Consider the following 70,015-nt stretch of genomic DNA (forward strand, 5'->3'; position numbering starts at 1 on the left):
TCCCTTTCCCATTCCCTTCCCTATTTCTACCTGAACCCCACCCTATCCTAACACAGTCTCAATCCCAATCCTATTCCCATTCCCATTCCCATTCCCATTCCCATTCCCATTCCCATACCACCCAATCCCCCTCCCAACCCCGATCCCATTCCCATTCCTATCCCACCCCATCCCCAACCTGACACAATCCCAGTTGCATTCCTACTCCCATTCCCACCCCGTCCCACCCCACTCCATCCCAACCCCAACACAAACTCCATTCCCATTCATATTCCCATTTCTACCTTAACCCCTCCCCATCCTAATCCAAGCCCATTCCCATTCCTATCCTCATCCTAATCCAGCCCCATACTCATTTCCATCCCAACCCCAAACTCAACCCCATTCCCATTCCTATCCCACCCCATTCCCATCCTAACACAATCCAATCCCATTCCTATTCCTACTCCCATCCCCATCCCAACCCCAACACGAACTCCATTCCCATTCCTATTCCCATTTCTACCCCGACCCCTCCCCATCCTAATCCAAGCCCATTCCCATTCCTATCCTCACCCTAATCCAGCCCCATTCACATTCCCATCCCCATCCCCATCCCAACTCCAACTCCATTCCCATTCCTATTCCCATTTCTACCCCGACCCCTCCCCATCCTAATCCAAGCCCATTCCCATTCCTATCCTCACCCTAATCCAGCCCCATTCACATTCCCATCCCCATCCCCATCCCAACTCCAACTCCATTCCCATTCCTATTCCCATTTCTACCCCGACCCCTCCCCATCCTAATCCAAGCCCATTCCCATTCCTATCCCCATCCTAATCCAGCCCCATTCCCATTCCTACCCCAATCCCATCCCCTGCCACACCCCTCACCTTGTCACGCAGCTGCTGGATGGTGTCCCAGTAGTTCCCCCAGTCGCGGGTGCTGGGTCCCCTCTTGGCCAGGCTCTCCCGGATCTGTGCCTCCAGGCGCCGGTTGTTGTTCTCCAAGCTGCGCACCTTCTCCAGATACGTGGCCAAGCGCTCGTTCAGATCCTGCATCGTCTCCTTCTCGTTCTGCGCCACCCCAGACCCGGACAGCAGCAAACCGCCCCCATAACCTGCCCCATAGCCAGCCCCATAGCTTGCCCCATAGCCGCCTCCATAGCCACCCCCATAGGTGCTGGCGGTGCGGGTGATGGAGATGCGTGACCCCGACCCCCCGGCCCCGGCGTAGACGCTGGCAGCGCTGCTATGGGGCGCGAGGCGACGGATGCTCCCGGTGCGGGATGAGGTGGAGAAAGTGGTGCTGCGGGACAAGCTCATGGTGACGGATGAACGGACAGATGGACGGACGGACAGATGAGTGGACGGTTGGATGATTGGCGGCGGGGATTTATAGGAAGCGCCAAGCAGGGGGCGGCCCCAAAGAGCCGCTGGCCCTTCGCCGATCCCTGGAAGGTGCGGCCGGATCCCGTGCCTTTGGGAATGGCAACGGGAGGGGGGAACGTAGGGGGGGCACAGGGAGAGCTCGGCCCCAGGGCCTCACTGCCCCAGGGGGACGCAGCTCCACAGGAACAAGGCTCAGCACTCTGCGTTGCGGGGAACCAGGACTCGGCCCCACATATTTAGGGGGACCCCAGGGGTGTCCTTGGGGACGCTCTGGGGGCACTTTTATGGACATCTCAGAAACACTTTGGAGACACTTTGGGGTCTCTTTGGAGATACTTAGGGGACACCGAGGACTCCATGCAGACACTTTGGGGATACTTTGGGGACACTCCAAGAAAACGCTAGGGACACCTTGGGGGCACCTTGGGGTCTCCTTGGGCACTTTGTGGACACTCCAAGGAACACCTTGGGGACACTTTGGGGACACTTTGGGGGCACTCTGGGGTGTCCTTGGGACCCCACCCTCTACCCCCATGATCCCGCTGGATCCCCTCACCCCCCCTCCCCTCCCCTTCCTTATCTCCTGGCTCAGAGATGCATCAGCACCGCATTCCGCCCTTATCGTCCCATCGCTGAAAGCACAAGGACGTGGGGGGGGAGGGGGTGGGGGAGCTGTGGACTTTTGCACGACTGCATGCCTTTGCACAAGCGTTCACTTCTGCGTGTGTGCAGCACACAGACCCATCTCCATGCAAGCTTATGGTGCTCACAAGCTTCTCTCTGCTGCAAAAATGGGCATTTCAGCACCGGAATGTGTCTTCAGCCTTGCACGAGGGCACGCTTTGCACGAGCGCACACTTCTCCATGAGCACATGCTGCTTCAAAAGCACTCCCTGCTATAAAAATGGCTGTGTGCTCCTTGCACTTTTTGCGTGAGTGCACACTTTGCATGAGCATGCGCCTTTGCAAAAACACTTTCCCTTACACAAACAGGGCCTCTGCGTGTGATCTGCTGTGTTGCACGAGCACGCACCTTTGCACAAGCATGTCTTACGAGCACCGTCTTTTGCACAAGCACAGGCCTTTGCATGAGCCCCAAACTGCACAAGCACATGACTTTGCAAAAGTGTGCTCCCTTGCACAAGCACAGATCTTTGCACAAGCACAGACCTTTGCATGAGCTGAAGCCCCCAACCTGTCACCTCGTAACCCCATAGTGCCCCATCATGACCCCATGGTGTCACTGTGAGCCCATGATGTCACCTGAAGACCCCGTGGTGTCAGCTTGAGCCCCCAGAGTGACACCTGATGATCCCCTGGTGCCACCTGAAGCCCTCAAGGTGTCACCTCAGAACTTCATAGTGCCACCACAAGTCCCCGTGGTGTCACCCTGACCCCCCAAAGAGCCACCTGAAATCCTCCAGGGTGTCACCTCATGATCCCAAAGTGCCACCTTAAGACCCCATAGTGTCACCTGGATCCCGATGGTGTTACCCTGATCCCCCAGAGTGCCACCTGGAGATCCCAAAATGCCGCCTGCAGTCCCTAGGGTGTCACCTCAGTGCCACAGTGCCACCTGATGACCCCATGATACCACCTGAAGACCCCAAGATATCAGCTCACGAGCCCATAGTGCCACCTCAAGTTCCCATAGTGTCACCCTGAGTCCCCAGAGTGCCACCTGAAGCCCCCAGGGTCTCACCTTGAGCCCCCAAAAGCCACCTGAAACCCCCAGAGTGTCACCTCATGACCCCAAAGTGCCACCTGAAGCCCACGAGGTGTCACCTTGAGCCCCCAAAGTGCCACCTGGAGACCCCATAGACCCAGCCCGAGACCCCCCCCCCCCGGGCACACCCCAACCTCCATCTGTGTTTGGGTGTTTCGGTGGAGGAGGGGTGGCAGGTGATGGTGACGATGACGTGGTGACGTGGGGCCACCAGCCCATCAGCGCTGTCCCCGTCACCAAAGCCTGGCCCAGCCCAGTGCAAACAAAGGCAGGCGCAGAGCTTTGGCCCCCACCCAAAATTCCGCCCCAACCCCCACCCTGGGAGGACAACGAAGGGTCAACAACCTCGGGGGGGGATGGGGGTGAGAATATTGAGGTGGGGACCTCAGGGTGGCACACAGGGCCTGGGGGGGAGCTGGTTGTTGTCGGTGTTGTGGAGGGGGGGGGAGAATTTATGGGCGCTGGTGTGGGGACCCCCCTCCCCGTTCTATAGGGCTGGGGCTGTGCTATGGGGACGTGCCCATCTTTCTGTGTCTCAGTTTCCCCATTGTAAGAGGGTCTCATAGAGTTGCACTCTCCCATCCCTCGTGCCCCAGTTTCCCCATCTGAAAGGGGGGGGGGGGGCATAGTGTTGCTCCTTCCCCCCTCCCCCCCTTGTGCCTCAGTTACCCCACTTGTAGGGGGCCTCTTTGGGAAATCCCCACCCCCTCCAGGGGCTGCAAGAATGGCAGGAAGGTCTCACAGAGCCCACAGACCCCTGCCCCCATCCACCCCCCTCTCCCAAGCCCATCCCGCCGGCGCTGAGAACTGGGAATTCCTTTGAGATAAGGGTGGCTCCGGGAGGAGCTGTGTGTGGGGGGGGAGGACATTCCATAGAGCCGGGGACAGAGTGGGGGAGGGGGGCATCTCCTGGGGGTTGGGATGGGGGGGGATATTTCTCCTGGCCAGGCCAGTGGGGGCTGGGACAGGGATGGGTTGTTGGCTATGATGGGACAGCGGTTGGTGGCCATAGTGGGACGAGGACAAGTTGGTGGCCATAGTGGGACATGGACAGGAGGCCACAGTGGGACTGGAACAGGTTGGTGGCCGTGGTGAGACAAGGACAGGTGGCCACTGTGGGACATGGAAAGGAGGCCATGATGAGACAGGGACAGGTCGGTGACCGTGGTGGGACAGGGAGAAATGGTGGGACAGGGATGGATTGGTGGCCATAGGGGGACAAGAATGGGTGGCCATCATGGGGCAGGAACAAGGGGCCGTAGTAGGACAGAGAGAGGCGGTGGCTGTAGAGGGACAATGGTTAGTAGCCATAGTGGGACAGGGACAGGTTGTTGGTGGTGGGACAGGGATGGGTTGGTGGCCATGGTGGGACAGTGGTTGGATGCCATCGTGGGACAGGGACAGATGGCCATCATGGGATGGGATTGAATTGTTGGCCATGGTAAGACATGGATGGGACGGTGGGACAACCACTGTTCCCCATAGTGTGAGCTCCCTGGGCTTCTCCACATGGATGAAGGGATGTGCTGGGGACGCAGCAGTGCAGACATGGACTGAGGACACAAGGGGGGTCTGGGATTTGGGGACATGCTTCAGGGACTCTGTTTGGGAATGGGATTTGGGGACAGACTTTGGGAACTCCATTAGGGGCTGGGATTTGGGGACACTCCTGCAGGTGGATATCATGGTGGGTGGCAGCTGCATTTGGGGCCGAGCACTGAATTCACATCAAGTGAACAAAGTGTAGATCCGATGTGCCACAGCAACCCCAATGGATCCCAGCAGATCCCAGTAGATCCCAGTAAGCCACAGTGGATCCCAGTAAGCCACAGTGGATCGCAGCCGTTCCGAAGGGGTTAACGGAGCAGCACAGCGCTCCTCCCCTGGGCGGCAGGATGCAGCCCCGCTCACCCGCCCCACAGCCGGCCCGTCCTGTCCTACAACCCCTACCACAATCCTACAACCCGTCCTGCAACCCGCACCGCAATCCTGCAACCTGTCCTGCAACCCACCCCACAGCCGTCCTCCTGCCCGCCCCACAATCCATCCTGCGGCCCTTCCTGCAGCCCCATGGCGCAGCCCGTCCTATAGCCCGCCCCGTAGCCCGGCCCACCGCCCGCCGCACACCTCCCTCCTCCTACTCAGCGCGGCGCTCCGACACTATTCCCAAAACTCTCCTGTAACCTTTCCCAAAACCCTTCTCCAAATTGTCTTCCAGCTTTCCCAAAACCTTCTCCCAACCCTATAACCTTCTTCCAACGCTACAACCGCCTCCCAGCCTTCTTCCAATCCTATAAATCTTCCAACCTTCTACCAACACTACAAACTCTTTCCAAACTTCTTCCACCCCTACAACCATTTTCCATCCTTCCTCCAAACCTACAACCTTCTTCAAATCCTAAAACCTTCTCTCAACCTTCTCCCAACCCTACAACCATCTTCCAAACTTCTCCTAACCCTACAGCCTCCTTCCAACCTTCTACCAACCATCTTCCAACCCTACAACAACCTTCCAACCTTTCTCCAATCCTACAACCTTCCTCCAATCCTATAACTTTCTTCCAACTGTCTTCTAACTTCCCTCCAACCCTATAAACATCTTCTAACCTTCCTCCAACCATCTTCTAACCTTCTTCCAATCCTGCAACCATCTGCCAGACCTACGACCTTCTTCCAGCCTTCCTCCAACCCTAAAACCTCAGCCCCTCTGACCCACCATGTCTGTCACCATCACCAGGAAATCTGTGCGGAGCAGCTCGGCCGTCCCGGTCCGATCCTTCAGCTCCCGCTCCTTCACCGCCGGCCCTGCTGTGAGGATGAGCGCAGCCTCAGCCTTCGGCACCATCAGTGGGAGCCGTTTTGGGGTGGGGGGGATGCAGCGGGGTCCTGTGACCGTGTCTGGGGGTGGCATCGCAGCCGTCACCGTCAATCAGAGCCTCCTGACCCCCCTCAACCTGGAGATTGACCCCGACATCCAGCAGGTGCGCAAGGAGGAGAAGGAGCAGATCAAGACCCTCAACAACCGCTTTGCTTCCTTCATCGACAAGGTGAGGCCACCCCATAGCTGCCCCCATTGTGTCTGGGTGGCACCCGGGGTGGGAGGGAGGGGGGAGGAAGGGGGTCACAACTGTTTCCTGAGCTCTGGTGACCCTGAAGTGCCCTGGGGGTGGGGTGGGAGGTGGCTGTGAGACTGCGACGGCATTCTGAGCCTGCAGGGACACTGAGAGACCCCCCCCAGGGACATCCTGAGCCCCCTTAGGGACACTGAGAAACTTCTGGGGACTCTGAGACTCCTTTAGGGACCTCCTGAGCCCCCCTTAGGGACATTGAAACCCCCCTGGGGGACTGAGACACTTTCAGGGATCTTGAGATCCCCTTAAGGACATTGAGAACCCCTTGGGGACACTGAGTCCCCCTTAAGGACATTGAGACTTTTGGAGGACACTGAGACTCCCTCAGGGACACCGAGACTCCCTTAGGGACCTCCTGAGACCCTTGGGACATTGAGACACTTTGGGGAACATCAAGACCCCCGCGGGGACACTGAGACACTTTTGGGAACATCCTGAGCCACCATAGGAGCAGTGAAAGCCCCTTGGGACATTGCGACCTCCTTAGGGAAATCCAGAGCCCCTTAGGGACATCCCAATCCCCCTTAGGGATATTGAGACATCTGGGGACATTGAGATCCCCTCAAGGACCTTCAGAACCCCTTAGGGAACTCCTGAACCCCTTGGGGATGTTGAGACACTTTTGTGAACATCCCAAGTCCTCTTAGGGCCGTTGAGGGAACATTAAGGCCCCCCTTAGGGACACCCTTGGCCCCTTAAGGACATTGAAACTTCCTTGGGGACATTGTGACCCCCATGGTGACTTCTGAGCCCCCTGGGGACTTGCTGAGTCCTCTGGGGACACTGAAACACCTCTGGGGGCATTGCAGTCCTTTGGGGACATACTGAGCCCTTTGGGGACATTGAGACCTCCTTAGGGACTTACTGACCCTCTTTTGGTCCTCTGGGACTCCCTGAGCCCCTTGGGGACCTCCAAGCTCCTTCAGATGCATCCTGAGGCCCTTGGGGACATTGGGATCCCCCCTGGGGAGCCCTCTGTCCCCTTTGGGATCTTCTAAACCCCTTGGGAACATCCTGGAGACATTTGGAAATCTTTGGGGACACTGAGATCTCCTTGGGGATATCATGTTCCCCTCTGGAAACTGCCAACCCCTTTGAACACATTTTAGACCCATTTTGGACCCCCCTGGGGACACTGTGACCCCCTAAAGGACCCGCTGTCCCCCTTGGGAACACTCTGGGGGTACATCCATGTTCCATCCCAGTACCAGACATGGTGACAAAGCTGAGGGGGGGGGGGGAGTGGTGTGAGGTGGGACATGGGGTGGTGGTGGCATTCTCCTTCTGTCCCATTGTCCCCTTTTTGTCCCCCTCCGCTGCAATCAGTCCCCCTACCAGCGTCTCATCGCTGTGTCCCCATAACCCCCACCCCCACGTCCCATATTTCATATCCCAACTCCACGTCCCACTCACCCTCTTGCCCACCTCCAACATCCCCACGTGTCCCCATATCTGGCATCCTCATATCCCCATTTCCCCACATCCTCATATCCAACATTTCTACAGCCCCTTGTCCCTATTTATTCACAGCCCCATGTCTCAATGTCTCCATGTCCCCAAATACCCACATTCCCCTTTCCCCATGTACTCACATCTCCACGTCCCCATGTCCCCATATAACCACAGCCCCACATCCCCGTATCCCACATCCCCATGTCCCCATTTCCAATGCCTCCATGGCCACACACCCCACATCCCCCTGTCCCCATATACCCACAACCCCACATCCCCATATCCCAGTGTTCCCATATCTGCACATCCCCGTGTCCCCATATCCAACACCTGTGACCCCACACCCCCACATCCCCATATCCAATGCCTCTGCAACCCCACACCCCCCTGTCCCTATATACTCACATCCCCGTGTCCTCACATCCCTGAATACCCACATCCCTGTGTCCCTACATCCCCCCATCCCCATAACCAATGCCTCCATGACCCCACACCTCTCCTCCCCCCATCCCCATCCTCGTACCCCACACAGCACGGTGACCCCCCTGCGTCCCCCCTCTCCCCAGGTCCGGTTCCTGGAGCAGCAGAACAAGATGTTGGAGACCAAATGGAGTCTCCTGCAGTCTCAGCAGCCACAGCGCAGTGACCTGCGGGGGCTCTTTGAGGGCTACGTGGGGTCCCTGAGGAGGCAGCTGGAGGGGCTGGGCCAGGAGCGGCTGCGGTTGGAGGCTGAGCTGGGCAGCATGCAGGGGCTGGTGGAGGACTTCAAGAACAAGTGAGGAGGGGGCAGCTGGGTGGCCCTCAGGTGGTGGGATGGGATGGGGTTGTCCCCTCCGAGCAGCACTGTGGCGGCTTTGGTTTATGGGGTGATCGACCCAATGCACTGGAAAGGGGCTCCCCACATCCCCCTTGTCCCCATCTCTGTGTGTCCCTGGGTCCCCTTTTCCCCATTTCTTCCACGCCCCACATCCAAGTTCCCATTTCCCATACCCCGTATCCCCATGTCCTTGTACCCCTGGGTCCCAATGTCCCCACGCCCTGTGTCCCCCTGTGTCCTTGCATCTTTGGATCCCCATGGCCGCCATGTCCCCATGTCTCCTGTCCTCACACCCCCCCATAACTTCCTTGCCCCTCATTCCCCATGTCCCTGTATCTCTGGGTTTCCACATGCCTACATTCCCATTTCTCCATGTCCTCCATCCCTTCCACATCCCATGTCCCCATGTCCTTGCCCCTCTGTGTCCCCATGTCCCCACACTAAGCCCTTTACCCTGCAGGTATGAGGAGGAGATCAACCACCGCACTGAGAAGGAAAATGAGTTTGTGCTGCTGAAAAAGGTGAGTGGGCTACGGGTAATGCGGCTGGGGGGCAATGAAACTGGGAGTGATGGGGCTGAGAGTGATGGGGCTAGGAATAATGGGGCTGGGCGTAGTGAGGCTGGGGGTGATGGTGATGGGAGGCAGTGGGGCTGGAGGACTTGGAGACAGGAGCGATGGGGCTGGAGGGCAGTGGGGTCAGGGGCAATGGAGCTGGGGGCAATGTGTTCAGGGCCTGATGGGATTGGGGGCAGTGGGGCTGGGGGGCAGTGGGGCTGGGGGCAATGAGGCTGAGGGGCAGTGGAGCTGGAAGTCTTGGGGGCAGGCAGTGGGGCTGGAGGACAATGGGGACAGAGGCAATGGAGCTGAGGGGAATAGGGTTGGGGGCTGATAGGATTGAGGGCAATGGGACTGGGGGACAATGGGGCTGGGGGCAATGGGGTTGGAGGCTGATGGAACTGGGGGAAGTGGGGCTTGGGGGGCAATGAGGCTGAAGGACCGTGGGGCTGGAGGTGTTGAGGCCAGGGGTAATGGGGTTGGAGGGCAATGGAGCTGGGGGTAATGAGATCGGGGACTGATGGGACTGGGGTTAATGGGGCTGGGGGGCAATAGGGCCGGGAGGCAGCGGGTCTGGGGACAATGGGGCTGGGGATAATGGGGCTGGGGGACAATGGGAGCTGACCCAATGCTACTGGCACCCCAGGATGTGGACGAAGCATACATGAGCAAAGTGGAGCTGGAGTCACGGCTGGAGAGTCTGACGGATGAGATCAACTTCCTGCGGCAGCTCTATGATGAGGTGGGGGCTTCACAGCAGCCCCCCCATGGGACCACCGCAACAGGGAGGGGGCCGTTCCCCCAGCTCAGCCCCATCTCCTTCCCCATTGCAGGAGCTGCGGGAGATGCAGTCGCAGATCTCCGACACCTCCGTGGTGCTGTCCATGGACAACAGCCGCAGCCTGGACCTGGACAGCATCATTGCAGAGGTGAAGGCGCAGTACGAGGACATCGCCAACCGCAGCCGGCTGGAGGCTGAGACCTGGTACCAGAGCAAGGTGAGGGGTGGGGAGTGGGGGTCGGGGTTTGGGGGGATGCTCCGCACTCATCCCAGCTCTGTTCTTTGGGATTCTCCATCAGCTGGGATTCTGTGCTCTGTCCCATGTCCCAAGATGTTCTCCTCCTGAGAGGATGTTCTGTCCTTTGGGCTCCTCTGTGCCCCAGGAGGAGCTGTCCTTCAGAATGCTCCCTCCATCAGTTTGGGAAACTCCACCCTTTTGGGGTCCTCTATCCCTTGGGATCCTTCACCCCTTTGGGGCTCTCCATCCCTTGGAGTTTTCCACCCCTTGGGAATCTCCACCCCATGGGAATCTCCATCCCTTTGGGGTTCCCAGTCCCTTGGGATCCTTCATCCCTTGGGTCTCCATCCTTTGGGATCCTCTATGACTCGGAATTCTCTGTCCCCAAGGATCCTCCATCCCTTGAAAGGATCCATGACCTGGAAGATTGCATCCCCTGGGTCACTCCATCCCCTGGGTCACACCATCCATGCCCCCAACTGTTCCATTCCTTTTTCCCCTCTGAGATCCTTCGTCTCTTGGTGTGCTCCATGACTTAGAATGCTCTCCCCCTCCCCAGGACCCTCACCCATCCCATAACACTCTCCACCCCCAGCACCCACCCTGCCCTGGGGATGCCCTATGCCCCAGACTCCCTGTCCCGCTTCCCATCCCGCTCCCCACCGCCGTCTCGCCAGCCCCACGCTCCCGCCCTTGCCCCACATCCCAGCCCCAGGGCCAGGCGCTGCTCATGGTGTCTGCGGCGTGGGCGAGTCGCAGACCGGCCCGGTGTGACGCAGCCCTGGCCCCAAGCACTCCTCTGGGCACGGGCTCGCCTCTGCTGCTTTGCCCCAGATTTTGGGAGGAAGAGGAGCTCACGGGGCCGTCCCCATCCCCGCCGCACTGTGGGTTTATGGGGCCAAGATTTTGGGATTCTGTCGTGTCAGGATCCTGTGATTTTGGGATTCTGCAATTTCAGGACTCTGTGATGCCAGCATTCCATGATTTTGTGTCTCAGCCATTTCCATCATTCCATGGATTCATGAGTCCATGATTCCATGAGGTTGTGATTCTGCGATCCCGTGATTCTCTGATTCCGCAGTGTCATGACTCTGTGATTTCGCAGTGATGCGATATCCGGATCCCGATATCTCGTGGTCCCACAACTCGGTGGATTCATGACTTTGGGATCCCGTGACCACTTGATTTTGGGATCCCGAGATTTCATAGTCCCACGAGTTTGTGATTTTGTGATCCCCTGATCCCTGATTTCCTGACCCCGCTCCGCGCTCCTGCAGTACGAGGAGCTGAAGACGACAGCTGGTAAACACGGCGACGACCTGCGCAGCACCCGCAGCGAGATTGGCGAGCTCAACCGGATGATCCAGAGGATCCAGGCTGAGATCGAGGTGCTCAAGAACCAGGTCTGGGTCCTGCCTGGCTACACCTGACCTTCTTCCTCGTCCTCTTCCTTCTCCGCCTCCTCCACTTCTTCCTTCTCCTTTCTTTCCTCCTCCTTTTCTTTCTTCTCTTCCTCCTCCTCTTCTTCCTTCCTCTTCTTCCTCCTCTCCCTCCTCCTCTTCTTCATCCTTCTCTCCCCCCTCCTGCACTTCTTCATCCTCCTCTTCCTCCTTTCCTTCCCCTCCTCCTCCTCTCTCTTCTCCTCTCTCTTCTTCTTTTCCTCCTCTTCCTCCTCTTCTTCCTCCTCCTCTTTCTCCTCTTCTTCCTCTACTTCCTCTTCATCCTCCTCCTCTTCTCCCTCACCTCTCCATGCCTTCAGCACTCCAACCTCCCACAGCCCCCTTGCACTCTGCAGAGATGATTCTGGTGTGCAATGGGGAGAAGCCGGGGTGCAAGCTGGGGGAGGGGGAAGAAATGGATGAAAAAAGAGAGGAATTCTGGAGTGCAATTTGGAGAAGTTGGGGTGCAAAGGTGAATGTTGGGGTGCAAGGGGGGAAGCTGCAATGCAATGGGGTGAACTAGGGTGCAATGGGAGGGATGGTGGAATGCACTGGGGAAATGTTTGGGTGCAATTCGGAGAAGCTGGGGGTACTGGATTGGGATGCTGTGGTCCAAAGGGGAAGCTGGGGTGCAGTGATGGAAGATGAGATGCAATGGGTGGGATGCTGGGGTGCACTGGAGGGAAGCTGCAATTCAATGGGATGAACTGGGATGCAATGGGAGGAATGTTGGAGTGCACTGGGGGACTGTTGGGGTGCAATTTGGAGAAGTCGGGGCGCTAAGGAGGAGGGACGCTGAGGTGCATTGAGGGGAAGCTGCGGTGCAACAAGGGATGCTGGGGTCCAAAGAGGAAGCTGGGGTGCAATGATAAAAGCTGGGGTGCAAATGGGCAGAAGCTGGGGTGCAAACTGGAGAAGTTGGGATGCAAGAGGGGGATGCTGGGATGCACTGGGGGGGGGGAGCTGGAATATAAAGGGGGTCTGCTGGGGTACAATAGAGAGATAATGGGGTGCAAGGGGAGGATGATGGGATGTAGCAAGGAGGATGCTGAGGTCCAGGGACAACCCAAACCCTCACGCAAGGTAACCCCTCCTGCCCCAATGTCCTGCCCTGCAGCGAGCCACTCTGGAGACGGCCATCACAGAGGCAGAGGAGCGTGGGGAGATGGCCCTGAAGGATGCCAGAGCCAAACTGTCTGAACTGGAGGCGGCTCTGCAGAAGGCAAAGCAGGACCTGGCCCGGCAGCTGCGCGAATACCAGGAGCTGATGAATGTTAAACTGGCACTGGATATCGAGATTGCGACCTACAGGAAGCTGCTGGAGGGCGAGGAGAGCAGGTGGGATGCTGCACCAGAAAGGGGCTCCACAGGGTGTGCAGTGTGCTATGTCCTATGGGACGCTGTGGGGACGGTGGTGTTCCTGTCTCATGGAGGCCACACCACATCCCTGCTCCCTGGGCAGCACTCGGCTGTTGAAATCCAAATTCAGCTCCCGTGTCCCCCTGTGCTGCCCCGAGCCCTGGACCCAAACTGAGCCCCCAAAGTGTGTCCCCAGATCCCGGGCCCATCTCACATCCTCAGCCCATGTCCTCACCACTGTGCTCCCAATGCTTTCATCCACCCATCATCCATCCAACCCATCCCTCCCTCTGTCCTTCCCTCCCTCCATCCCTCTCTCCATTCCTCACTCCCTCATTCCCTCTATCCACCCCTCCCTCCATCCTTCCTTCCCTCCTCCCCTCCTTCCCTCCTTTCTTCCCTCTCTCTATCCTTCTGCCCCTCCTTTCTTCCCTCCCTTCATCCATCATTCTTTTCCTTCCTTCCTCCCCTTCTTCCCTCCCTCTACCCCTCCATTCCTCACTCCCTCATTCCCACTCTCCACCCCTCCCTCCATTCTTCCCTTCCTCTTCCTCTCTCCCCCCTTCCATCCCTCCCTCCCCCCATCACCCTCCCTTCTACCCTCCTTCCATCCTTTCTTTGCTCCCTTCCTCCCTCTCTTCCTCTTCTTCAATCCTTCCATTCATCCCTCCATTCTTCCCTCCCTCCCCCCTCTCCATTCTTTCTTCCCTCTCTCTATCCTTCCATCAAACCATCCTTCCCTCCCTCCCTGCATTCTTTTCTCCCTTTCTCCCTCCCTTTCTCCCTCCCTCCCGCTCTCCCTCCATCCTTCCAATCTTCTCTCCCCTCCATCTATCCATTCCCACTTCCCTCCCTCCCACCATCGTGCCATTCTTCCATCTCTCCCCCACCTCCCTAAATCCCACCCCTTACTCTCCCCCAGGTTGGAGTCAGGAATGCAGAACCTCAGCATCCACACCCGGACCACGGGGTTCTCGGGTAAGAGGGGGGGACACAGGGGTTGGATTCACTACCCAAAACCCCCAACAAGCGCTCAGCATCACCCATTGCACCCCCTCTCCATGCAGGAGGATTCGGGGGGGGCTTTGGGAGCTCCTTCTCCACAGGTTACACTGTGACCCCCCCGGCACTGGAGAGTGCAGCTGTCCCCAAATCTCGTGCCATCGTCATCAAGAAGATCGAGACCCGTGATGGCAAGCTGGTGTCTGAGTGTGCTGATGTCCTCACCAACTGAGCCCCAGCTACACCCCTCTGGAGACCCCAAAAGGAATGCAACCCCCCGGGACCCTCCCCTTGTTCTGTCCCAGCGCCCTGAGCCAGCACCCTGCTGTCCGTCCGTCTGTCCCCCTGTGTCTGTCCAAGCTACAGGATGGGGTGGGAGCTATTGGGGTGCCCCCCACCCCTGAGATCCCCCTCACACCTCCGGTGCATGGGTGGGGGGTGTTGAGGACCTGCAATAAACCCAATAAACCCAATGAAGCCCCCAAACGTGACTGTACCCACCTGGGAATGGGAGGGAGTTGGGGGGAAAATAGGGGCAGCAATGGGGTTCTGGAGGGGGGAGGAATCCCCCAGGATGAAACCAGTGGTGTCCATGAGGGGGGCAGGGGATGTTTTGGGCTGCTAGGACCCACTCAGGGGGTAGGGAAAAGGGGGGGGGGGGAGGGGGTCAGGCCTCAGAGGAGCCATTGTCTATCTGGGGGTACCAGGACTCATTTTGGGTTGCCAGAACCAACTTTAGGTGTGCCATTGCCCATACTGGTGTCTGAGGACCCATTCTGGGGTGCTATTGCCCACCCTGGTCATCAGGCTCAGTTTTGAGGGACTAGGACCCATTCTGGGGTACCACTGTCCATCCTGGGATACCAGAACTCATTTTGGGGTGCCATTTTCCACCCTGGTGCTCTGTTTTGGGATACCAGGACCCATTTTGGGGTGTTGTCGTCCATCCTGGGGCATCAGGATCTATTTTGGGGTACCAGGACCCATTCTGGAGTGCCACTGTCCATCCTGGAGCATCAACATTAGTTTTGGGGCACCAGAACTCATTTTGCCAACCACAAGGTGCTGAGACCTATTTTGGGGCATCTGGGCCCTTTTTGGGTTGCCAAAAACAACTTCTGGGGTGCCATTGTCCATCCTGGGATACCAGAACTCATTTTGGGGTGCCATTTTCCACCCTGGTGCATAAGGCTCTGTTTTGGGCTACTAGGACCCATTTTGGGGTGCTATTGTCTATCCTGGGGCATCAGGATCTGTTTTAGAGTACCAGGACGCACTGTGGGGTGCTGTTGTCCATCTGGGGGCATGAGGATCATTTATGGGATGCCAGGTCTCATTCTGGGGTGCCAGTATCCATCTGGGGACATCAGGACCTATTTTGGAGTACCATTGCCTACCCAGGTGCATCAGGCTGTGTTTTGGGAATCCAGACACATTTTGGGGTGCCGGGGGTCCCAAATTCCATCCTACGATGTCAGGTTTTGGGGTACCAGGATCCATCCAGGGGGGCAACATCCAGGATTTGCAGGCTTTGGGGGAAGAATAGGATTTTAGGGGCGGGGGGAGGAGTGGGGGGGGAGTTCGGGCTGGGTGGGGTTAAGGATTTTGGACTCTCTGGTGTCTCATATGGGGCTGTGCTGGGGATCGTGCCACCTCCCCGCCCCCTTCCCCCTCCTTGGGGGTGGGCTTATTTCTGGGGGAGCTGGGGAAGATTTGGGGTGCCCCTACCTTTTCGTTGGGTACGGATTCCATTCCCGGTCCGCCGGTGACACCTGCTGTCCGCACCGCACATCTCACCCCAATTACCGCTGCCAATTAGTGCTAATTAACATCCCCCCCCCCCGCTCGTGCCCCCCAGGCACGACCTCCATTAATGTGGGGGGCGGGGGCCGCACGGGGGCGTGCCGGGCTGGGAGATGGGGGGGTTCGGAGCCTCAGTGACCATCGAGGGACCCCCCAGAGACACCCCAACACCCCATAGCTCCGGGGGCCCCTTCGGACTCCTGGGGGGGTCCGTGCCTTTAGGAGTGACCCTGACCCTATGGGAAGGGGCTCAGTTTTGCGGGGGGGGGGGGGGGGGGAAGAGATGTGGGGAGAGGTGCTTGGGATCCCCCCGGGATGCAGCGGGACGGTGGGTTTGGCTGAGCGCACTGGAATTCCTTGGGAAGCCCCTCTACCCCCCAGTGACTCCCCCATCCATAAGTCCCCCCTTTCACCCCCTCGCCCCCCCCAGCAAATCTCAGTCCCGCCCCGAATTTGGGGTGAATTTTGGGGCTGCAGACGCTGGGAGGCGGCAGAGGAAAGCGGTTCCAACGTGAGGTGGAGCTGCGGAACTCCCCATAGCAGCTCAGCTCCTATCCCCCCCCCCCCCCCTTTTTCCCGTCACCCCAAAGACTCCACCCCCCGCCTTTAGGGGGGTGGAACCTCTTTTGGGGTTCTTCCCCACGAAAGCAAATGGGGTCGGGAGGTGCTGAGTCCCTATGGGAACCTGGGGACATGGAGGGGGGGGGGGATCACAAAGGCGGGGAGGGGGTCTCTGCTAAATGAATGCCACCGACCCCAGGGCTGGGGGAATGGTGAGGAACGGCTCATGGGGGAACGGAGGCATTTTGGGGGCGAGGGGGGAAGCAGAGGGAGAATTTGGGGTTTGGGGATGGGGGGCAGATTGGGCGCAATTTTTGAGGCTGGATGGAATTTTAAGGCGAAGGTGGGATTTGGGGGGAAGAAAAGATCTGGGGGTTGGGAAAGACTTGGGATTTTTGGGGGGGGCAGAGTCGGGTTTGGAGTTTGGGATTTGGAGTTTGGCGTTTGGGGTTTCGGATTAGGGATTTAGAGGATGGGATTTGGGGTTCAGAGTATGGGGTTTGGGATCTGGATTATGGGGTTTGGAGTTTGGGATTTAAGATTCGGAATTAGGGATTTGAGGTTTGGGATTTGGGGTTCGGGAACTGGGGCAATGCACAGCACCATCCAGGGTGCCCCACAGATGAGGTTTTGCTGTCACCTGACCCTGGGACACTGAGGGACAGTGGCCATGACTTCCCACCCAGACTCCCCCACCCCACCTCGTGTTCCCCACCCCAAAGCCAACCCAACTCACCATTCTATGGGGGATGAGCACCCAGGTTCTGGGAGGGTCAAACCCACCCCACACCTCCCCAAAAGCCACAGACCCCAAAGGTGAGCCCATTGGGCGAGGGCGTTGTCACCGTGCCAAACTGGAGATGTTGAAGTTTGGGGACACCAGGAGTTGGGGGACATCAAAGTTTGGGAGCACTGAGGTTTGGGGACACCAAGGATTGGGGAAAATGAGGTTTGGGGGCATTAAGGGTTGGGTACACAACATCTTGGGGACATTGATGTTTAGGGAACAGCAACACTTGGAGACACTGAGGTTTGGGGAGACCAAGAGTTGGTGACACCAAAGCTTGGGGACACTGAAGTCTGGGGACATCAAGGGTGGGGTACACCAATGATTGGATACCCAAAACTTGGGGATACGGAGGTATGGGGACACCAGTGGTTGGGGGCACCAAAGCTTGGGAACACCAAGGTTTGGGGAAATGGAAGTTTAGGATATCTAGGGCTTGGGGACACCAAAACCTGGGGACATTGATGCTTGGGAGCATCGAAGTTTGGGAACACCAAAGTCTGAGTACAGTGAGGTTTAGGGATATGGAGATTTGGGGACATCGTGCCTGGGGACACCAAAGTTTGGGGACACCAAGGTTTGGGGTCATCAAGATTTGGGGATAACGTAGCTTGGGGACACGGTCTGATTCTGCGTGTGGGCTGTGACCCCATGTCCCCTCCTGTGTCCATGTCCCAGGCCTGATGTGGTGCCAGGGCATCACACCACAGGAGGTGCTGCTGACTCATGGGCAGATGTGCCCGTGGGCGCCCATGGACGTATGGGGTCCTGGAGGGGGCAGAGCCTTTTGGGTTGTCCCAGCACTGGCACAGGGAATTTCCAGCCCTGAACCCAAATTTTTGCCTGAATGGGTTCTTTTACCTCAAAATTGGATCCCCCTTGGGATCCCACTGCTGGAAGACCCAGGATGGCATTTTGGGGACTCCTTCTGCAACACTGCACCCTAATTGGATGGGGGAACCCCAAAGCTGCCCCCTCTTCCTCCTCCTCTGACCCAGTTTTACCCCATTTGGGAAAATAAGGGCACTACTGGGAAGTTAGGGGCAATATTGGGGAATTAAGGGTAGTATGGGGGGAATAAAGACAGCATTGTGGAATTGGGGATGATATTGGGGGAAATAAGGGCAGTATTGGGGAATTATGGACAAGATTAGGGAAATAAGGGTAGTATTGGGGATTTAGGGGCATTACTGGGGAAATAGGGACAAGACTGGGGAAATAAGGGCAGTATTGGGGAAATAGGGTCGAGATTGGGGAATTAGGAGTAGCATTGGGGAAATAAGGGCAACATTGGGGTATTTGAGCCAGTATTGGGGACACAGGCGGTATTTGGGAAATGAGGACAATATTGAGGAAATGGACACTATTGGAGAAATAGGGACAAGACTGGGGAAATAAGAGCAGTGCTAGAGAATTAGGGGCAGTATTGGGGAAACAAGGGCAATATTGAGGAAATAAGGGCACTATTGGGGAATTAGGGGCACGGTTGTGGGAATAAAGGCATTATGGGAGAAATAGGAAGAAGACTGGGGAAATAAGAGCAATGTAGGGGGTATTAAAGGCAGTACTGGGGAAATATGGGCAAGATTGGGGAATTAAGGGCACTATTGGGGAATTAAGGGCGCTGTCGGTGGCGGGGGGCTCAGCTGGGGTGCGCCAGGGGGCACAGGGCCAGCAGCAAGCTGAGGCCTGCTGACGAGGTTTTGCCTGTAATTAGTGGTGGGGCAGGAGCCGCCCAAAGCTCGCTCTCTGCATTTTCACACGCACACCCCTCGCGCCCTTCCCGGCCCTGGGGGGAGATTTCCCGGGGGGATTTGGCTCCTCTTGGAGTTTCCCCATCCCAATAGGCTCCCCCCCCCCCCCGGTCCCACAGTGTCCCCACAATTCCAGTTGCCCCCTCCCTATTTCGGTTCAACGCTCCAACACACTGCATACTGGGGAGGGCATTGCTTTATATTTTTTTTTAGGGGGGGGGAATGTTTTCCCAGAGTGTGAGATGAAGTGATGGGGAGGGACAGATCCATCCTTCCCCTCTCCCCCAGCTCTTCCCCGTCCATTTATGCAGATTTCTCCTCAAAATGTGCTCTTCCCATCCAAAAACCCAGTTCTCCCCAATGTGCAGTGCAATGGGGCAAAGACCCCTACTCCCTCTGCAGCCCCCACTGGAACTGCATTGCATTTCTATAAAGCTCGAGGGCTTCATGCTTGTTTTCCCTTGTTCCTTTTTTGCATCCCAACCCTGGGGAGATGCTCTGCACCCCAAATCCTGGAGGCAAAGCCACATGGCGGTTCAGCCCCATATCCTCCCATTGCCCATTGGTGCAGCACAGCCCCTCTCTGCTCCTCATTGGCCCCACTTTGGGGACTCTGCTCACAGAACTGCAGGTCCTGAGCCGGGAGCTCTGCCCCCTGTTTTTTGGGGTGCTCAGAGAGGGAATGCCGGGCTCTCCCTATGGGGCAGTGGCTGGGCTCTGACCTTTGGAAGTCACCCACCATTCTCCCTGCATGGCACGTGGGGCTCATTCTGCACTGCAGCTGGGGTCGCTTTCCGATGGCCACAAAGCACTCCACGCCATCACCAAAAGGAAACAGTTGCCCTGATGGATGCCACCGACGGAGGGCCACGGTTCCCAGAAGAAGGTGTTGCCTGTGAGCAAGGTTAGCAGCCGGGTATTGCAGGCAGAGCCCGGGGCTCCGCCGTGCGCAACGCAGTGGGGACGGCCCAAGGAGTGCCGCCGTCTTCTGCAATAGGCGCCTTTGATCTCGCTCGGGATCCGCCTTGTTATTTCTGCTCGATGATTCCCAGCTCGGGTCCCAGCCCTGCAATTTGCCCGCTTACTAATTGCGAGTCCGCGCTGCTCGACGGAGCGGTGCTTTGCTCTCCCGAACGCGTCTTTGGGGCGAAACCGGGTGGACTTGGGCTCACAGATCTAGCTTTCCACTGCGGGGTGAGGGGTGCTGTGATATGAGGTTCCATACATGGGGCAGAGGGACACGGACCCCCCTCCCTGCCCTTATCCCACCACCCGCACCGGGCATCAAAGCACAGAGCAGCCCCAGGCACTTTCCTGCCCACTCCGGCTCCTTCCTCCCTTTATTCCTTCTGTTTTGCATCCCAGACCCAGCTCACCCTGGGGGAATACGGAGACAGCAAGCAGACAAACTGGAGAGCCCAGTGCTGTTCCGTCCCCTCCCTGCCAGTAGCTTTTTTGGGGCTGTGGGGAGCATCCGTGGGTCTGAAGCACTCCATGTCCCAGCGGCAGCTGGGGGGCTTCCATCACTGCAATACCTATGGGAGCTGCGAGATGCTGAGCCTTGCCAGCTCCTGTTGGGTTCAGTCATGGAAAGTTGGGAAAGAGCACCCAGATCCTCGAGCCCAGCCATGAAGCCAGTCCCTAAATGCTGGTATTCCTGCCTGGGAATGTACCATCCCATCATGGTCACCTCCTGCTCCTCCACGGAACCCCAAAGATGCATCATCTCCATGTCCCCATGAAGAGCGGCAGTGGCACACTGAGTCCGTGGGTCCCAGCCCCATGGTGTCACCTCAGGGTGCTAGGCATGGCCTCTACCGGTGACAGGGCTTGACAGGAATGAGGAGCTCATTAAAACGGGCTGGCTGCTCTAATTGGAGCAGCTCTGGGCATTACTGGGGTGGTGGAACCTCTGGCTCAGGATTTCCACCTCTGGGTTCTGGAAGGGCCAGAAAGCTGTCAGGTATTTGTATCTTCCCATGGGAAGAGCCTCCTGGCCTGATTCTGGCTCTTTTCTAAGCTGGGCTGAGCAAAACCTTCATGCATGGGCAGAACCCAGGAGTTGTCCTCCTGTTCCGGGGTGCAGGAAAAGTCCCTCTGGAGGTGGTTGTGTGAGGTCATGGTGTTGTGTGGCAGGATGGCATCTGCAGTTGGGAACCCCCAGGCTTGTGATGGGAACACATGGCTCTGAACCTGGTGGTGACTTGATTTAGCCCAGTTTTGGGTATAGGAAAGGAGTCTGGGGTGCTGTTCTGAAGGAGGATCCGTGTCTGCTGGCTGTGGAAAGGTCTTGGCTCCATTGTGCGCTTTGTTACATTCATGGCTCTGCTCATTGTGCCCTGCAAACCCTCATGATCCCACAGCCACTCATGACCCTGCAGCCCCTCATGTCCCCACAGCCCCTCATGGCCCTGTAGTCCTCCCCAAGCCCACAGCGAATAAAACAGAAGGGAACTCAGCAAGGCCACCTCCAGGGCAACCCAAAGCCCCTCGCAGCAGCGCACTTGCAGCCCCAGCCCCTCAGCTGGAATCTCCCACCCCAAAAGAGGGCTGGGACCTCATGGGTGTAGCAGTGCACCCACTGAGCCCTGTATTTCTTGGGTAAGCGTCCGGATGGGCGCAGAGCCAGCGCCGCATGCCAGGGACCGCTGGCAGAGCCACCCTGAGAGCTGCGCCGGGCTCCAACAGGTTCACTCAGTTTCTCTGTCGGTTGCATAAAGGTGGAGGAGATGCAGCTGCCGCCGCCTTTGGCAAAGAAACCTCAGGGTGTCCCCATGGAATCGGGGAGCCCGAAGCTCTGCAGAGGGTGGTGGCTGCAGGCTGCAGAGCTCAGCAGCTTCTCCACACGGTGCAGATCCCCTTTGGGCTGGAAATGGAGAGGGACAGTGAGGTTCAGGAGGAGAAGTGCTCCTTCCATCCCAATTCCTCCGCAGAGGTGGTTCAGATCTGCTCCCGGACCCAGATTTGCATGTTTGCAGGGGAAAAGCTGAGAGGGCACAGGCCCTGAGCTGGAACTGGTTCCTCAAACCTCTCCCACGAGTGTCTCCAATAAAAGATAATTACAGAGTGCGTGGTGTGAGGCTGGCTTTTGTCGTCATGGCTGCAGCTGCACCTTGTGGTTTGGGGGGGAAGTCTTTTTTTTTTCCTTTTAATGGCAGGATAAGCGGGGATCCTCGGTTTGATGGCACCTTCAGTCACCTCCGCCAATTAAAATATAAATTAAAAGCGGTTAAGCAATTAAGCTGGATGTGTTAGAACAATGAGAGCGTGCTGACAGGTGGTGGCAGCTGGCGGGTGGTGGCAGCATGAACAGAATGGGGCTGATGATGGACCCACAGGGAATGATCCCTTTCTACAATGCTCCTGCTGGAAACACATCTCCAGCCTTGCCTCCCTTCCACCAGGGAAGGTGGAAGTAGGATCAAAGTCCCCATGCTCATTTTCTGCCCTTTTTATCCCATAACTGTGGAATGGTGTATATGGAATGGGAATAGTTGGTTTATTGGTTAATGGTTTATGGGAATATTCCCATAAATGTGGAATGGCTGCTTCCAGGAGATTGGAGGAGAGCTTTGGAGGTCATCTGTGAAGCTGATGGCTGCTGGATTCTGTCCTGCTCATCTCCAAAGGGCTGTTTGCTTTGTGGGGAACTCAGAGACACCTTAAAACACCTCTGGTCTTGGCACGATCCCCATTGGGGAATTGGAAACCCTTGACATGGACACTGCTCGTTAGCTGGTAATGGCACCTCGACCCTAATGAAGAAAGGTGAAGATGTAGGGTGAAGCACCTAGGTGTAGGGGAAACACCAAGGTGTTTTGGGCTCTGCAATCCCCGTGTGTCCCTCTGGGCTCAATAATCACAGAATCACAAGGTTGGAAACGACCTGCAAGATCATCTAGTCCAACCACCCTCCCATTCCTATCAGTACCACAAGCAATACCATCATAACCATAAGTCACAGTTAGAGTGGTCCAACCTCCTAGAAACCCTTAAAAACCTTTAGAAACTCCCTTATTGACACAAAGCTGATGCTAACCCTAAGACTAAGTCCTGCTGGGCTCCCTCCCTCGGTTGTGAAACAGCTTTGGCCAAACAGAGTCGAACCGGAGCGGAAAGTTGAACAGGAGTGCATCTGGGGCTGTGATGCAAACCAGGCTTTTGTCAGAATTCAGCGAATCAAGCACCTGCCATATGGCTCCCAATGAGTAATGGAGGCAAGACAGGGGTCTCCCTGGAGGGTGTAACACATCAAGCAGCTTGCAGTGCTTTGTCACTGCCAGGAGTACTATAGAAGGGCCCGTGATGGATTGACAGCACCAGCTCAGGAAATCTGATTTAACGATGTGCTTCCAACACCAACAATAGATTTGTTTTACTTTCTGAGCTATCTAGGGAGTGTTTTGAGGCAGGTCACGGGGAAGGCAGAGAGGAGGGGGGAGGGCATGGTTCCAAGCACACCTAAAACCATTCTTAGAATAAAAAATCACATCTCCACTCCCCTGACAGCCGGCCAACTCCCTCCGAGCATAAAAAGGGGCGTTCAGGCGCTGTGCTCACAGGACAGAGCTTCTTTCGCCTCTGGACACCACTCAGCTCTCCTCTCCTACCACAAACCTATCGCCATGTCTCGTCAGTCATCTGCTTCCAAGAAGGGATTCAGCTCCAGCTCTGCTTGCTTAGGAGGGAAGAACAGGGTCACCTTCAGCACAGTGCCCCGAGGATACCGGGGGCCTGGTGGCAACGCCGGGGGCTTCAGCAGCCGCAGCCTCTATAGCCTGGGAGGGAGCAAGAGCACCGCTCTGGGAGGATTTGGAGCTGGAGGCATCTGCAGAGGGTTTGGGGCTGGCGGCCAAGGCTTTGGCTATGGTGTTGGCAATGGGATAGGGTTTGGCAGTGGGGCCGGATATGGCTTCAATGCCGTATCTGGTGGTTTTGGTGGCTTTGGTGGAGGGTTTGATGGCGGGGTTGGGGGCTTCGCCCAGTGCCCACCGGGCGGCATCAAGGAGGTGACCATCAACCAGAGCCTGCTGACCCCGCTCCACCTGGAGATCGACCCCGAGATCCAGAAGGTGCGAACACAGGAGAGGGAGGAGTTGAAGACCCTCAACAACAAATTTGCCTCCTTCATCGACAAGGTAAGAGCTGGGTCTGGGGGGAGGCTGAACCTTGCTGGATTGTGAGATGGGCATAGAGGGAACAGTGAGCCCAGCACTTCCCCAAAGCTGTACAGGCAGAAAGGAGGCTGCAGTGTTGGAAGAAATAATGATCCCAAGGTGTTGGAGAACAGCAGGAATGGGATCCTTGATTTGGAGGCCATGACACTGGTGCTAATCCATGGGGCCATGCAGCAGCATGCAGGACATCCTCAGAGAAGGTTGCTCCCCTCCACCTGTGGGCCATTGGGTGTTTTGTCCCTGTGCTTGTAGCCCTGAAGTGACAGAGCTCAGCACATTTCTTCTGTTTAGACCTTGTGGAATGGGAGAGTTTTCACCCATCGCCGTGAGAATGGGTTTCCCATCTCACCAGTGGGACTCTGGGGGAGGATGGGGAGTTTTTGGAGAGGAGGCAAGAACAGACAGAAGGGCTGAACTCATTAAATGTAGGCAAAGGAGGAAAACAAACAACAGAGAGATGCTTTGAGGAACATTCTGACTTTTCTCTGCCCACCCCCGTCATTGCTCAGGTGCGATTCCTAGAACAGCAGAACAAAGTCCTGGAGACCAAATGGAAGCTCCTGCAGGAGCAAAGCCCCACCACGAGCACCAGGAGCCTGGACCCATATTTTGAAGTCTACATCAGCGGGCTGAGGAAGCAGCTGGACGGCCTTTCCAGCGAGAAGATACAGCTGGAGTCAGAGCTGAAGAGCTTCCAGGACATGGTGGAGGACTTCAAGACCAAGTGCGTTGCTCATTGTGCCAGCGTGGGGCTCGGCAGTGCTGGGCAGCTCTAGGGATGTCCCCAAATCTAGGACCAAATGGATTTATTCTGGATTCACTCCTAGCAATGTCTGAGCTCTGGCTGATTTCACCAGCTGTGCAAAGCAGATTGTTTGGAGACTTTTTTTGCCACTTCTATTTCACTTCAAATTTTTTGGGTAGCAAGTGGCAAAAAAAAAAAAAATAGGAGTAAAGAATTACTTTGAGCGGTCAGAAAGTTCAACGAATGATGGGAATTGGCAGTGTTTCACTTGTTGCAGCCATCCGTGCTATGAGGAAGTTGCAGCAGCTCTGACAGCAGGCGATGGTTTTTCGAGGTGTGCCCCAGCACTCATTGTTGTGCGAACTGCGGTTGTCACCAGCGCAGGATCTTCTGCTGTTTGCCTTTCCCCGCTCGAGAATCCATGACATTATGATTTAATGAAGCAATTAGGGCAGTTGCTAAATCCCACTATAATTTCCTCATGGGTTTCCTCATGGATTCCTTACAATAATTTCCTTCATAGTTTGAAGCTTACTTAGATGGTTCTTCGGAACGCTGATGGGAGGGGGATTAATTATTATCCTGACGTGATGAGGTTAATTTGCTCCATGAGAAGAGCAAAGATGGAGAAATATCTCAGCTGATAAGCTGCAGATAACTGGGATTTGGGAACAACTTGATCCCTCGCCTTGCTCGATTTTTGCTGAGGCTGTAGGATGAGAGGTGATATGGTTCTGGATGTGACCTCCATTGCTCCGAGCTCTGCAGTGTGCAGCTGCCACGGACATTCCCTCTTCATTGCAGGGGGTTAGCTGGGATGACCATTAAAAAAAAAAACAAACTCCAGCAGTTCCATGATTGTAAGGTTCTGTGCCATGGCTACGATGGCCAACTGGAGACCAGGAGGTCTCCTCGTGGAGACAGCAGGATGTTTGTAATGGAAGGTTCCAGGGCTCATGCAGAATGGAGCCCCACATCTGTTTGGCTGCAGTCTGCTCACAGCACATCTGTTTTTTGCTGCACCCATTGCTCCAAGGCCAGCAGCCACCAGCAGTGGAGCAGGAGCCAAAATAAGCAGAGAGATTGAATCTCCCTTGTTATCCCAACAGGTATGAAGAGGAAATCAACAAAAGGACAGCTGCAGAGAACGACTTCGTGCTCCTAAAGAAGGTAAAGCTCTGGGCAGCCCAAGTGTGTGTGAGGAGGACCAAGCACTTGCAGGCACAAGGGCAAGCTTTAATTAAGCTTGTGCCTTGTTAGAATAAGGAGAGCTGAAGGCAGAACCTCACAGGGCAGAGGGGGCAACTGATGGGAGTTGGTGCTCCTCCTCCCTGGAGCAAAACATTCAGATATCTGAATTGCCACCTTTTTCTATGTTTTCTAAGCACATTGTCATTTTTAATTCTTTTATACAAATTTCCACCTGGTTCTCAGCAGAGCTTTGCATTGGTGGGGCTCAGATGAACCCAGGGCCCCCAGAGCTGTGTGCTGTGGAAATGGAGCAGCACACTGACTTATGGTGCTCGACTTAGACCCAACTGTGTGCATCAAGGGAAGGCTTTCAGCCCTAATTTCTGCTGCAGGATGTGGATGGCGTCTACATGAACAAAGTGGAGCTTCAGGCCAAGTTGGACTCTCTGGCGGATGAGCTGAACTTCCTGAGGAACCTCTACGAAGCGGTGAGTGTGCAGCAGAATGGGATGGAACCACAGGGAAGGTGTTCTAGCAGGGCTCAAGACAATGCTGGTGGGAATTGCAGGAGCTGAGCCAGATGCAGAAGACTGTTTCTGACACCTCCGTGGTGCTGTCCATGGACAACAACCGCAACCTGGACTTGGACAGCATCATTGCAGAGGTAAAGGCGCAGTACGAGGAGATCGCCAACCGCAGCCGGCTGGAGGCTGAGACCTGGTATCAGAGCAAGGTGAGGGCTATCTGTATGGCAATGGTAGGGCTGAGGGGCCTCTGTGCTCCCCTTCCTGCTGTGGAGAAAACCAGGGAAACCTCATGCTGCCCCTGATGATCTCCTCTGTCCCCTGTCCATCAGTATGAGGAGCTGCAGGCCACTGCAGGAAAGCATGGAGACAGTCTGAGGGACACCAAGGCTGAGATCTCTGAGCTCAACCGCGTGATCCAGAGGATACGGGCTGAGATTGAGAACGTGAAGAAGCAGGTAGGGGTGTTATGTTCTGGGGAATGGGTGTCAGATCCTTGTAATTCCTCTTGCAGCTATGCCCCTGGTCAGAGCTGTTTGGAATCAGCTGAGCCAGGTGATTTGGGCACAGAGCGCTGCAGTGGCCTCTGCTCAATGCGCTGCATCCCTGTCCTTGTCCTGCAGTGTGAGAGCATTCAGAGCTCCATTGCTGATGCTGAGCAGCGTGGGGAGCTGGCCCTGAAGGATGCCAGAGACAAGCTGACTGAGCTGGAGACAGCCCTGAAGAAAGCCAAGGCAGACCTGGCCCAGCTGCTGCGCGACTACCAGGAGCTGATGAACGTCAAGCTGGCACTGGACGTCGAGATTGCAACCTACAGGAAGCTGCTGGAGGGCGAGGAGTGCAGGTGGGTGGGGATATGGCTGGATCACATCCTGCTAAGTCAACGGGAGGGATACAGAGCAGCGCATCTTCTGTTAAGATATCAACGGCGCTGCCCTCCACCGTGGTCCTACGGAGCGTGATGGACCCAAGCTGGTGGGGCGGTGCTGACGCTCCATCTCTTTTCCTTGCAGAATGTCTGGGGAGTGCCAGAGCAACTTGAGCATCTGTAAGTACCAGCCTGCCCCTGATCCCTGTGCTCCCTGGCTCTGCTGGTAGTAACCTCACACCTTCCCTTGTCCCCGCAGCTGTGGTGGGCGGCAGCAGCTCCATAGGAAGTGGATACGGCGGTGGTCTCTGCCTTGGAGGAGGAGGATTGGGATTCGGCGTTGGGAGCGGGAGAGGCAGCTGCAGCATGGGCGGTGCTGGCTTCTGCAGCCTGGGAGGGGGAGGATTTGGCTCTGGAACCGGCAGCTCTGTCGTGGTGGGCTCTGGAGGCATCCTGAAGAACAGCTCGGTGTCCGCCCGGCGGCAGTAGGGCAGAGAGCTGTCCCCATCCCCGGCACCCAAAGGAGAAAGGAAGCAAACATCACCAGGACCACCACCCCGCCGCCCAGCTGAGGGCCGCTCATCTGTCAGGCCAGGCACTGCCCTCTTTTGGACATCGCACAGGAAAAGAACAGCAGGCTTCATCCACCACAGTGACTCAGATGCTCTGCAGAGGGCTTGGGAACTTCTCGCTTCACCAACCTCCTCCTTGAGACACCTTAAAGCTGTTGCATGGAGCTGAGAGCTGGCATTGGAAAGACCCACCACCCTAAAGCCCCCAGCCACAAAACACCCCATGCAACGCACAGCCTGTGGGGTCTGGGCATCCCTCAAGGTCTCCCACGGGACCCTGATGTGCTGCAGTGGCCACAGTACTGCTCACCTCTGTTTGGGCTTTGCCTTTTTGTTGTGATTGTGAGAACACTCGTGCTTGTTTGCTTAAGGCTTTCTCCTTTGGCGTGTGCCATACCCCAATAAACACTAGAGGCAGTACACTGGTGTGGTTTTCTTTCTGAGCAGGCATTTTCATGTTGCAACAAGACTGCTGTTCTGCTGAGGCCTGAAAGCTGTCCTGACTTTCTCCTGCCCTTTCAGGGACACAAAGCGAGAGCTGGGACATGTATGCAGCTGGGATGGGCAGGGGCTGACAAAGCAGTGGCCACAGGGAGCCCAGTGAAACCCAGGGGGGTCATGTCCTGTTAGCATGTGGCACAAGAAAGACATAAAATTATTATAGGGAGGAGGCTGGGCTGGAGCTGGCTGTGGTCTCTATTGCCCTTCTCTCTTCGGGGCATGGAAGAAGCTCTCAGCCCTTTGAGAGCAGAGCTGATGGGATTGCAGGTGGAGATGTCAGCAGATGCTGCACTCCCTTTGGGTCCCTGTGATGGTGTCCGTCTGTAGAGTCGTAGGATGTCCCCAATTGGGTGAGAGTAAGGCTGTCCCACTCTGCTCTGTGCTGAGGGGAGGCCTCATGGTGATCCTATAACTCCTCATGACCTACAGGCCATCGTGGCCTGCAGACCCTCATGGCCCTACATTTCCTCATAGGGAGCAGAGTGGCAGCTACTCTCTGCTGACAGCAACAGGACCCGAGGGAATGGCATGGAGCTTTGTCTTTGGAGGGTCAGGTGGGGGTGAGGAAGGGGCTTTGTCCTAGAGAGCGGTGGGCCCCAACATGCCGGAGCTCAGGAAGCATTGGGACAGCACTCCCAGATGTCGAGTTTGGGTTTGTGTGGTGTGTTGTGGAGCCAGGATTTGGACTCTGATCCCTGTGGGTCCCTTCCAACTTGGGACATGGAGTGATTCTGTGATTCCATAATCTCAAATTGGAATGAATCCCCATGGATCAGAATCCAAAACCAACTCCACTTCTGCCTGACCCCTGGGGGCAATGTGCAGCCTCCATCTCTGTCTTGCCACCTCCTGAGGTCCTCATGAGGGTGAAGGTGGGCACCTTCCTCTGTTCTGCCAGCTAGCACTTTTGGAGCATCCTGCAGGGAATGGGGGAAGGGTGGCTGTCCTCTATCTGGATTATTGGTGTGATTGCTACTGTCCTGTGTTAGATGGGGCCAGGCTTGGGCATGAGGTTCCAGCCTCTGAGGACAGGGAGATCACACACTGTTGCAGCCCACCCCTCTCCCAGCAGTCAAATATTGCTTACAGCTGCCAATGTAGAGCCAAAATCGCTCAGTGTGGTTTTACCTCTTGCTCAGGAGACCTTGAGTCACATCCCTGGTCAACCACAGCTGATGAGTCACCGTGCTCCGCTCCCTGCTCCTACAGCTGGAGACACTGCAAGCAGCCAAGGCGTGTAGCTGCTTGGATGGGGACATTGCCTGAGCAATGGTGAATGCTCCAGGAGGTTGCAAAGGGACTTGGGAAGGTGTTGAATGAAAAGACATCGCTGCCCTCTGTGTAAGCTTGCCTCCATGATTGACTCTTGACAGGGCTTCGGGATGTGTACAGAGGCTTAAAACAAACAGACACCTGAAAGCATTTTTCTTTTGTTCCTTTGATTGCAGAAGCAATTAGGGGAGAATTCTGGGCTGGACTGAGTCATGACAGTTTCTGCCTTTTGTTGGAACAGCAAGAACTTTGCTTGACCTGAAAGAAGCCTTGTCTAATTTTATTGAGCTTGCCCTCCATGTCAGTAATCTTTTTCAGAGCATGCTTGCATGAAGGGAATGCTGAGATGTCAATGTTTTACTGAACATATAGTGTTTTAGTGCTCAGCTCAGCTTGTCCTCCTGCTCTCCCCAGTTCCATGCAGCTCCTGTCCAAGCACACAAACACTGAGCACCTTCTCCTCCACCACTTTGTGCTGTCCTTCAGCACAGCAGTGGGCACAGTGATGTCACTGCAGATCATTGGATCCTGAGCCACATGTTGCGTTTGAGCTCATGACGGTGTCGATACCCAAATCCCTGCCTGATTTCCCAAACTTGGCCGGAGACGCGTCGGTGACTCAATGAGAACGTTATCTAACCATTGCTTGGGCCGGGAGCATTGTGCTGACTTAACGAATCTCCTGCTGAGGGCTGCTGGGAAACTGAAACCTCCCAATCACGTCGTCCTGCCAGCAGGAGGAGAAAGGAACCACGCAACCGTGTGTTTGGCAATCCAGAGGGAGGAGAAGGAATAGATCAGCCTGATGCTAAATGTAAGTGCACGCGCAGCCTTGTGTTCACAGCACCCTTCAGAACCCTGCTGAGTTTGACTGATATATCATAGAATCATAGAGTCATTAAGATCGGAAAAGACCTCTAAGGTCATCCTGTCTAACCATCAACCCATCCTCACCATGCCCACTGGTAGAATCATGAAAGTTGGACAAGACCTCTAAGGTCATAGAATCATAGAATCACCAAGGCTGGAAAAGACCTACAAGATCATCCAGTCCAACCATCCATCTGTCACCAATGGTTTGTCACTAGGCCATCCAATCCAACTCCAGCTCATCCCACCATGCCCTCTTGTAGAATCATTGAGGTTGGACAAGACCTCTAAGGTCATAGAATCATAGAATCACCAAGGCTGGAAAAGACCTACAGGATTATCCAATCCAATTGCCCATCTATCAGCAATAATTCTTTCTGGGTCATCCAGTCCAACCCTAACCCATCCCACCATGCCCACTAACATGTTCCTCAGTGCCACATCTCCACAGTTCTTAAGCACCTCTTTGGATGGTGATCCCACCACTCCTCTGGGCAGTGGCCTGACGACAACTCCCTTCTCCGCTGCAGCACACACTGGGCTCCCAGTGACATCCAATCCTTGAGGTGAAGGTGCTGCTTTGAACCCTCAAAACTCAGAGACAAAGCCCAAGCAGTCAACCGTCCGTGGTGTCCCCATGCCACGTGGCTCTGACCCACGCACACTGCTGGGAACAAGCACCGAGCCCCATCCTCCCCGCCCTATGGTGGAGCTGGGAGCTGGATGCCCTCCCCGAGCCGTGCCGCGTGTGCCGGGGTGGGATGAGCACACCCATAGGGTCAGTCAGGGTTTGGTGGCGGTGCCGGTCTAACCGCACGTCGAGCACAGCCTGGGTGCCCCAGGTGCTTTTGGAAATAGGTGTCTGGGTGATATTTCTGGAGCTACTCAAACAACTGGAGATATCAGGAGTTGCTAGTGTGGATTTTCAAGAAGCGCTTAATTGCCTGTGTCGCATGGGAACTTCGGAGAGTCTCGTTAGACAGCACAGTTAGATGCCCAAATAACCACAATGACTCTGGGGCTTCAAAATGGCCTCAGTGGCTTTGAAATGGCCACGCTGATTCCTCTGCTGCTGGGGATTGTGGAGAAGGGGGAAAGAGGGAAAGAGAATTTCTCAGTAAAAATTTTAGAAAAGGGAAGTGTTTGGTAACCAGGTTTCCACAATGAAATGTTGCAGAATCATAGAATCACAGAATTGTTTGAGTTGGAAAGGACCCTTAAAGGTCATCTGGTCCAACTCCCCAATGCATGCTGCTTGCACAGTCGTATTTCTGTAGGTGTGTCTTGTAAACTTATTCCATCTCAACAACAACATCAAAAATGGAGAGTTTTTTATAAAGTTCCACCTTTCTAAAACCCTGCTTTAAATAAGCTAAAAAAAAGACACCTACCCACGTTCATAACAGAGGGCTCAACACAGCTCACGGCTCTACATGTCTGCGAAAAATATACTTGCATATAAATGCCAAAGTAAGCCAGGTAGTTGAAAAGCATGCATTTCCTCCAGTGAAAGTTATTGTGCGCTCTGTTCATCCATTTTATGTCTCTACAAACAAGGTGAGCTGTTTAGCATCCTCTGCCTCACTAATTGCATGTAAGCAGTTGCAGCATGCATTATGTGGGCAGCTCGTTTTGCATGCCTCCTTCTCTCCGCCTGTTCTCAGGGCTGCCCGCCTGTCTGTCCGCACTTCCCGTGGCAGCAGCTGACTTGCTGAGGTTTTCCCTGGCTCTTCTCATGGTCAGTCACTTCCTGAAGCCTTTGGAGAGCCCTAAGGGGATTTCCCATTGGCATTTCTCCACGGATGCAGAGGCTGTCTTGGCACGAAGACTGCAGCACTCATGTTCAGTGAGAGCTTGGCCCAACAGTAGGCAAATTTCCAGCTCCAGCCATTGCCATGGCATCTCCTCTCCAGTAGGGTTTTATTTATCGAAAAGATGCAAAGCCTCATCAAAATGCAATTTGCTGAGCCCTGGCTCTGGATTGAGAAACTACTTCTCGAAGCCAAAGGCAATTTTCCACGTAAAAAGAAGGCTAAGGGTGTAACATAGGTGTGTTTTGGGAATTGTGTAAGCTGTGCTACAATTTGGCATGAGCCGCAGCGCTTGCCTGCCATAGGGCTTTGGAGTGAAAGATCAAAATAAAGATAAACGTAAACAGGGAAACAACCACAATGGATGAAAGGTGAAAAAAAGCCACGTCTGTCACAGCGGGACTGTTACTGTGCCGCAGAACTGCATGGCTTCTTAGTCAGAGTGCTGCCCTTTGGTAGACATGGTTGTATCTTTTTTAATTTTCTTCTGCATTACAGGGTGTGTTTCTGGGTAGGGTCAGTGTTTGGCAAAGTGAAGATGAAAATCTGTAAACCACGCCAAGCTGATGAAGACAGCAACTGTCTCCTCCTTCACGCCCATGCAAACCCAGCCCACCTCCAGAAACAGATAAAAGAGTGCATCAACTGCCCTCGAGTCAGAGGGACTTCCTTCCCTTTTCCTTGCACGCATCTTCTCGCCACCCAGCTCCATTCATCCTCCTCCTCCTCTTGATCTTGACTCCACTTGGAAGAAGCAGCCATGTCCCGGCAGTCTGTCTGCAGAAGCTTTGGGGGAGGGAGCAGAAGGGGCTACAGCTCTTGCTCTGCCATCGGCGGTGGCTTTGGAGGAGGTGGTGGCAGAAGCAGGAGCAGCTACAGCTCGTTCTCTATGTCCAGGGGATATGGAGGTGGTGGACGTTGTGGAGGCTTTGGCAGCAGGAGCCTCCATAACATGGGGAGCAGCGGAAGGATTGCCATAGGTGGATGCTACAGTGGTGGAGGTTATGGAGGCAGAATGGGTGGCTTTGGTGGAGGCTACGGAGGACTAGGCAGCTACGGAGGAGGAATGGGCTTTGGTGGAGGAATGGGTGGTGGTGGTGGAATGGGCGGCTTTGGTGGAGGGATGGGTGGCTATGGTGGAGGAATGGGAGGTGGAGGGATGGGTGGCTATGGTGGCCCAAGCTTTGGCTTTGGTGGCCCTGGTAGAGGTGGCCCTGGCATTCAGCCCGTGCAGGTGGACACAACCCTGCTACAGCCAGTCCATGTTGAGATCGACCCCCAGATCCAGCAAGTGAAGAACCAGGAGAAGGAGCAGATCAAGACTCTTAACAATCAGTTTGCCTCCTTCATTGACAAGGTGAGGGAGTGGGACTGGGGCTAATTAAGGGCAAAAATTAGGAGGAGCTGCCAAGCTCTACAGAAACTTCCTTTTGAGCCAAATATGGGCAGGCTAAGGAGCTGGAGAAGAGCCTTTTCTCAAGTGCTGCTATGGAAAAGATGAGAATCTCCCTCCCAGATGAGATCAAAGCTGTATCTTCAGGGCTTTAATCTAGCCTGTTGCACCAGGTTCACCTAATAGGTTATTACTGCAAGGCTAAACGCCTCCAAACTTCTTCAGGTTTCACTTCTGCACTCTTCCCTTTCCAAACGCTCCTATTTAACTATTCACAAATTTAGGGTTGCTTTTCTTATTTTTCCCCCTCTGGGTTTTCAAATATCCAATCTTTTTTTTATTTTGGACTAGAAATCTAATGTTTCTAAGCTACCAGCTATGGGAACGTGTTGGAGTTGGTGCTGCACCCTTGACTTGGAAATTCCCTCCTTTCCCTCATCCTGCAATTGACTCAATTACCACCTCTATTTTTTTTTTTTTACTAACAAAATCACATAATGACACAAAGAGCGGACCACTCTTTGTACCTGGTGGAAGGAGTGCCTTCATGACTGACTCTGCATCCTCCGCCTGTTGGCTTTCAGGTGCGTTTCCTGGAGCAGCAGAACAAGGTTCTCTCCACCAAGTGGGAGCTCCTGCAGCAGCAAGGGCCTTCAGGACCCAGGAAGAACCTGGATGTCATCTTTGAAAACTACATCCAGAACCTGAGGCGGCAGCTGGACTCCATTCTGGCACAGAGGGGACAGCTGGAATCCGAGCTGCAGAACATGCAGCAATACGTTGAGGATTACAAAAACAAGTAAGTGCAGAGATGATAACACTGAGAGCAATGCAAGCAGCTGGCAGCAATGGCAGTCTGTACCTCACTGGTTATTTTGCTTCACATTTGTTTGTTTTATGGTAATTATGGGTGTAGATTTGTCAGTTTAAATATTGTATTCGTTCTTATTTTGCGTTTCTTTTTGCTTTTGTGTGGCCTTAGGCAAGAAAATTCAGGAAACTCAGCTTGTATTTTAACTTTCCATAGGTATGAGGAAGAGATCAACAGGCGCACAACAGCTGAGAACGAGTTTGTGGTGCTCAAGAAGGTGAGTCATGGGCGCAGTGAAGTGATTGCTTGAATGCTAAGCTTTGCCTGAGCTTTGAGGAGATTTCTTCTTGGGTGGGAAATCCAATGGAGATTGTAGGTTGCTCTTGGAAATTTCTCGTCCTTTCTTGTATGGCTGAGTAATGCTACCAGAGCTGTTACCCTCAGCACTGAGCAGATGCTGTGACTCTGAAGGATTTCCAAGAGAAAATGTGATCTTTCCTGTAGGATGTGGACACCGCCTACATGACCAAGGTGGAGTTGGAAGCCAAGGTGGGAGCTCTGACTGATGAGATCAACTTCTTGAGGGCCATCTATGAGGAGGTAGGAGCCTTTCCTGGGCTGGGCTGGAGCAAGGGTGAGGAGGGGAGATGTGGCTCAGGACCCTGCAGGTGGATGGGTGCCCATGGGGGATGTGTGTGGAGCATCCCTTGGCCTCCTCTGCTCCTGTGCTCAGGTTTATCCCCATGTTGGTTGCAGGAACTGTCTCAGATGCAGACAATCAGCAGGGACTTGTCTGTGGTGGTGTCGATGGACAACAACCGGCACCTGGACATGGACAGCATCATTGAGGAGGTCAGACGGCAGTACGAGCAGATTGCCCAGAACAGCAGAGCTGAAGCTGAGGCTTGGTACCAGAGCCAGGTGAGCTGGGAAGCCTTGAGGATGCCTGCAAGGTGGCAGGAGATTACAGATAAATCATGTGAGGTCTGTAAGCCAGTGGTACTGGAGCCTGAACAAGGAAGTCTCAGAGAAAGTGTGTTGATCTGACTCACTCGTTATAGCAAGTCCAGAATCTCACTCTGGTGAACCATGCAAGCCTTTCAATAAATATGACCATCAGCATAAGTTAGCTAGGAAATGCTGGAACAAAGTAGCTGTCTCGAATAAACAGAATGCTTTTTAGTGTAACTAAAATCTATCTCAGAGTTGGGAAATGAGGGAAACAATAGAATCAACAAAATTGAATCTCATATACATCTTTTGCATTGAGATGGGCATCAAAGTTGCACTGACCACCAAGATGGGTTCTTTTAGCAGAACATGAACTAGAAAAGCAGACAAGTCTTGGCAAGGCATCGGGAATGTTTCACTGAAGGTTTGCTTTGTGTCTGTGCCATCAGTATGAGGAGCTGCAGAGCACTGCTGGAAGGCACGGGGACAGCCTGCGCAACACCAAGATCGAGATCCAGGAGCTGACCAGGAATGTCCAGCGGCTGCGGGCTGAGATTGAGAGCGTGAAGAAGCAGGTAGGGATGTGTGGTGTCTCATTGGATGCTTGCATTGGGTTCAAATGTTGACTTCAGGTTGTGGGGGAAAATGTGTTCTTCAACTCTACCACTATTGACTTTGTCCAGTGTTGTCTTTTATCCTTGATCATTCAAGTTGTGTTTGAAGGCTTTTGTTAAAGAATGAAGTGTGTTCTGAGGGAGTGCCCTTCTCCTTCCTCAGAACCAGCAGCTGCAGGCCGCTATTGCTGAGGCCGAGGAGAGGGGTGAGATGGCCCTGAAGGATGCCAGGGTGAAATTGGAAGAGCTGGAAACTGCTCTGAGCAAGGACAAGGAGGAGCTGGCTCGCCTGCTGAAGGAATACCAGGAGCTGCTGAACATCAAGATTGCGCTGGATGTGGAGATTGCCATGTACAGGAAGCTGCTGGAGGGAGAGGAGAACAGGTAGAGCATTTCATTTTTGATTGAAGGGGAGTCTTGCTGTCTGGGAGGTACCCCTTGAATTTTGGGGTCATAGTGCAATCTCCAAGTGTGTTTCCCAGTAAAAAAGGGTTGATATGCCATTTGTACTCTGGATTACGTTTGAGGTTATCAGGATGGGCAACTGGCAACCAGTTCATTTCAGCTTGTCCATATATCAGTTTGATTCTGACATATGCAAGTGTCATAAAGAACTTGAGGTTTGGAAAAACCTCACTGGGAACAGGGATTATCACTGATACCCTCCTTAAATACTTTATTGATACCAGCACACCAGAAACAGGAATAAATAGGCAAAAAAAAGAAAAAAGAAAAAAGAAAAAAGAAAAAAGAAAAAAGAAAAAAGAAAAAAGAAAAAAGAAAAAAGAAAAAAGAAAAAAGAAAAAAGAAAAAAGAAAAAAGAAAAAAGAAAAAAGAAAAAAGAAAAAAGAAAATCCCTTAAGGGTGTGATGGCTTAATAAAAATAATCCTCTAAGGTTTTAAGATGACTCTTTCATTGGGTCACAAAAATGTACTCATTTTCTTTTGCAGGCTGTGCAATGATGGAATGTCCAACGTCAACATCTGTAAGTATGGTGGGCTGAGAAGTCTGGTGGGTTGTTGAGTTATGGAATGTGTCTCAACTGAGAAAACCTTTTGTTGTCCCATGTGTAACCTGTGTGTCTCTTCCAGCTGTGATAGGCAGGACCACCATCTCTGGAGGAAGAGGAGGCATGGGAGGAGGATTTGGAGGCAGCGGAATAGGTGGAGGATTTGGAGGCAGCGGCATGGGAGGAGGATTTGGAGGCAGCGGCATGGGAGGAGGAATGGGAGGTGTGTGTGGCTCAGGAGGAGGCTTTGGAGGTGGAAGCTCTGGCGGCAGCTGTGGAATGGGAGGAGGAATGTACAGCGGAGGCTTCTCCTCTGGAAGTGGAAGGATTTGCGGCTCTGGGGGTGGCAACTTCAGCTCCGGTGGGGGATCCTCCTCCATACGGAGATGCGTCACAACCACCTCCGTCAAGTCTTCAGGAGTGAGGTTCTGAGCCCTGAAGGCCGACTGAGAAAGAAACAAAGCATGTCCTCCCTTCCCCCGGCAGCAGCGCAGCCTCCTTAAATCCATCTCCGGTACCCCACCATGAAACAAACTGTGTCCCTCATGGCCAGCATGAGCCAGCTGGTCTACCTGGCTTGTTCCCAGCATGGGAGCCTGGTGGCCGGGACACACTGCTGCACAGCCTCCTACTCAGTGAAGAAATAGCAGCCCGAGCAAAGTCTCACACGTGGATACCCCGTACGGAGAGCTGATTTCAAGGAGGAACCGCTCTGCCTTCCTTGCTGCATTGTACATTTCTGGCTGCCCTGTGGCAAACGTGTATAAAACCACTCTTTCTTCCTCTGTCCTGATGGCCGTAGCCCTGGGGTGCTTCTGCATGCAGTACATCCTGTTGCTTCCATTCATTTGTGTCATGGGTTGTGGCACATGAGGGGCAGACGGGACTCCTTCTGTGGCGGCAGGTGCCCAGAGGACTTTTTCTAATCAGAACCGAGCTTGCTTTTCTGTGCCAGGCCCCTGGTGACATGGAACAAGATGTATTGTCCCCACCTCCCTTCTTCTTCTGTTTGTGGTATGTCCTTGGGATGTTGCCATTCTCAATAAATTGCAGAGAACATTTTTGATGTCTTCTTGTCATTGTTTTAGAGGTTACTTTTCAGCAGAATGAGTATCGCCATGGGCGATGTGAGTTGGTGGGATCTTTGGTTGTTCTGCTCAGTGTGGGAAGGCTCTTCCTGGTGCAGTGTCACCTGGAGCACTGCGTGAGAGTTTGGGCACCATAATATCAGAAGGACATAAAACTATCAGAGAGCACCCAAAGGAGGGCTCTACAGAGATGGGGAAGAGCCTGGTGAGCAAGAGATATGAGGAGTGGCGGAGGTCCCTTGGTTTGGTCAGCTGCTCCCATAGAGGGACCTCATGACCCTAAGCCCTTCATGGCCCTACAGCCCCTCATGCCCTACAGCCCATCATAGCCCCACAGCCCCTCACAGGGAGTGAACGGGCAGCGCTGAGCTCTGCTCCGTGGGGACAGTGACAGAACCCAAGGGAACAACATGAAACTGTGTCGTGGGTCGTCAGGTGGGGGTTAGGGAAAGGTTCTGTCCCTGACGGCGGTGGGCATGGCACAGCTCCACAGGGCAGCGGGCACGATACTGAGTTGTGTTTTGGGAGTGCTCTCAGACATGTTTTAGATTTTAGGTGGTGCTGTTTGGGGCCAGGAGTTGGACTTGGTGATGAGATATTTTATCTCTATGATTCGATTCTTCTTGACTTTTATCAGTCAAAGCATTCCCTCACTGTGTGATCCTGAAGGTGGCAGGGGCTATGGGAGCGCTGGTCTGATGATGAGCAGCCAGTAGGCTCAGACACTATCTTAACCTTCATGGCACAGTCATTGATACAGCCAAGGTATCTGAATGACCTGCTGACCACATCCCCATCAGGTCTACCCATGGACGGGACAGGCGTGCCATGTCAGGTGGGGAAAATGGCAGTGGACCTGCAGGAAGTAGTGAGAGGGCAGCTTGGAAGATGTCTGTGAGAGTGGAAGTGGACACTGACCACGCAGTGAGCCATAGGCACCTAAGGTGGTGGCCAAGAACACTAGCAGTGTTAGAAACCAGCAGCTCCTCCTGCTCTCCACTTACCAGCAGTGGGAAGATGAGGGACTGGAGAGGGGCGGTCCGTCCTGACCCATGGGCATCTCATCCCAATGGGGTGCCTGAGAAGTTGGACCAGTCTCTCGGTGTGTTTGCTTTATAGTGAGAGTGAGTGGGAGAGCTGGGCTCTAGCTGGAGGGCATGGGGAGCAAGGTGGGCAGAATGCTGATGTGTTTGATCTGAGCTGAGCTTCAGCTCCTGCATCGCAAGCAGAGATCAAAGAGACAGCAACCGCTCTCAGTAGTGGTGTGGGAGTCCCAAAGCAACTCGCTGCGAGCTGCTGTGTCCCCACAGTGGGTCAGGAAGTGCAGCCCTCTGATAAGACCAACTCCGGGCCACGGGAAAGGGCTGAGGGGTCTTTGGAGAGGCCTCCTCATCCCTTGGAGCAGCGGGGGAGTTGGAGAACACAGCTCTGTTTGTCCCCAGAATAAGAGGATGGGAAAGCAACGCCTCCGAGCAGCTGGGCCCTTGCCAAGAGTGCTTTGGGTTTGGCTTGGTGAAGAGTCAGCGGCTTTGGTGCCTAATTTTAGCTCTGTTTCTTCTCAGTCTCACCATGTGAGTGAGGAATCCTGGTGGCATCTCTGCCCGTGCTGCCTCCAGAGCTTTGTGCCAGGACCTGCTGGCTGTGCAGCATCAGGACCCAAAGCTGCCTCTTGGAGAGCTCTGCAGCTGGGCTCAGCATCAGCTTCTCAGCCAAGTCTGGGCTTTGCTTTGTGTGGACAATTGTGCTGCGCACGGCTCCTTGTGTAAGAGATCGCAAGGGATTGCTGGAGCCCAGGCTGCCTATCGAGTTTCACCTGGAGGAGGCTGATGCGACTCCAGCTCTGCTATAATCTTCCCATCTTGTCTGGAGACGTCAGAGTGACTCAATCTGGGCGTCTTATCTGGAGGAGCTGAGCGTGGTCAGCACCCAGGCATTTGGCTGAGTGAGCACGTTTCTCCCAGTTGTGGAGCTGCCGTGTGGGATGTTACAAGCAGCTCGTGCTGCCTCCCGAGAAAAGCATCTCGCAGTGGTATTTGCCAGCACGGAGGGAGGCCATGAGCAGATACAACCTGCTTTTCTCCAACAAAAGCCCAGCTCCCCTTTGTTTCTCTGGGATTGTCCTTATCTTTCCTGGGGACACCAGCCAAGGACGAAGGCCATTCTCTTGCAAGGCAAAGTGTCCCTGTCCCAGTGTTGGGATGGTGCCCGTTCTCCAGCTGCAGCCTGTGGCACTGGGCGAGCTGCAGACACCTGGAGAACCTTGTCCAACATTGCTTGAGTCCCTTGGAGTGACATTCCCCACTCTCCCATGTCCTGTTGTGTGAAGAGATTGGTGCCCAGCATCCTTCCTCCCAGTGCATTTATGTTATTCTCTGGGATGGTTTTCCCAAGTCTTTTAAGGCTGAAGGCTGATACCAGCGATATTTTCAAACAGCACTTCATTGCGCAAGTCTTAATGGAGATTCTGAATGTAAAAGTTCCTACTAAGATCATTTGAACAGTCTTATGTTCATGCTTATTGTTGTTTTAAATGTTTTGAAGGTCTTCAATATATATTTTCTTTGTAATTTCTTGATTACTTGCTCTGGCTGTATACCAGAGGCAATGTAAACGTCAATACCTATTTCATACATTAACTGAAATACTTATTCACCTTCCAATATCCACTCAGACAATGCACACAGAAGGTGTTTCAAATGGTATTTGCAGATCTCTGTCTCCTTTTAACCACTGTCTGTATTCTAGGTTCTTTAAAATACTTGTACATTGGTTTTATTTTATATTTTCTATCCTTCATATGGAACTTTATGAATAATTGTTTTAAATTTCATTCACATGCAAATCAAAAATCAGCTTCTTTATTTCAGAGATGTCCTATAGAGTACACACCTTACCTTACCCCAAGAAAAACTTGAAAATAAGAGTATATACTGTTCCTTAGGAGTTGAAATACTTCCATTCCTTAATATTTTTCCTTATTAGTTGTCTCATCTTTGGAAATAACCGAGTAAAGAAGAGATCAGCATAATTCCCCAAAGCAGGAGGAAGCCCTCGCCATCTTGAATTATTAATCTGCTTTTCCACTTTTGTAGTGCTTGTCTCTCTGCCCTCGGTCACAATCAGCTCCGTGAAGCGTCCCATCCTTCTCCCAGGGTTGTCCTTCTCCATCACTGCCAGATGAGCACAGGAGTGGAGCAGGACAAGGCGTGGTGTGCCATCCACTCTGCTCCATCCTTCTCTAAGCTCCCAGCTCGTGTTCTCAGATTTGAGGAGACTCAATTGGAGGGCATTTAACCTGCACGGTGAAGACACTCCCATCCAAAGCGCCAGCACTCACGCCCCAAGATGTCATACCTTCCTAGCGGGAGAATAATATGCTGAGTCTCTTCAAACTCTGGTGTCACGAATTCCCATTGAGGATTGGGAAACTTCTAATATGCCGAAGGCAATTTAACCTATAAAAAGGAGATTTAGGGTGTGTGTGAGGAGTTGTGAAAGCTATGTTATAGCTGTTATTTCATCAAAACCTCTCCTTTCCATGAAGGTATGATTGGGAAGATCTATATCTGCAATTATTTGGAGCTATTAAAGAAGGTTGGGAGTCCAATGAGGGGCCGAAGAAAAGTACATTACCATGCAAGATGGTTTCCAGCAGGTCATAAACCTATGAGAGCCCACTTAGTCACTGAGACCTATTTCAATAATCTTTGATTCACTTCTATATTGCAGGGTGTGTTTCTAGGCAGGCCCAAATAAGGTAAAGCTACACTGGGAATCTGTCAACAGCACCATGCTGATGAAAATAATGAACTGGTTTCCACCTTCACGCCCAAGAGCTTCAGGAGCGGATAAAAGGGAATGCCCGAAGCCGTGTAGCCAGAGAAGGCTGTGCACACTTCTCTCCACATCTGTCCTCAGCAGCACAGCTCCGTTGGTCTTTCTGCTCTTCCTGACTTTGACTCCGCTCGGAAGAAGCAGCCATGTCTCGGCAGTCTGCCTGTAAAAGCTTTGGAGGAGGGAGTAGAAGGGGCTACAGCTCTTGCTCTGCCGTTGGTGGTGGCTTTGGAGGAGGTGGCGGCAGCAGAAGCAGGATCAGCTACAGCTCGTATTCCTCATCCAGAGGAGGAGGAAGCGGTGGACAGTGTGGAGGCTTCAGCAGCAGGAGCCTCCACAACATGGGTGGCAGCAGGGGGTTTGCTGCGGGTGGGTGTTACGGCAGTGCAGGCAGAATGGGTGGCTATGGAGGAGGAATAGGTGGCAGAGGAATGGGTGGAGGAGGAATGGGTGGCTGTGGTGGAGGAATGGGAGGAGGAGGAATGGGTGGCTTTGGTGGAGGAATGGGTGGAGGAGGAATGGGTGGCTTCGGTGGAGGAATAGGTGGAGGAATAGGAGGAGGAATGGGAGGCTTCGGGGGTCCTGGCTTCCCTGGAGGCATCCAACCAGTGCACGTTGACTCGAGCCTCCTGCGGCCCGTCCACGTTGAGATCGATCCTCAGATCCAGCAAGTGAAAAACCAGGAGAAGGAGCAGATCAAGACTCTTAACAATCAGTTTGCCTCCTTCATTGACAAGGTGAGAACTTAGCACCACTCTTATGTGGAGATGAGCGTTTTGAACAAATTCCTGTAGTGCAAAGGGATTACATTCCTTGCAGTCAAGTTTAATGTTACTTGACCAAGTCTGCAAGACTGATGGCTTTGTAAGAAGTTGCCACTGAAATCTTATTAAGGAATACTGAACAATTAAAGGGGTTTTCATGCTAATGGAGCATTAAAGGCAGCATCATCAGGGCATGCTGAACATTCTCTTGCCCAGTAATTTCTTCAGCTTAATTTGTAGTGATTCAGGGTAAAGTCATCATATTGTATTTAAATGTCCTAAGGAGATCTCATTACTGTAGTTCTATTTGATGTCATTTTCTTTTCAAGGAACCGATCCTATGAATGTAAAAGTGTTAAATACATTTCCAGTGATCTTGGATAAATTTAATTTCGAACAGAAACTAAAGAAAGACAGAATCTTTGAAGGAGCATAGATGAACAGTAAATGAGACAATAATTGCTTTCTTGACTTAACTTCTACTGAGATGAAAGTAATGTCCAAAACTGACATGGAGAGAATGGAAGTTACTATTTCAATTGGCAAAGAGTTTGTCCATAGCTCAGAATTTCAGAATAGCCTCAAAAACAGTAATGCTGTGAATAATCGTGCACTTTAGAAGCTTGAAAGTTTGAGTCAGCCACAGTGGGTAATTCCCATGGCTTCCAGAAGGAGCAGGAGGTCTGAGAAGTCTGACGGCTCACAGGATCCCAAGGTGAAATTCTCACACAACCCCCTGTGGGCTTTCAGGTGCGCTTCCTGGAGCAGCAGAACAAGGTTCTCTCCACCAAGTGGGAGCTCCTGCAGCAGCAAGGGCCTTCAGGACCCAGGAAGAACCTGGATGTCATCTTTGAGAATTACATCCAGGGCCTGAGGAGGAGGTTGGAGTCTCTGCTGGGACAGAGGGGAGAGCTGGAATCCGAGCTGCAGAACATGCGCCAATACGTGGAGGAGTACAAAACCAAGTAAGTGCAGAGATGGAGTGAGCAGCAAGGCAGGAGAGCTGGGGCGGCATGCAGGTCTCTGGTGTCTGCCAGTTGCTCCAGGAGCTCACCAGGAGTGTGAGAGGGGTTCTGTGGAGGAAAGAGGAGGGAGAACCGCTACTTGATAAGCCTCATCTGGCTTGTCCTCTTCCACAGGTATGAGGAAGAGATCAACAGGCGCACTGCTGCTGAGAATGAGTTTGTGGTGCTGAAGAAGGTGAGTGCAGGGAGCAGGATGGCTGGAGGTTGGGAGGAGACAGATGTGGGACAGAAAGTTTTCTGGACAGTGCTTGCTGGCTGCTAATAGGGTGGGAAGAAGCCATGGTCTAGAGCGTGGTTTTTCTTGTAGGATGTGGACACCGCCTACATGACCAAGGTGGAGTTGGAAGCCAAGGTGGGAGCTCTGACTGATGAGATCAACTTCTTGAGGGCCATCTATGAAGAGGTAGGAGCCTTTCCTGGGCTGGGCTGGGCTGGAGCAAGGGTGAGGAGGGGAGATGTGGCTCAGGACCCTGCAGGTGGATGGGTGCCCATGAGGGATGTGTGTGGAGCATCCCTTGGGCTCCTCTGCTCCCGTGCTCAGGTTTATCCCCGTGTTGGTTGCAGGAACTGTCTCAGATGCAGACAATCAGCAGGGACTTGTCTGTGGTGGTGTCGATGGACAACAACCGGCACCTGGACATGGACAGCATCATTGAGGAGGTCAGACGGCAGTACGAGCAGATTGCCCAGAACAGCAGAGCTGAAGCTGAGGCTTGGTACCAGAGCCGGGTGAGCTGGGCAGAGTCGTGGCAGCTGGGATGGCCCCTTGCTGCTGGATGTGTCCGTGCCGTGGAGCAAGGGGACTTTTGGGTTGTGGGTAGGCTTTCTCATGGATGGTTTTCTATGCCTGTGCCATCAGTATGAGGAGCTGCAGAGCACTGCTGGAAGGCACGGGGACAGCCTGCGCAACACCAAGATCGAGATCCAGGAGCTGACCAGGAATGTCCAGCGGCTGCGGACTGAAATCGAGAACGTGAAGAAGCAGGTAGGGATGTGTGGTGACTCTCCGGATATCAGCATAAGAATGCATCAAAAATAATGTCTATGGATTCCGGGGCAGAAATGTGTTCTTCAACTCTACCACTATTGACTTTGTCCAGTGTTGTCTTTCATCCTTGATCATTCAAGTTGTGTTTGAAGGCTTTTGTTAAAGAATGAAGTGTGTTCTGAGGGAGTGCCCTTCTCCTTCCTCAGAACCAGCAGCTGCAGGCCGCTATTGCTGAGGCCGAGGAGAGGGGTGAGATGGCCCTGAAGGATGCCAGGGTGAAATTGGAAGAGCTGGAAACTGCTCTGAGCAAGGACAAGGAGGAGCTGGCTCGCCTGCTGAAGGAATACCAGGAGCTGCTGAATGTCAAGATTGCGCTGGATGTGGAGATTGCCATGTACAGGAAGCTGCTGGAGGGAGAGGAGAACAGGTACTATCCTTTATTTGTATCTTCTGGAGATAAACCTTATATATTACATTTAATGCAATTCTTAGCCAGAAACACAAATGTTTTCCACTTTTCTTACAATGGCACTAGTACAGTTGTGAAAATCAAAAAGAAGAGGGAACATATAGCTAGAGAATATAGCTAGGAGTATTGTTAGCCAAAAAAGCTATTGTGCCCCCAAAGATTAACCCTTTCTGTTTCCTCTCACAGGCTGTGCAACGATGGGATGTCCAACGTCAATGTCTGTAAGTATCTGCAAAGCACCAGCAGGTTGCATCTCAACTGAAAAAAATCTTCCCACTGGCCCATTTATAACCACTATATCTCTTCCAGCTGTGGTAGGCAGGACCACCATCTCTGGAGGAAGAGGAGGCATGGGAGGAGGATTTGGAGGCAGCGGAATGGGAGGAGGATTTGGAGGAGGTGGAATGGGAGGAGGATTTGGAGGCAGCGGCATGGGAGGAGGAATGGGAGGTGTGTGTGGCTCAGGAGGAGGCTTTGGAGGTGGAAGCTCTGGCGGCAGCTGTGGAATGGGAGGAGGAATGTACAGCGGAGGCTTCTCCTCTGGAAGTGGAAGGATTTGCGGCTCTGGGGGTGGCAACTTCAGCTCCGGTGGGGGATCCTCCTCCATACGGAGATGCGTCACAACCACCTCCGTCAAGTCTTCAGGAGTGAGGTTCTGAGCCCTGAAGGCCGACTGAGAAAGAAACAAAGCATGTCCTCCCTTCCCCCGGCAGCAGCGCAGCCTCCTTAAATCCATCTCCGGTACCCCACCATGAAACAAACTGTGTCCCTCATGGCCAGCATGAGCCAGCTGGTCTACCTGGCTTGTTCCCAGCATGGGAGCCTGGTGGCCGGGACACACTGCTGCACAGCCTCCTACTCAGTGAAGAAATAGCAGCCCGAGCAAAGTCTCACACGTGGATACCCCGTACGGAGAGCTGATTTCAAGGAGGAACCGCTCTGCCTTCCTTGCTGCATTGTACATTTCTGGCTGCCCTGTGGCAAACGTGTATAAAACCACTCTTTCTTCCTCTGTCCTGATGGCCGTAGCCCTGGGGTGCTTCTGCATGCAGTACATCCTGTTGCTTCCATTCATTTGTGTCATGGGTTGTGGCACATGAGGGGCAGACGGGACTCCTTCTGTGGCGGCAGGTGCCCAGAGGACTTTTTCTAATCAGAACCGAGCTTGCTTTTCTGTGCCAGGCCCCTGGTGACATGGAACAAGATGTATTGTCCCCACCTCCCTTCTTCTTCTGTTTGTGGTATGTCCTTGGGATGTTGCCATTCTCAATAAATTGCAGAGAACATTCACTATGTCTTGTTGTCATCACTTTCTGGTAGAATGACTATAGCTCTGGGGAAGCAGCTTGGTTGCCCTGAGCTGCTGGAGCTCTCAGACTTTGTGTTTGGGTTTGTGTGGTGGCAGGGGTTTGGGTTCCTCCTAGATCAAGGTGTTCTATGATTCAGTGATTCAATTCCCTTTGACTTCTATGTGTCATAGCACTGCCTGAAATCACAGGGCCACATAGGAGGGGCTCTGGATGCTCTCTCCTTGAATGAGCAGTAGATGGGTGCAGCCAGGGAGCCCAGAATGGAGAAGTGCTGGAGTCTGGGGAAATGTGGGTAAGATCCTCATATAATCCTAACCTGGGAATCACAATTTCCAGATCAGGTGTCATCACTTATTGTGTCATTAAACTACTCAGAGACAATGGATTTATCCGTGCCATAATCTAGGGCTCAGTCCTTATGCAGAGTAATGCACTCATTATGGTTCTACGCATGTCACAGCTCACCACAGTGTTCTGATGATGCAGAAACTAAAGCAGACCTAAGAAAGGAGTTTATCTGTCTCTTTGTCTTCATAATCATCAGGAAGAAGACATGTAAATGGTATGCAGAAATCAGAAACACAAAACTATTCTCCTAGTGCACAAATGCTGGCACAGAGTAGTGGCTAAACCACAGGAGACAAAACACAGTGATTGTGATGGAAAAAGACAGCGATGGGGAGGGAGCAGACATCAGATCACCCTGCTGTTGTGGCTGCATCTGAAGGCGCTGCCCTGGAGTGGACTCTACTATGTGGTAGGGAAAGATGGGAACAGAAAAAGAGTCCTGTAGGCAGCAGCTGCCAGCGAGCATGGATGTGAATGCTGACCTAGAGCAATCTGCAGAGCAAGGTCAGCAGCCCTGAGCATCAGTAGTGTTAGAGACCAGCAGCTCCTCCTGCTCTCCACTTACCAGCAGTGGGAAGATGAGGGACTGGAGAGGGGCGGTCCGTCCTGACCCATGGGCATCTCATCCCAATGGGGTGCCTGAGAAGTTGGACCAGTCTCTCGGTGTGTTTGCTTTATAGTGAGAGTGAGTGGGAGAGCTGGGCTCTAGCTGGAGGGCATGGGGAGCAAGGTGGGCAGAATGCTGATGTGTTTGATCTGAGCTGAGCTTCAGCTCCTGCATCGCAAGCAGAGATCAAAGAGACAGCAACCGCTCTCAGTAGTGGTGTGGGAGTCCCAAAGCAACTCGCTGCGAGCTGCTGTGTCCCCACAGTGGGTCAGGAAGTGCAGCCCTCTGATAAGACCAACTCCGGGCCACGGGAAAGGGCTGAGGGGTCTTTGGAGAGGCCTCCTCATCCCTTGGAGCAGCGGGGGAGTTGGAGAACACAGCTCTGTTTGTCCCCAGAATAAGAGGATGGGAAAGCAACGCCTCCGAGCAGCTGGGCCCTTGCCAAGAGTGCTTTGGGTTTGGCTTGGTGAAGAGTCAGCGGCTTTGGTGCCTAATTTTAGCTCTGTTTCTTCTCAGTCTCACCATGTGAGTGAGGAATCCTGGTGGCATCTCTGCCCGTGCTGCCTCCAGAGCTTTGTGCCAGGACCTGCTGGCTGTGCAGCATCAGGACCCAAAGCTGCCTCTTGGAGAGCTCTGCAGCTGGGCTCAGCATCAGCTTCTCAGCCAAGTCTGGGCTTTGCTTTGTGTGGACAATTGTGCTGCGCACGGCTCCTTGTGTAAGAGATCGCAAGGGATTGCTGGAGCCCAGGCTGCCTATCGAGTTTCACCTGGAGGAGGCTGATGCGACTCCAGCTCTGCTATAATCTTCCCATCTTGTCTGGAGACGTCAGAGTGACTCAATCTGGGCGTCTTATCTGGAGGAGCTGAGCGTGGTCAGCACCCAGGCATTTGGCTGAGTGAGCACGTTTCTCCCAGTTGTGGAGCTGCCGTGTGGGATGTTACAAGCAGCTCGTGCTGCCTCCCGAGAAAAGCATCTCGCAGTGGTATTTGCCAGCACGGAGGGAGGCCATGAGCAGATACAACCTGCTTTTCTCCAACAAAAGCCCAGCTCCCCTTTGTTTCTCTGGGATTGTCCTTATCTTTCCTGGGGACACCAGCCAAGGACGAAGGCCATTCTCTTGCAAGGCAAAGTGTCCCTGTCCCAGTGTTGGGATGGTGCCCGTTCTCCAGCTGCAGCCTGTGGCACTGGGCGAGCTGCAGACACCTGGAGAACCTTGTCCAACATTGCTTGAGTCCCTTGGAGTGACATTCCCCACTCTCCCATGTCCTGTTGTGTGAAGAGATTGGTGCCCAGCATCCTCCATCCCAGTGACAGCCAGAAGCATTTACATCTCTGATTCCTGTAGCTGCTCTGTGGGCTGTTTCTTTGAAGTGCCTGTGGCTGAAGGCTGATACCAGCGATATTTTCAAACAGCACTTCGTTGCCCATGTCTTATGAGAGATCCTGAAAGTTCAAACATAAGATGTTTATTCCACATTGGAAGCTCATATACAGTGTATTCTTGGAAGACTGAAATGATCAGAGTGCTGCATAATGTATTTCCTTTGACATCTATTGATTTTTTTTGGAGTTAAGCATTAGGGATTTTGTTTTTCTTGAAGATTATGCTCATGACTAAAATGATACCCTGAAGGCATCTGCACAGTGTCTATCAAATGAACTTCCTATTTCAGAGCCAGATACTTTGAAGCAGCTGCTTGTGTCTGAAAAATACATTTCTCTAAAGTAAATTTAGTCTTCCTACAAAGATTCACGTGTTCTTACATGTCTTTGCTGTAGCTCTTAAAACATGCATCATATACACCGCGATACCGTAACTCTACTTCTGAAGGCATCCGAGCTTCTTCAAACTTCTTGTTGCCCCTTCTTTAGGAATGATCAGATATAATAATCTCAGCCCGATCCTTTGTCTGCCAATTTAAGTAAAAAATACTACTTTCTCAAGTCGTGGTTTTCCCTGCCTGTATTTTTCTGCTGTATTTCTTTCTTCGTTCTTTATTACCACTTACAGCGCTGGAAGGGTCCTTCCATTTCTCTCCGGGTTCAGCAGTCCTTGTGTCCATCAGAAAAGCAAACGGGAGGAGCTTGGTCATCCCCATGCTCTTCTTCCTTCTGCTCAGGTTCTTGGTGTCTTGGTACTCAGCTGGAAGAAATGCTCTCCGGGAGTTTTCCCCTGGAGAAGGCACTCCCATCTCCAGTGATGGGGATCAGCCTGCTCTTTGGAGCAGAACTAAGCACCTCCTTTCTGGATAATAAAGAAATGCTGACCGTTGTCAAATGTTAATGTGTGGTATTCTTGCTTTACACCACGAAACTGCTTCTTGAAAAACCATCAGCAGTTTTCCACATAAGTAGGAGATTCGGGGTGTGCTTGGGGGAATTGTGAAAGCCTCACTCTTGCTGATTTCCACCAAAATGCTTGTCTGACACTGAACCTCAATGCAAAAGATCCGAATCAAGATAAACCGAGAAATTGTTAAGAACAGCTAGAAAGGTGGGAGGAGGGAAGAACATGACTACATCACTGTAAAACATATTTTTCCAGATGACAGAAAGATATGAGAGTCCACTTACTCACTGAGTCCTATTCCAATGCTCTTGCTCTTTTATTCTCTTCTGCATCGCAAAGCGTATTTCTGGGTGGAGTCAACAATTTGGCAAAAATCTGTTAACCGCACCAAGCTGATGAAGACAGTAAATTTGTTTCCTCTTCACACCCATGTAGACCCAGCCCACCTCTAGAAACAGATAAAAGGGAATGCCTGGAGCCGTGGAGCCAGAGAAGACTGTGCACACTTCTCTCCGCATCCGTCCCCAGCAGCACAGCTCCGTTGGTCTTCCTACTCTGCTCAACTCCTCTTGGAAGAAGCAGCCATGTCCCGGCAGTCTGTCTGCAGAAGCTTTGGAGGTGGCAGCAGAAGGGGCTACAGCTCTTGCTCTGCCGTTGGCGGTGGCTTTGGAGGAAGTGGGGGCAGAAGCAGGATCAGCTACAGCTCGTTCTCCACATCCCGGGGAACTGGAGGCGGCGGACGCTGTGGAGGTTTCAGCAGCAGGAGCCTCCACAACATGGGTGGCAGCGGAAGGATTTCCATGGGTGGCTCTTATGGCGGAGGATACGGATGTAGAATTGTTGGCCTTGGTGGAGGCTATGGAGGAGGATTTGGCAGCATTGGAGGAGGTGTAATTGGTGGAGGAGTAGGCAGCTTTGGTGGCCCTGTGAGAGGTGGTCCTGGGTTCCCTGGAGGCATCCAACCGGTGCAGGTTGACCCAACCCTCCTGCGGCCGGTCCATGTTGACATTGACCCTCAGATCCAACAAGTGAAGTGCCAGGAGAAGGAGCAGATCAAGACTCTGAACAACCAGTTTGCCTCCTTCATTGACAAGGTGAGAGGCTGAAACTACATCTCTCTGGGAATGGGGACTCTGGGGAAATCTTTTGGGCTGGGAAGAGGGAAGTATGTTTCTCAGCTCCAGGTTGGAAGGTCTGGAAAGCAAGCATTGTTCTTCTCATTGAGTCCTCCTAGAGAAATGTGAACATTTTGCTTCTGCAGGGAGATCAAAGGTCCTTCTCTAGTTCTGTTTGATCCAAATCCTTTCTTACTTTCCATCTCTATCTTTCTCTGAGGAGACAGGCGAAAGTGATCACAGGGTACTCAGTTATCCCCAGCAGTTCTTCAAGCCAGTCCTCTTTATTCTCAATGAACAAGAAGCGTAGGAATGAAATTTCAATTAATAATTGTCAATTACTTAATTTGCTTCACATACAGATCAATGTACTTCGAGTTCTTTGCAATCGGAGAACATGAACTGGAAATTCCTCATGTATTTTCTAAGATGAGTGTTCTCCCATATAGAGGAACATGAGAGTTGATTCACTAGAATGCAAAAGATAAAAAATCCAATACTTCAGTAAATTAATACTTGACAAAATTTGGAAATAGAAGTAGTCTGTTAGCCTGGAATCTACATATTCTTATTGGTATTCAACAAAAGAGAAAAAATGTAGTAGAAAACAAATCAAATTAATGTATAATCGAAGGAAAAGAGGAGAAAGAAGGGAGGAAACATTCTCTTAGAAAAGAGGCTTTAAAAGTCATGGTTCTGTTGGTCATTTGAGAAATGATTCCCTTGGCCTTCAAAAGAAGTAGATTTGAGAAGAGTGATGCATTGTGAGATCCCAAGGTGAAATTCTCACACAACCCCCTGTGGGCTTTCAGGTGCGCTTCCTGGAGCAGCAGAACAAGGTTCTCTCCACCAAGTGGGAGCTCCTGCAGCAGCAAGGGCCTTCAGGACCCAGGAAGAACCTGGATGTCATCTTTGAGAATTACATCCAGGGCCTGAGGAGGAGGTTGGAATCTCTGCTGGGACAGAGGGGAGAGCTGGAATCCGAGCTGCAGAACATGCGCCAATACGTGGAGGAGTACAAAACCAAGTAAGTGCAGAGATGGAGTGAGCAGCAAGGCAGGAGAGCTGGGGCGGCATGCAGGTCTCTGGTGTCTGCCAGTTGCTCCAGGAGCTCACCAGGAGTGTGAGAGGGGTTCTGTGGAGGAAAGAGGAGGGAGAACCGCTACTTGATAAGCCTCATCTGGCTTGTCCTCTTCCACAGGTATGAGGAAGAGATCAACAGGCGCACTGCTGCTGAGAATGAGTTTGTGGTGCTGAAGAAGGTGAGTGCAGGGAGCAGGATGGCTGGAGGTTGGGAGGAGACAGATGTGGGACAGAAAATTTCTGGTTGGAGACAATGCTTGCTGGCTGCTAATAGGGTGGGAAGAAGCCATGGTCTAGAGTGTGATTTTTCCTATAGGATGTGGACTGTGCCTACATGACCAAAGTGGAGTTGGAAGCCAAGGTGGGAGCTCTGACTGATGAGATCAGCTTCCTGAGGTGCATCTATGAGGAGGTAGGAGCCTTTCCTGGGCTGGGCTGGAGCAAGGGTGAGGAGGGGAGATGTGGCTCAGGACCCTGCAGGTGGATGGGTGCCCATGGGGGATGTGTGTGGAGCATCCCTTGGGCTCCTCTGCTCCCGTGCTCAGGTTTATCCCCGTGTTGGTTGCAGGAACTGTCTCAGATGCAGACAATCAGCAGGGACTTGTCTGTGGTGGTGTCGATGGACAACAATCGGCACCTGGATCTGGACAGCATCATTGAGGAGGTCAGACGGCAGTACGAGCAGATTGCCCAGAACAGCAGAGCTGAAGCTGAGGCTTGGTACCAGAGCCGGGTGAGCTGGGCAGAGTCGTGGCAGCTGGGATGGCCCCTTGCTGCTGGATGTGTCCGTGCCGTGGAGCAAGGGGACTTTTGGGTTGTGGGTAGGCTTTCTCATGGATGGTTTTCTATGCCTGTGCCATCAGTATGAGGAGCTGCAGAGCACTGCTGGAAGGCACGGGGACAGCCTGCGCAACACCAAGATCGAGATCCAGGAGCTGACCAGGAACGTCCAGCGGCTGCGGGCTGAGATTGAGAATGTGAAGAAGCAGGTAGGGATGTGTGGTGACTCATTGTTTGCCTGCATCAGGCTCAAATGTTGACTGTAGACAGTGGGACAAAACTGTATTCTTCAGCTACCACTATTGACTTTGTGGAACATTTCCTTTCATTCTTGAACCCTCCAGTCTGGGTTTGAGGACTGGTGGTAGGGGACAAAATGTGATCTGAGGGAGTGCCCTTTTCCTTCCTCAGAACCAGCAGCTGCAGGCAGCTATTGCTGAGGCCGAGGAGAGGGGTGAGATGGCCCTGAAGGATGCTAGGAGGAAATTGGAAGAGCTGGAATGTGCCTTGAGCAAGGACAAGGAGGAGCTGGCTCGCCTGCTGAAGGAATACCAGGAGCTGCTGAACATCAAGATTGCCCTGGATGTGGAGATTGCCATGTACAGGAAGCTGCTGGAGGGAGAGGAGAACAGGTGAGTCTTGACACTGTCCTCCCCTGGCCAAGGTTGTGCCTTTCCTTATGATGGGCTGAGTGTTCATAATTTCTCTGTCCATAGAATTGGGAACACATTTACTCTAATTTTTCCCCAAGTGTTTATGGTTACAATATAAACGAGGTGTTCACAGTGACTGTGTCCTGGTGTTACTGATGGGCATTAAGAGAAACAGGAACTCAATGAAGCATGTTGGCAACTGCACTGACCTGAAGAGCTGTGTTGTATTGCACTGATATCTTATGTTCTTCTCCCTTCATAGGCTCTGCGGAGACAACCCGTCCAACGTCAATGTGTGTAAGTAGCCGTGCATCCTCCTTGCCCAGTGATTTCTCCCATGCTTTGCTGGAATTCCCAGGCTGCCCCTTGGCACACAGTGATCCTCTCTTTCTCTTGCAGCTGTGGTCGGCAGAACCACCATTGCTGGAGGCAGAGCTGGAGGCTTTGGTGCCGGCAGTGGCGTGGGAGGAGGAGTATGCACAGTCGGAGGAGGAAGCATCATCGGGGGCAGCTGTGGGGTGGGAGGAGGAGTGTATAATGGGGGCTTCTCCTCTGGGAGTGGGAGGATGTGTGGCTCTGGAGGTGGCACCTTCATTCCTGCGGGAGCATCCTCGGTCCGGAGATGTGTCACCACCACAACGGTGAAATCTTCGGGCGTGAAGTACTGAGCCCCAACCTCAGTACCGCCAAGGAAAGAAGCATCACCCGCCTCCAGCCTGCGGCACATCCCCAGAATCCTGCAAAGAAATGGAGCATCCCGCCTCCACCCCAGAGGCAAACAGCAGCAGAACACCACCCTCTTGGCACCGCTGCTGCTTTCCCCACCCCACCGGTCTCCAGGGATGAAACATTTATGGCCCCGCTAGGAAATATCTCCCTCGGGGTTACCCGTCACCGGAGAGTTCATCCAAGAGCCCTCCTTCCCTCGTGCCAGTCTGGCTGAGCAGAAGCGTGAGCGGATCTGCTCTTTCCTTTCCCTTCTGAGGTCTCTTTTTCAATGGCCGTGTTCTCCTTTGCGCTTCCTGCGCGTCCTGCATGTTGCCTACATGCTTGTTTCAGCTGTATTCATGGAAGCAGAAGAAATGTGGCAATGCCCCATAGTCAGGCTTAGGAGTGAGAAGCAGCTCTCCAGAGGATTTGGCAGCTTTCATATTTTATAGATTTGTATCACGCTTCTCCTTCACAACTGACATGTGCATGGCCCTATTGCAATCCTTCTGCTACCAGAATTTTACTGCCTTGCTGCTTTCTACCAACACCCCTTCCCCCAAATTCTTTCATTACCAGTAAACTGCAGACAGGTGAAAAGATTTCTCTGTGTTGTGTCATTGAAAGTTCCCTGGGGGAGGGTACAAGAGGAACACAGATATTGCTCCTTGCTGTAGCAATGGCAACACAGTGGTGCAGAGCAGGGTACATCCTGCTGCACAAATTGCATCAAATGGGGACATGGTGGGGACGTGCAGCAGGTGGCCTGTCCCCACGGACATCCAGTGCTCTCCAGGTTAAGAGCTGCCCAGATGAGGAGGGAGGAGGTGGAGGATGGGCCCTCATCTTCCTTACACAGCCACGTGGCACAACCCTGCTCCTCCCCAGCAGGATCCCTATGTCTAAAGGAAAGAAGAGCCAGGAGCATGGCATGGGAAGGGGACAGGGTTGGAAGATGTCTATGGAACGTGATGGTCTGAGTGTGATAGTTGGGATGTGGCCGCTGGATTGGGATGGGGTGAACGTGGCCATTGGGATGAGGCAGTTGGGATATGGCAGTTCAAATGCAGTAGCTGTGATGTGGTGGTTGGGTTGGGATTGTTTGAATGTGGCCTTTGGGATATGGCAGTTGGATTGGAATGTTTTGAACATGGCCTTCAGGATATAGCAGCTGAATTGGGATGTTTTGAATGAGGCCCTTGGGATATGGCAGCTGGGAAGTGGCAGCCTGAATGCAGCCATTGGTTTGTGGCAATTAGCCAGTGGTGGTTTGAAGATGGACATTGGGATGTGGCCACTGGGACCAGAGCAGGGCATACACAGCCACCCCCCTTCCACCACATTGCATCCTGCTGTGGTGGCACCTGGAATTCCAACAAGATGTGCTGGAGACCTCAGTAGGGGATGTATTCCATATCTGGTTGTCCTCCACTTCCAAGGCTAGTTGTCCTCCACTTCAACAGTTGGTTGTTTTCCACTTTCATGGTTGGTTGTTCTCCACTTCCAAGGCTGTTTGTCCTTAAATTCCACAGCTGTTTTTCCTTCAATTCCATAGCTGTTCATCCTCCACTTCCACAGCTGGTTGTCCTCCACTTCCATGGCTGGTTGTCCTCCACTTCCATGGCTGGTTGTCCTCCACTTCCATAGCTGGATGTCCACCACTTCCACAGCTGGTTGTCCTTCACTTCTATTCCTGGCTATCCTCCACATCCACATCTGCTTGTCCCCCATTTCCACAGCTGTTTGTCCTCCATTTCCAAGGCTGGATGTCCTTCCATGGGAAGATCCTTGGGCCAGATGTGGTGTGAGGGTGAGCAGCACCATCTATCTGACATGCAGGGCTTTTACACAGCGACCGGCACCTCCTCTGTGAGTGATAGCAATGCCCAAGATGCTGTGTGGACACAAATTGCTCACAAAGAAAAGCACCATGAAAGGATAAGACGTGGCCTTGAACCTGCTATTATAACTCCAGATCATCCAGCTAGGTTAGTCATTAACCCTCCATAAATTGCATCCCATCGCATCCCAATTAATTTGATTAATGCTTGGGAGGAGCGAGAGCTGGATGAATGAATCAACATTGGCTGCAGTGGTGAATGTGCACGATCCTGCTGCAGGCACTGTGTCTGGCAGATAAAAGCATGGAAACAGAGCTGGTTTTTGCTCCAGAGTCCCTGCCATCCAACTCACAGAATCACAGTATCACATAATACCCTGAGATGGAAGGGACCCACGTAGCACCACACAAACTCAAACTTGATGTACCCCAATGCTCCCTGAGGGACTTCTCTGGGAAGATGTGCCGTGCCCACCGCCCTATGGGGCAGAACCTTTTTCTCATCCACCCACCCTCCCCTAACACAGCTCTGTGTGCTGTTCTCTGAAGTCAAACAAATGAGGAAGAAATAATAGTTCTAATTTGAAGCCATTTTACTATCGCTTTTTTCTCCAAAATATTCTTTCTGTTGATACACCTGACTGAATTATGCCGGGCCATAATATACCTTATCCTCCTGTTTGCAGAATCAGTGACATTTTTGATTCTGAAATTTGCAGCTTGGGATGGGAGAGCTGAAGCAGTTATCTCCTGTTTCCTCATCCCAAAGGAAATTCCAATAGTAGGTACAAACCTAGACATTGCAAAGCCCAGGAACATTCTTGGGGACTCCTTTAAAAGATGGACGTGTTGGAGGTGTTGAAAGCAGGAAGCTTAAAGTCCTGCAGTGTCTCATGCTCAGCATGTCTTCCCAGTGCCATCCGACAACACCCAAGCCAACAGCTCTGGCTGCAGGCTTGGTTCTGCAGCAGCTGCTGGCACCTCTGGGTTCCCTGAGTTCCTCTGGAGTGCGGCCAGGCTGTCACACAGAACCAATGGAGTTTACCTTTCCTGTCTACTGGGGCTGTGTAAAAGGGAGCTGAGCTCATTGCTCAAGTCCTTGCATGGGAGATGGGGCAGCCTGGTGGCTGGGCTCTATGGGGCACGCTAAGAGCTGCGAGCTCCATTTTAAGCACAGATCCCTACTTGCAGTGAAGGGAGTGGTTTTGTTTTAAAATCAGTGAACTCATTTGTGGGACTGCCTCGGTCTCACCAAGCAATGATTATGCTTTAATTGCTAACATTTTCAGTAGGGGAAAATTTTTGCCATTTGGAACACAGAAGATAAAAAAAATATTAGGTTTTTTTGTTTGTTTGTTTATTTGTTTATTTTCATTGTTTGCAAGACCACTGGTGGTCAAATATCTGGTGGCTCTGGGTCAGACATGAGCTGGTGGGACCCAGAGCCATTTTCCTCCTGCACCGTTTGCTCAGCTCCAGGTGAGCACCGCTGAGGTGGAGCAGAATGGAGACCTCACCCTCCACAATGCCAAAAGCGAAGTGGAAGAATTCTGCAGAGCCCCCAGAGAGGAGCTGGGCCGTGTGCTGGAGTGTCAGGACTTTTGGGTGGGACACAGAGATGGCTGCATGCAGGACATTGCCAGAAGCAGAGTGAGAAAGTGGCTGTCCACCATATGACCCCGATCCGGGTGCAAGTTGTGCAATGTTCTTTACACTGGAACTCAGAAAGAAACATGACAGTTGCCATATCTTTATAAGCTACTGGTGAATGAATCCAGGTGGCATGATACTGGCTGTAATTAAAGCTGTAATGAATTTTTAATTGTTACTAATCAAGTTTATTATGGGAGGGCCTCCGGAGACACCAAGATTGCTTCCCTTGAATTGGTCACTGAGCAAATATGGAGAAGACTCACCCTCTTTGCAGCCGCATTGGATAGGGCAGCAAACAGCTGGTGTGCAGGAAACATTTGTCTTTATGAGGAATGCTGCTTTGTGGGAAGGATGGGAAGATTGTTTCCTGGGAGGTGATCCGTGATGCTGTGTTTACATGGCACATCTGAGCAGCAAGGTCCTTTTAATGGGTGAAATGTACAGGGCAATGGAGCTGAAGTGCTGGGAGGTGATGTGAGGCTGAAAGCAGAAATCAGCTTCCGTTGGTTCCTCGTGTCCTCTTCAAACAGCAGTGGCACCCCTTTCCTTCAGGTCTACTTATCCAAGTTCAAAAACAGATCAAATGCTCAACTAAACGCTGACATCTGCAAGTTCCTAAGCAACCATCAGATATCACAGAAACACAGAATTATAGAACCATAAAACCATAGCATGGTTGGGTTTGAAGGGCCCTTAAAGATCATAGGCATAGGATGGTTGGGTTAAAAGGGACCCCAGAATCCCCCCAGCTCCACCCCCTGCCCTGGGCTGGTCCCGTCAGCTTCCCAGGGCTCCATTCATGGCCCTGAGCACCTCCAAGGATGAGAAACCCCTTCTCCAGGCAGCATGCCAGGGCCTCAGAGCCATCTGAACAAAAAATTTCCTCCTAACATTTCACCCAAATCTCTCCTTTTTTTTAGCTTAAAGCCATTCCCACTTCTTCTGTCTGACCTCAGAAAGAGGCAGGAGGAAATTCTGCTGTCTGCCACGATGGAGGCCCAAACTCTCCATGTCATGGAGCATCCTGAAGGGGCTGCCAGTGCTCTTATTTCAGTTCTTATTCATCTCAAATCCATTTGTGAAGATTGTGCTACCAGTCAGGCACCTTCCACCCTGGCCTTTTCCCTTTTCTTTTTGATGTCAGCCCTATTCCTCTTTGCCTCTCCCATCCAGCCCAGCCTGTGGACGTGCTGTGCTTCCTGCTCTTTCTTGGCCCCATTTCATTCCCTCTCAGCTAAAGCTGGGACGGGTAGAGCAGGATTTGCTGAATTCTGTCAACCACATCACCTGTGCGTAGTGCTGACGGCAACACTTCCAACTCCTCTTCCTCACGCCCACTCTGCCTTAGAATCTGATGCTTCTCCACCCTCCATCCTGCTCCCACGCTCACTTGCTCTGACCCAAGAGCTGCGTGAAGTACCCTCACGTTCACACTCCTGACCCCACAGTCCACATTTTCTGACCTGCTCTACTGCTGCTTGAGAATCCTGGCATGACACAGCATGATGACCCACTCTGAGCTACAAGCACAAATGGAAACCTCTGCATATCCCATGGCCTCGGGGCCAAATTTGCAGACATGGTCATCAAACGCCACTAGAGGGCTTGTGCAAGGGACACTACCCTGCTGTCACACACTTGCTCGTGTCCTCCAGGTTGATGACAAATTGACTTTCCCCTAAATTATGGGATGTGGACTTCGGGTTGTCAAGAAAAACACTACCTGAAGAGAAGACTTGTTTCAAGCTTGTGGCTGACAGACTGATGAAACATGAAAGGACAAATGATGGATTGCATCTGTCTATAGCCCTGCTTGTAACAACTCTGCCTGAGCTGCAGGTCCTCTGCTTTAAGGGGTTGATATTGAGCCAGAACATCAACTGGAATAGGAACAAGTGCTGTCTCAGACACTTTGCACTGATGTTGCAGATCTTTGGAGCAGCATTCCATCCTCCTTCCCAAGATCACTCTCTGCAGACCCCAGAATAAATGAGTTAGGTCATCTGTGTCTCTTCAGGATTTGGAATCTGCTGGAGCAAAGGCTGGGCCAGCAGACAAAGGGTGTTTTCTGCACCTGGCTTGGCTTGCCTTCTCATCTCTCCCATCATAAAATCACAGAATCATTTAGGTTGGAAAGGACCTCTAAGACCCCTAAGTCCAACCTCAACCCATCCCACCATCCACAGACCATATCCTCAAGTTCCACATCTCCATGTTCCTGAACACCTCTGTGGTCACTTCCCCAGCCCCCTGGGCAGCCTGTGCCAATGCATCACTGCTCTTCCAGAGGTGAAATTTCTCCTAATATCCAACCTGACCCTCACCTGGCACAACTTGAGGCCATGACCTCTCATCCTATTTCTGTGACCTGGAGGAGAGGCCAACCTCTTCCTTGGCCCAACCTCATTTCAGGGCATTGTAGGGAGCCATAAGATCTCCACTGAGTTTGCTCCAGACTGATCCAACCCTCTTCCCTTGACCACTCTCTGCAATCCCTGTACTCCTTCACAGCTTTGTTGCCCTTCTCTGGACATGCTCCTGTGCCTTGATGCCTTTCTATAGTAAAGGACACCAAGCCATGCAGACATGTGGGAGGGAATGTAGAGATCCTTTGCAGCAGGAGATTTTCCAGTGTTGGAGGGATGGAAGCATTACAGGGAGGATGCACTGGTGCTGAGTGCTGCTCAGGTTGCATGGCAAATCCCTTTGGTGAGCATTGGTTGTTTGATGAAAAGATAGCTGCCGCTCTTCTACATCACATCACATCTCTTCAAGAAGTCTGCACTGTTCCAGACCTCCCAGCAACTACCAACAACTTCAAGGTTGTTGACCCCAAGGCTCAGGATGTGCATACTCTGGAAAAAGAGCAAACCAAGATCCTCAGCAAAAGCATTGCCTGCTTCATTGACAAAGCAGGAGTTGTGGCAGAGGTGTAATTTTTCCCCCCATTGCATTTATAAAAACTCATAGCACCCAGTGTTGGTAGGTCAGCACAGGGGGAGTTTGGTGGCTGGATCTGAGGGCTGGGGACACAGCAATGTGCCAGGATATCGATACTGGATGCAGTGGGATAACTTGGGCTCTGGATCCCTGTTGTCCACATTGAGGACTCAACAGTTTGCATTGAGCTGCACTGCTCTTGGTGGACTTTAAAGCTGAGCACCACTAGAGGGCTCAGAGAAGACTTCATGTGCATTTGAAACATATGTAGATACCCATCCACATCTCAGTGACTCCTTGCTGCACAACACCCCCTGTCCATAGAATCATAGAATCACTAATAATGGAAAAGACCTCTAAGATCACCCCAACCCTAACCCTAATTCGCCAGCCCATCACCAGCATACCACTAAGTCCCTCAGTGCAACATCTCCATGTTTCCTGAACACCTCCATCTCCCTGCAAGGTGGAGCAGGAGAGAGTTTATTGCTGATAATTCTGGCACGGGAAAAAGCAAAGTGTGGTGTGGGACAAATTGTGCCCTGGGTGCCAGGGGTGCTTCAGAGCCTTCTGCTTTTTCGAATCTGTGTGAATAAACGACTGTGATGAGCAGCAGCTCCATGTGGTTTCCTCTCAAGTTGGTTTCCTCTAGTGGTTTCCACAATCATGGGCTGAAACATCCCATCCCTCTTCCACAGCATCACCTGCAGGACCTGGAAAATGTGCACAATCAAGTTGGCTTATGGCACTGACCCACCTAAAGCAAAGCAAGTGTTGCCCCACGTTCCCCCTTCTTGCAAGAAAGAGCAACCTCCATGCCATGCACTGGTGTGACATGCACTGCTGCCGTGCAGCCTGGCCTGTGGGTATGATGGGATGGATCTCGCAGGCACAGCACCATTTTTGATCCTGGAAGCAGAGGTTGTCTTGAAACCAGAGGTCTCTGTGGAGAGGATGAATGCACAGAGATGCTGTGGGAAGCTCTGGGCTGGTTGTTGCCACAGCTGTCACCACTTGGGCAATTGCAGCCCCAGTGGAGGTTGGCAGAGAACTCCCCAAATTTCACTGCTTTCTGTGCTACTTTACCTCTTCTCCACCTGTTGTGTTGTCCTGTCGATGCTGTTATTGCTCTGGTGGAGCTAATGACAGCAATTGAGCTTCCAATAACTCAAAAGAGCGATTTACTCAATTGATCAAGCGCTGACCTTGATTGGACTAATTATCAGCTCTATGCCAATTGGAAGGCCAACCCAGGCGATACATAGGCATGATTGCGAGGGCGCGGCGATCTTCCCAGCTGTGACAACACTCAGCTCGATGGAGGCAGCACTGGGACCCATTTCTTTCATTGGCTGCTAATCACGTTGTTTACCGGATTCTGAATATCGGCCAGAATTGTCCCCAGCTGCTTCAGCTTCCTATTGGGGTGGGAAGGATGTTATTAGCATTGTTCTCTGTCGTGAACAGAGTCTGTGGGTGCTGCCTTTGCCCTTTTCACGCATCTTTTTCCCCATCCAGTGAGGAAGTGCAGATGCACTGCACATGAAAGGCATTTCTTGGGTTTTCTTGGTTTTTATAGAAGTGGAAAGAACTACAGGGATGTTTAATGACTTTGCCTTCTATAAAAGAGACCTCATGAATGGGGCCATGGCTCAGCTGGATGGATTAAGTCCCTCTTAGGGGATGTCACCCCATTCCTCTTCTCCTTATTCACACTGAAGATTTGGATCAGGAACTGCCCCAACCTTTCCCCTTTGTTTGTACTGCAGATGCCTTTAGCATCAACTATTTTCGCTTTGGGAGAGCAACTGTGCATAGGTAGAAGTCATGATTTCTTGTGACGCCTGATGTATTTAAGCTGGAGTTCAGCCCAGTTTCCTCCCTGTGCTCATTTTTCTATTTTTTTTTTTCTTTTTTTTTTTCCCCCTCTGTTTTGGATCTCTGCTTCTCCTGAAACCCTTTGGAGATTCCATCTCCCCATTGCTCCAGCACTGCACGCCCCAGCTCCAGGGCATCAGCCGTCCTCATAATGCAGCTGCGTAAAGTAAAGCTAAAGAATGCAGCAAAGCTCTGCTTCAGCCACTGACAGATGTGATTAATAACAGCGATAGAAGAATTACTTCACCATTTTCACACATTACTTTGAATTGGTACTTTCACATTCTTGTAGGGGAAATAAGGGATTAACAGATATTGTAATCATGATTAGTATTTTCTGAGGAGATCGCTTAATTAATATTATAGGTGGTTAAAAGTAAGTTATAGACTTGTTTACCTTCCTGCTAAGCTAGAATAATTAGCCATTAGTCATTTGTTAACGGGATTGCAAGGCAAAGCAATACTGCATTTTCTAACAGAAGAATCCCTGCTGGTTGGGACCTGCGGCTAAAATTGAGCCCTACCCCCCACCCAAAGCATCTCAGATGGGTGAGAAAGGATGGGGACAGACCTGCCCGAAGCCAACACCAGGGAGAACTCATCCTGCAAAGCTTTGGCATTCTCAGAGGTGAATGCTCAACCCAAGGCTGGCCAGTGGGAGTTGGGTCAGTCCCTACCAGCTCTCCTGGTTGGATATTTGGAGAAATGTCATCTCTGAAAGAGTGGTAATGCATTGGCACTGACTGTCTGGGGAAGTGAGGGAGTCACTGTCCCTGGAGTGCTCAGAACTGTGGAGATGTGGCACTTGGGGACATGGTCAGTGGGCATGGAGGGATGTGTTGGGGCTGGACAGGGTGAGCTTGACTGTGTTTTCCAACCTTAATGATTCTATGATTCCTGTTGGTCTTCCACCCCCTTGTTGCTGTCTCTGAGCTCTCGGTTCCAACCATATGCGGGCTGTTCTGCTCTGCCCTTCGTGCTTTGACTTCCACTTTATTCTTTCTTCCATCCAAAAAGCAGCCTCTCACATGCCAGCAGAACTGCTTCTTACCATCCAAAATACTGATATCTGCCTCCATACATCCACATTATGGGGCAGCTCCCAATGGAGGGGTGATGGCACACACTCACACACCACCTGGCCAGCACTGACCCCAGCCTGCACCCTGCTTCTATACAATGCCACCAAAGCTTTCCCACAGAATCCTTCTCATTACCAAAGACAAAGGGACATTTGCCCCCAAAACCATTCCTAGACAGCAGTCAATACCAATGTGTATTATCCCTTCCCTCCTGTCTTAGGGAGACGTCCCCGGACTGTATGTTCTCCTACAAGACAGTGGGGGAAAATGAAAGTCTGTGGGGAGAGGGCATTTATCTGTGGGTGTCTGCATGACCTCAGTCCCATTTCCTAGGTGACTGAGGCCCTACTTACGCAGGTATTTGGGCAACTGCTGATCAAGATCTACTATTTCAATTTTCCATGTGCATGCCTATCTCTTCCATCTGGGCAGATCTTAAGTACCTTATTTATGTCTTACTGCATTTGTGTCCTACTGTACCACACTGCTGGATGTCCATTGCACTGCCAATTTCCTTTTTCTTGGCTCATCCAACTTGTAAAAGCCATCAGTTTCTGTCCCAAGTTGGATAGAAGTAGATCTCTCAAATCTGCCCTATTTTAGTCATGTTTTGGCATTCTATTATTAATGGCTTAAGATAGTCCTTCCAAAACGTTGAGATATTTCCTTGAAATGAGCCTAAGTACCAGTTATGATGTTTCCCATTTACTGCTTAGGTTGACTGGAGGTGGAATGAGAGACGTTTCCCATTTGTTACTTGGTTGACTGGAGGTGGAATGAGAGAGGGAGCAGGTGGGTTCCTCCTTCAGTCATTCCCAAGAAAAACAGTGTGTGGCTTTGTTGAATTGTATCAATGGTTTGAAAATGCTAATATTTTGTGTGGTCCCTTGGTAACATGGATCTGCTGGAGAAGAGCTCAATTTGCACCAGTTTCACCACCCAAACTCAGGAGCTGAGGAGTTCTCCAAGTCCCATTCTGGTCCATGGAGGAAAATGAGAGAGGCAAACTCACGTCACCTGTGTAGGAAACTTCTCTGAGTGGGAGAAACCACACATGGAGGTTCTGGGCTCTCTGTAGAAGAAGCCCAGGCAGTAAACCGTGCCTCAGTGACTTGTTGGACACTACTTCAATTTGCTTATTAAAAAAATGCTACCAGCAAAGACCCAGATGCTCGTGGCCGTGGGAAGCCCCTCTTCAGGGGGGGAAGTCCTTCAGAAGGACTCTGCTCTGTGATGCTGGTCCATGGTAAGGACATGTTGAACTGGAAGTCTTTTTGTCTATGCATTGAGGACTCTCTTCCGCATGAATGATCTGAAGGCACTTGGACACATCTGAGAGCAGTGCCAGGTCCTTGCAGGGGAGAGGAACTTGTGACATCTCCCCCTCCATCCGCAGGATGTGTCGACGAGATCCAGCCCAACAGGTCCAGGTGTGGCCAGGTTTGCTGTGCCAGCGCTGAGCTGTGCCAAGGATGGTCACAACAGCAGCCTACACGCTGTGCCATGTGTACATGGCACATGGGGCAGGGTGGCTGCTCCATCACACAGGGGTTACAGGAAGCAGGGCAGAGCTGCTTTGGCAGTTGATGCAGCGGTTCTCTGCATCTGAATGGGCACCTGGTTTGCTTCAAGCAGTGAACTGATGTATTTAGGGCAGTGGTTTGTACAGACACCTGCAGCCTTTGTTCTACATGGAAATGGCTTGTTTGGTCCATGGGTGTTCCCTCCCCTGGCTCGTGGCACTTCCTTCCCAACCTGTGTGGGTGATCCATCATGGATCATGGTTGGTTCATGGTGTGTGGGGATGAGCTGCTCTCATCAGGAAAAGAGGAAGGATGAGGATGAGCAGACCCCAAAGCTCAGCAGATAGGTGGAGGGGCAGCACGTCTCTATCAGCTGCTGCATGTCACCAAGAAAACGTTAATTAAGGAGAGGAAAATGGATATTTTAGCTCAAAACTGGTAAGGAAAACGATGAGTCATGGCCACTGAGTATCAGCTCCTCCTGACGGGAAATCTGATATTGTCTTAATCTTCACCTGAGCCTAATAATGGCCCTGAGGTCACATGGGATTGTCAGGCTCTGCAGTGCTCATGCACGGCATCTCCTCAACAAAATCCTTCAGGGAGCAAACAGAGCTCAGGACTTGACAATACAGGAGTGAAGAAGAGCACTTACGTTTTGTTCCCTTGAGATGCAACAGCATCTAGGAAATATTGAGCCAAAGCAGAAGAGGAAGGATTTTGTTAGAAATCCAAGTGCTGTTTGGCAGATGCTTTGTAATGGATCTGTTTCCTACCTCTCCGTTTTAAATTATGATCTTTTTTACTTTTTTTGTTGCTGTCTGTTTACTATAATTATTCTTCCCAGCAGGACACACAGTTCTCAACCCAAGTCATGTTTTTATTTAGGTATATTATCAGAGGGTAAATTCAGCTGGAAACTGTTAAAATTCTCAGTAACTGTAAGTAACCGTTGAAGTTTAACTACAAAAATGTAGCACAAATGAATTGCATGGGCTGCTATTGGGCATTCCTGGAGTAAGGCTGTAAGACACCAAGTTTTGCACAAAAAAACCCCAGTATTTCTCATTTAGAATTATTCTTTTCAGTGTTGGAACTAAATGATCTTTGAGGACTTCTTCAACCCAACCATTCTGTCATTCTATGATCTTAAAGGGCCCTTTCAACCCGATCATCCTATGGTTCTGTGATATATAAGGACCCTTCTAACCCAGCAATCCCATGGTTATGCGATCTTTAAGGACCCTTCCAGCCCAACCATTCCTTAGTTCTATGATTCTGTTCCTGGAGAATACTGTGTCTACTTCTGGGAAAAGGCCTTCATCTGGTCGCTGAGCACCCCAAAACTTGCTCATTTTTATTGATACCAACTGGTCTGATGGCAGCTCTCCCTCCTCTCCCTTAGCTCTCCCTACAAACCCTTCATTTAGGAGATCTTCCCAGGGGAAGATCACAAAGCCCTGACCACACAGCCACTGTGCAACTGAAGGGTGCCCAGAGATGCTTTCCTCCAGCATCTTTGGAAGGAAGAGGATCATTCTGGAGACACAAGACAAAGCTGAAGACTTGATGCTCTCAGGACTTGGCTCCCAAATGCTTTTTGACACGTCCATGGCCATTATATCTGCACCAGTACATGCTGGGGCTGGAAAAGTAAAGAAAGCCCTGCACAGAGATGGCAAGAGAATGGAGGGGGGGATCAGAGTGATGCTCAGTGTGAGAATCTGGGCAAGAACATCTTGGTTTAACTGATGGGTGTTTACACCTCTCAGAGCTTCTTCTTTTCCATTTACAACTCTGTGTTGATTAAGGTCAAGATCAATACAGATTTTTTTTTTCTTTCCTTTTTCTGTTTTCAAACACACAGTCTCAGCTTTGTGAACCAAAGACTGTTAGCAAGAAGACACAACCTCACCACCCTCCCTGTCCATGCAGCCCTTTGGAAGCAATGCTTACAAGAAAAAATGGAGAAAAGGAAACTAAGGCAGAAAATTCTTTGCTCTGTGTGGTGCATTCTAGTATGTGTGAAGCAAGGTGAGCCATCCCCAGGCCAATTCAACAGCAGGACGATATCAAGACCTCATGTCACATAAAATGAGATGCCAAAGGAGGTGGGGAAATTCAAGAGAAATCAAACCATGGTAAGGTGCATGGATAACTGTGCGAACTGTAATTAATGATGGAGGGGCAAGCTAATGAGATAAGGAAATCTCATCTGAGCAAAGCTGATGAGTCAAGCAGGATTTGTTGGAGTTTCATAACTCCTTCATTGGTGTGTGGTGTTTACTCTATCTCCTGCTCAAGTGCCCAATAATTGCTGCTTGATGATACAAACCAATAATAACATTAACAGAGCTGATAATTACCACGGAATGGAGACGAACTTCTCCGAACATATAAAGGAGAACTTCTGTTACCCCCAGCAGAGGAGCTGAGGATCCTGCACTCTCATTTCTCCTCCTGTTTTACAGCCTTCCCCATCTGCTCTCATCTTAACTCTCTGAAGCATCGCTATGAGCCACCATTTCTTCAGATTTGGCAATGGGAATTTCAGCTCTTCTTCTGCTCACTGTGGCACACTGGGGAGCGGGAGAGGCTCCTCTGCCATGAGCCACTGGGAAGACGATAGAGGACAAAGATTTGGTGGTTATGGCTATGGCTATGGCTATGGCTACGGCAGCAGGAGCCTCCACAACCTCAGTGGGTTTAGGAACTTTTCTACTGGTGGAATCTATGGAGGAGATGGAGGAGGGTACGGAAGGCACTGGGGGTACTATGATGGGAGATACCTGGACAGGGACTTAGGGAGAAGAGGGTATTTTGTAGGGGATTTTCAAGGTGGGGAAGGTAGGACGTATGGAGGAGGCTCAAGCAGGGGAACACTCAGTGGAGGCCTTCGTGAGCAAGGGACTGGGCAGGGCTTGAGACACGCTGCTGCTGGTGGAGGCATCAAGGAGGTCCATGTCAACACCAACCTGCTGAGGCCAACACAAGTGCAAGTTGACCCTGAGTTCCAGAGAATGCGGTCAGATGAGAAAGAGCAGATTAAGACACTCAACAACAAATTTGCATCATTCATTGATAAGGTGAGTCCCTGTTCTTTCTTTGCTTGTCATGGAGTGGGAAACACCAGAGGTGCTTCTGGGTCCAACCAATGTGTCTGGTTCTCCTCTGCAATCTCATCCTCTGCCCCAAAATCTCTGCACTGTCTGGATTCCCTTCTGCCTTAATGGCTTACTACAAACGCTGTTGTGTGAATCATGTTTAGCTGTGGAATAGGAATCTCTGTGTCATGTCTTGTGGCAGGACAGTAATGAACTACTGCATTGTTGTCAACATATCAGCTCATTTGACTTTTGAGGAAATGGGTTTGTGATACTCCAGGGCCTAAGAATTGTTTGTGCTAGCAAGAGAAACAGAGGGTGGACTTGAGCATCCTTGAGGTTTACTGTTTCTTTTTCTCAAGCCGAGCAAAACGTTTCATTTCTCCCAACCATAAAACATGGACTTATTTGCTTGGAGATTTTCCAGATGCCCCCACATCATTCTTTACCTCTTTCCTTGGTCTATATTCAGAACTTCCACCTCTGTATGATTTTACCTTCTCAGTCATTCCTACACACATGCACAGGGGAAAAACAGCCTGAAAAACACTTCCACCCACACAGACAAAGGCGTGTGCCTTTGTTTGGGTGTTCACGTGTGTCTGCATAGGGTGGAAGCTGGTGCCATTTGTTACACATGAAGACATAAGAGCCTCTTGTATTACCGTACAGAAAAGGTGTCGGTTACACCCAGCTGTTTTAACCATGCTTAATCCTAAAAAATGGGGTCACTTTGACTCTTTCTTCTTTATTTTAAACCTTTTGCATGAGAGCTGCCAGCGTACAGTCTTGTTCGTTGTCCCTACGCTGATGTCAGTGCTTCCCAGTGGCTGAGGTGCTCCTGTGTTTTGCCTTCCAGGTTCAATGCCTGGAGAGGCAGAACCAGGCTCTGATGACCAAATGGGAACTGCTGCAGCAGCAAAGCTCCCAGCCGGAGGAGAGCAGAAGCATCACCTCCTTCTTCCAGTCCTACATCAATAACCTGCAGAGGCAGCTGGACACGCTCCGGAGCCAGAAGGAGCAGCTGGATCCAGAAGCCTATGAAATACTTCAGCTTGTTGAAGATTACAAAAAGAGGTGAATAGTCACTAAACCAGGACAAGGCATACTGTAGAGCTGGAGTTTTCCCAGGCAGTGGTATCATGCTTTGGGATGGCATGGCTTTCTGGTCTCCACGCATGCTGTAGACTTGAGAACACTGCTCCGTGGTAGGCTTGTTTGGGGCTTTTGGAGCTGAAGTTGAAAGAAAGTTCAACATGTCCACTGTTCGGATGATTCTCTTTTGTTTAAGATCCATTTGGCTGAAGAATTCAGATAGGCAATTAGCTACCTGTTTCTTCTCTCTGCTACAGATTTGAGGACGAAATCAACGAGCACGCATCTAAAGAAGAGGAATATGTGGAGCTTAAAAAGGTGAAGTAACTCAAGACACTGGGTTAAACCAAAGCCGTGGAAATAAAACAGTAACTGGTTGGTTGTTGAAGTTTTCAGAAATAGGGATTAACCTCACTTCCTTTTTCTAGAGACAGAATGGAGAGAAATCACTTCTTCCAGAGAATGTCTTTGTTCTGTGTAAGATGTGTATTTAAAAATCTCTGTTTCCATTCACTGAAGCCTAGAGGAGAGGTTGTTCAGACCTAGAGGTCTGAAGTTGAGGAAAATAAATCTAGCACGAAGATCTGTGTGCTCCAGGAATGAAAGACTGAAATCAAGCTTTGTATGATCTGTGATTCAGAAAGGAGTTGGCCATCAAAAGAACATAAATAAGTGTTGGTTTCTTTCACAGGAACTGGACAGTGCCTACATGAGAAAAATGGAGTTTGAAGTTCGGGTGGAAATTCT

At 52.1% G+C, this 70,015-nt stretch overlaps 5 protein-coding genes across 5 annotated transcripts in view; 4 read left to right on the forward strand and 1 right to left on the reverse strand.

Annotated features, from left to right (window-relative positions):
* KRT18 (keratin 18) overlaps positions 1–1,307 on the reverse strand; it is a gene marked incomplete at both ends in the record, with an annotated part of 8,682 nt that extends 7,375 nt beyond the window's left edge. Inside the window, one exon of the mRNA XM_079547791.1 lies at positions 876–1,307. Coding sequence (XP_079403917.1) covers positions 876–1,307 — 432 coding nt within the window. The remainder of the gene's footprint in view (positions 1–875) is intronic.
* Positions 1,308–5,816: 4,509 nt separating this feature from the next.
* Positions 5,817–14,107, forward strand: KRT8 (keratin 8; the record flags this gene model as incomplete). The annotated part of the gene is made up of 9 exons (XM_079547753.1): positions 5,817–6,146; positions 8,249–8,457; positions 8,960–9,020; positions 9,703–9,798; positions 9,890–10,054; positions 11,353–11,478; positions 12,632–12,852; positions 13,796–13,851; positions 13,941–14,107. The coding sequence occupies 9 exons, from the start codon at positions 5,817–5,819 to the stop codon at positions 14,105–14,107; spliced, it is 1,431 nt and encodes a 476-aa protein (XP_079403879.1).
* A 9,298-nt stretch (positions 14,108–23,405) lies between these two features.
* On the forward strand, positions 23,406–37,522 carry LOC306956541 (uncharacterized protein; the record flags this gene model as incomplete). Its single annotated transcript, XM_079547822.1, has 18 exons — positions 23,406–23,918; positions 24,467–24,681; positions 25,812–25,872; positions 26,286–26,381; positions 26,462–26,626; positions 26,750–26,875; positions 27,041–27,261; positions 27,431–27,465; positions 27,545–27,770; positions 33,095–33,668; positions 34,289–34,503; positions 34,732–34,792; positions 35,020–35,115; positions 35,272–35,436; positions 35,916–36,041; positions 36,244–36,464; positions 37,032–37,066; positions 37,173–37,522. The coding sequence occupies 18 exons, from the start codon at positions 23,406–23,408 to the stop codon at positions 37,520–37,522; spliced, it is 3,501 nt and encodes a 1,166-aa protein (XP_079403948.1).
* A 4,636-nt stretch (positions 37,523–42,158) lies between these two features.
* Positions 42,159–45,917, forward strand: LOC306956471 (keratin, type II cytoskeletal cochleal-like; the record flags this gene model as incomplete). Its single annotated transcript, XM_079547744.1, has 9 exons — positions 42,159–42,749; positions 43,527–43,741; positions 43,916–43,976; positions 44,109–44,204; positions 44,366–44,530; positions 44,661–44,786; positions 44,996–45,216; positions 45,445–45,479; positions 45,568–45,917. 9 exons carry the CDS (start codon positions 42,159–42,161, stop codon positions 45,915–45,917), a joined length of 1,860 nt encoding a protein of 619 aa, XP_079403870.1.
* A 4,481-nt stretch (positions 45,918–50,398) lies between these two features.
* Positions 50,399–54,113, forward strand: LOC306956475 (keratin, type II cytoskeletal 75-like; the record flags this gene model as incomplete). Its single annotated transcript, XM_079547748.1, has 9 exons — positions 50,399–50,908; positions 51,742–51,956; positions 52,131–52,191; positions 52,329–52,424; positions 52,581–52,745; positions 52,876–53,001; positions 53,204–53,424; positions 53,708–53,742; positions 53,845–54,113. The coding sequence occupies 9 exons, from the start codon at positions 50,399–50,401 to the stop codon at positions 54,111–54,113; spliced, it is 1,698 nt and encodes a 565-aa protein (XP_079403874.1).
* Positions 54,114–70,015: the final 15,902 nt, after the last annotated feature.

This window comes from Tetrao urogallus (assembly GCF_951394365.1).
Source record: "Tetrao urogallus genome assembly, chromosome: 31".
In the NCBI taxonomy this organism is placed as follows: domain Eukaryota; kingdom Metazoa; phylum Chordata; class Aves; order Galliformes; family Phasianidae; genus Tetrao; species Tetrao urogallus.